This window comes from Vipera ursinii (genome assembly GCF_947247035.1).
Source record: "Vipera ursinii genome assembly, chromosome: Z".
NCBI classification, from domain to species: Eukaryota; Metazoa; Chordata; class Lepidosauria; order Squamata; family Viperidae; genus Vipera; species Vipera ursinii.
This window is the reverse complement of record NC_139517.1, coordinates 109,772,570-109,844,658: the sequence shown is the minus strand read 5'-3', so window position 1 is coordinate 109,844,658 and position 72,089 is coordinate 109,772,570. Positions and strand designations below refer to the sequence as shown.

At 38.6% G+C, this 72,089-nt stretch overlaps 1 protein-coding gene across 3 annotated transcripts; it reads right to left on the bottom strand.

Moving 5' to 3' along the window:
* Positions 1 to 12,215: 12,215 nt before the first annotated feature.
* Positions 12,216 to 66,227, bottom strand: WAC (WW domain containing adaptor with coiled-coil). 3 transcript variants are annotated; one of them, XM_083379422.1, is made up of 14 exons: positions 66,140 to 66,227; positions 65,533 to 65,569; positions 63,764 to 63,959; positions 38,828 to 38,934; positions 37,345 to 37,460; positions 37,145 to 37,257; positions 35,349 to 35,666; positions 30,668 to 30,907; positions 25,693 to 25,812; positions 19,584 to 19,732; positions 17,681 to 17,799; positions 15,633 to 15,807; positions 13,297 to 13,424; positions 12,216 to 12,897 (listed from the first exon to the last, which is right to left on the bottom strand). In XM_083379422.1, the coding sequence occupies exons 3-14, from the start codon at positions 63,900 to 63,902 to the stop codon at positions 12,828 to 12,830; spliced, it is 1,794 nt and encodes a 597-aa protein (XP_083235548.1). In that variant the 5' UTR covers positions 63,903 to 63,959; positions 65,533 to 65,569; positions 66,140 to 66,227; the 3' UTR covers positions 12,216 to 12,827. The 3 variants fall into 3 exon arrangements, with proteins under 3 accessions (XP_083235548.1, XP_083235547.1, XP_083235549.1); XM_083379421.1 differs by lacking the exon at positions 66,140 to 66,227 and adding an exon at positions 65,713 to 66,089; XM_083379423.1 differs by lacking the exon at positions 66,140 to 66,227 and adding an exon at positions 65,751 to 66,089.
* Positions 66,228 to 72,089: the final 5,862 nt, after the last annotated feature.

The window sequence follows — 72,089 nt, the reverse complement described above, 5'->3', positions numbered from 1 at the left end:
AACTGCCATAAATATATGCTAAATGCCTGAATTTTTACCCTCTGATGGTAGAGTTGCTATGATAGCCATAAGTACAAGAACTGGTCTCGTCACTTTTTTAAGTACTGTGTAATTTTAAACAATCACTAAACAGATGGTTGTAAGTTTAGGACTACCGTACAATGTTTCTCAACTTTGGCAGCTTGAAGATGTGTGGCATTCAACTCCCATTCAAATCCTAGCAGGATTTCTGGGTGTTAAAAGTTCATGCAATTTTAAGTTGTCAAGGTTGAGAAACACTGCTATCTAATAGCTTCCCTCTCTTCTCTCTCTTTTAGCAAGGAAATTATACAAAGACATAAGAATGAAAAGGGGCTGATAGATCCACGTTCAGAGCCAATAATCTTTTTAAAGACAATTGGACAAAACTTTACAAATGGACCCATTCATTTGATATAGTGTGCTTATAAATGTATGTATAGTCTCAGACAAGACAAAATCTGTAAATAATTTTCTCCATATATTCACCAAAATACATATCCATAGTTGTCTTGTTATTCCACATTGATTAAGGGAGGGGAAGAAATAACACTAACATGATCAAAGCCTACCCTTTGTGTGTGCGGGTGACAACACACAAAACAGGCAGGGCTTCAATTTGCTGCCCTCTGCCATTTTTAGAACAGAGACTCCGCCTGACAGAAGATGCACACCCAAATCCTACAGCTTCTCCCTAAAGGGCATCTCTTCATTTGTGATCGTTGTTGTTATTAGAATCTCTTATTTTACTTCTGTTCTCAAGACAATAGCTTTATCTCCTCCTAGATCTTATTTTTAACCTGCTGCTTTTTGTGCTGCAAAACACCAATGACTTGGAAAAAAATAGAATAACAAACAACTAAAAAAAAAACAAGCCACCGCACAGTTATTCTTTCTATCATAACCCAAGCCAGGTGGCATCTTAGGATACTAAACTGTAATGAACCAGGGCTGGGGGCTGGATTAGGGAGAAGAAGAAAAATGTCTTGGAAAAAACAATGGCAAACTATCTCCACTGTTGCTAAGAAAACTACAATGTACCCCCCCAAAAATACCCCACTCAATTTGAAGATTTTACTTTGGTGATGAAATATTTAATACACATCACTGACAGTTGTCACCACATTTTTCCACCTTTCAATGAAGATTATAATAGCAAGATCAACAGACAAAAAAAGGAAAAAGAGAGCCAGCTTGCTTTAGTGGTTAAGGCAACAAGCTAGAAAGAAGGAGACTGTGAGATCACGTTCTTCCTTAAGCCAGGAGTAGATCTCTCTGGACCCAACTCACCTCAAGGGCTGTTGTGGGGAGATAGGAGGAGGAAAGTGTGTTGGATATGTTTGCCGCCTTGAGTTATTTGTAAAAATAATAAAGGTGAGAAACAAATATTTAAAAATGTTCCCTTTTTTGTTAAGATCATAAGAACACCTTATGACAATTTGCTTACTAGCTACTTCTGAATGCTGCCATTCACCATGTCAGAACTGTGAACACAGATATTTCCTTGCAGTGGTGGTCAAGGATGGGGCTTACTTATTATTTAATTATTATTTATTTTGATTTAGAAATAAACTCCCTTGTTTTGTTATTCATAAATCTGTCCTCACTCTATTCCAGCACCAATCTATTAATAGGGCTACTTCTAGGGCACTTTTCAAAGGACCCTAAACTTTCAGAAGGTGCTATAGAGACCATGTCCTGACTGGCCCACAGACACAGAGCACCTCAATTCGTGAATGAATTCAGTGAGTAGAGTGGCCCAATCTAAGACACCAGTCAGACCTAAAAGAAAACCTACTTTGAAGGAACCTGGGCAAGGTTTGACTTGAGCATGTTCCAACTAACACAATCCTAGTGCAATGTTACCAAGTTACTCAATGCACCCAGAAACCCAGTATTTTATTTTTCGATAGCCTTCAATATTTCATCCCATAACTGGGGGAAAAGATTAGGACCTTTTCATTGCTCCTCCAGGCAACCTCAGGACAAAAAGAAACTTTTTTTAAGTGAGGGGGAAGGTCTTATTCAACAGGTAATCAGGTAGATAACGTATCCAATGGGAATCTGACCAAAGGACTGAATATGCATAAGTAGAATGATTAAAATATATGAATATAAGTAATGCGATTTCCCCGTGGGGGAATCTGCCTCACACAGTAAAACAGTTGCTTTGATAATGATTTATATCTTATCTGGAAGCAAGACTCTTTGTTATTTCGGAACATCTACAGAAACCCTTGTAAAGAAAGGAAGGAATAAATGTTTGTGGAGTCAACAAAGGAAGGATTGTAGTTCTTCAAGAAGAGAAATGGAAATCTCTGGTGCACTTCCGCCATCTAGTGCATTCTAGAAAAAGGTGAACTGATGGCATTGACACAGCAAACTGCTGTAAGAGCTTCTCCTAATAACATCTCTTGTTTTAAATACTAGCCCATTTTTCACACACACAGTTTTATTTCTAACATTACAGCCTTCTGCTACTGGTTAGAGCCTTCAATGTATAGAAAGAGTAAGAAAATCTCTGGGACACCACTAATCAGCACTGTCCACATTCTGTACCACTTTGCATCCCATGAAAAAGCCAAAAGTTTATAGCTATCTATAGATGAATTCATTTCTAAAAATCTTGGGTCTATCAACATAATCTGCTCTCAGCTAAGGCAATACAGATCATCCTCGACCATTCGAGGTTACAACAGAACTGAAAAAAGTGACTTATGACCATTTTCAAACTTACAACTGTTGCAGTATCCCCATGATCAGTTTATCCCCTTTTGCAACCTTCTGACATGCAAAGTCAATGGGGAAGCCGTAACCAAACAGGTTACTAATTTAACAACTGCAGTGATTCACTTAACAAATATGCTAAGAAAAGTTGTAAAATGGGGCAAAACTCCCTTAACAAATTTTTCATTTAGCAAAATAAATTGTTGTTGTTGTTGTTGTTATTTTGGAATCAGCAAAAATATCTGTACATTTTTTAAAGCAAACATGCAAAAATGGAAAACAGTCCTAGATGGTTACAAATGCCTAGGCATAGTGGAAGCTGATAACATCTTGAATGGAAAAGTCAGAGTCAATGCAAAAGGAATACATCAGGAGAGTCTGCAAAATATTAAAATCAAAGCTGAATGCTGGAAACATAATTAAAGCCATTAATACATGGGTAGTCCCAGTGATACACTTTGTTGTTGTTGTTAGTTGCGAAGTCGTGTCCGACCCATCGCGACCCTATGGACAATGTTCCTCCAGGCTTTCCTGTCCTCAGTGATACACTACCCAGCTGGAATTATCAACTGGACTTTGGCTGAACTGGAAAACCTAGACCGGAAAACGTGTAAACTTTTGAATATGCACCATGGTCTATACCCAGGAAGTGACATCGACAGGTTGTACCTGCCAAGAAAAATAGGGAGCAAAGGGCTATTGCAAATCCACCAAACTGTAGAAGAAGAAAAACGAAGTTTGAGTGACTATATGAATCAAAGTACAGAAAAATTGCTGCAGGCTGTGAAAACATAGAGCATTATAAAAATAACAGAAATAAAGACAGAATATAAGGAAAAATGGCTGGATGACAGATTAAATAGATGGAAAACCAAAGCTTTGCATGGACATCATTTGAAAAACATTGAAGGAAAATGTGATAACAACTTGATATAGGCATGGCTTAAGATGCGAACCATCCAGAAAGAAATGGAAGGCTTAATACTGGCTGCTCAAGAAAAAGCACTACAAACTAATGCCATGAAAGCAAAGATACAAAAATCCACTGACAATCCAAACTGCCAACTTTGCAATAACAAAGTTGAAACTGTTTCACATCTAATATATGAGTGCAGCAAAATCACACAAACTGATTACAAAGCTAGATATGACCAAGTTGCTAAATTAATCCACTGGGCATTGTGTAAAAAATATGACTTGCCTGTGTCCGAAAAGTCGTGGGAACATAGGGTGGGAAAAGTTATTGAGAATGAGAGGGTGAAGATCTTGTGGGACTTTCAAATACAGACAGATCGCCATTTGGAACACAACACGACAGATATCGCAGTTGTAGAGAACCGAAGCGTACAGCTGATTGATATTGCTGTATCAGATGCCAGAGTCAAAGAAAAAGAACTGGAAAAAATTACAAAATATCACTACCTGGCCATCGAAACTGTGTGATTATGGATGAAATGTGTAACAGTGCAAAACTTTGCAAAATACATCAAGAAACTGCAGCTTCCTGTAATAACTCCAGCAATGCTACAAAAAACTGCACTACTCAGAACATCTTACAATTTAAGGAGGTTGATAAGTAGGATGCTGGCAGCAAGCCATGTCAACCATCAGCACCACTCAGTTTCAATGTTCAGTTGACTGGGATTCATGTTTAATGAATAAAATAATAATAATAATAAAGTTGAAAGGGACCTTGGAGGTTATCTAGTCCAACCCCCTTCTTAGGAAGGAAACCCTATACCATTTCAAACAAATGGCTGTTCAGTCTCTTCTTTAAAAAGTTCCAGTGTTGGAGCATTCACTGCTTCTGGAGGCAGGTTGTACCACTGGTTACCGTAATTGTTCTGTCAGGAAGTTTCTCCTTAGCTCTAGGTTGCTTCTCTCCTTGATTAGTTTCTATCCATTAGTTTCCATTGCTTCTTGTCCTGCCTTCAGGCGCTTTGGTGAATAGCTTGACTCGCTCTTCTTTGTGGCAATCCCTGAGATATTGGAACACTGCTATCATGTCACCCCTCACCCTTCTCTTCATTAAACTAGACATACCCAATTCCAGCAACCGTTCCTTATATGTTTTAGCCTCCAGTCCCCTAATCATCTTTGTTGTTCTTCTCTGTACTCTTTCTAAAGAGTCTCAACATCTTTTTTACATAGTGGTGACCAAAACTGGATGCAGTATTCCAAGTGTGGCCTTACCAAGGCATTGTAAAGTGGTATTAATGCTTCACATGATCTTGATTCTATTCCTGTTAACGCAGCCTAGCACTGTGTTGGCTTTTTTGGCATCTGCAGCACACTGCTGGTTCATATTTAAGTGATTGTTCACTAGGACTCCAAGATCCCTATCACAGTTACTACTATTGAGCAAGGTACCACCTATACTATACCTGTACATTTGGTTTTTCTTGCCTATTGTAGAACCTTACTTTTTTCACCACTGAATTTCATTTTGTTAGATAGCGCCCAGTGTTTAAGTCAGTCCAGATCCTCCTGTATCTTAAGCCTATCTTGTGGAGTATTGGCTATTCCTGCCAACTTGGTGTCGTCTGCACATTTGATGAGTTCCCCATCTATCCCCTCATCCAAATTGTTGATGATGATGTTGAAGAGCACTGGGCTTAGAACAGAGTCCTGGAGTACCCCACTACACACTTCCCTCCATAGAGATGCAGTTCCATTGAGGACCACACACTGAGTATGGCCGGTCAGTCAGCTACGAATCCATCTGGTGGATTCATCTAACCCACTTTTTTCTATCTTATCAAATAGTAGGTTGTGATCTACTTTATCAAATGCCTTACTAAACCAACAGTCTCTTGCAAATATCAAATTGTTGAAATGGCTGGGCAAGAATATTTTTAAACAGAAAAATATCCAGCAGGTTTGACTTAGGACCATTGGATAGCCTTTACCAGTGCAAAATTTGAGCAGCTATTTTATGGTTAAATATGAAGTTCCCTACCTCAAGAGAATGTGTGCATGTAGAACACAGTACAGAAGATACATACCTGATTCAACTGCCAATTATGTCCCAATAAGGGCCCAATATTTATACTTTTTTATTGCAGCTGATGCTCATTGTTTTTTTCATATACAGGGAGTGCAGAATTATTAGGCAAATGAGTATTTTGACCACATCATCCTCTTTATGCATGTTGTCTTACTCCAAGCTGTATAGGCTCGAAAGCCTACTACCAATTAAGCATATTAGGTGATGTGCATCTCTGTAATGAGAAGGGGTGTGGTCTAATGACATCAACACCCTGTATCAGGTGTGCATAATTATTAGGCAACTTCCTTTCCTTTGGCAAAATGGGTCAAAAGAAGGACTTGACAGGCTCAGAAAAGTCAAAAAATAGTGAGATATCTTGCAGAGGGATGCAGCACTCTTAAAATTGCAAAGCTTCTGAAGCGTGATCATCGAACAATCAAGCGTTTCATTCAAAATAGTCAACAGGGTCGCAAGAAGCGTGTGGAGAAACCAAGGCGCAAAATAACTGCCCATGAACTGAGAAAAGTCAAGCGTGCAGCTGCCAAGATGCCACTTGCCACCAGTTTGGCCATATTTCAGAGCTGCAACATCACTGGAGTGCCCAAAAGCACAAGGTGTGCAATACTCAGAGACATGGCCAAGGTAAGAAAGGCTGAAAGACGACCACCACTGAACAAGACACACAAGCTGAAACGTCAAGACTGGGCCAAGAAATATCTCAAGACTGATTTTTCTAAGGTTTTATGGACTGATGAAATGAGAGTGAGTCTTGATGGGCCAGATGGATGGGCCCGTGGCTGGATTGGTAAAGGGCAGAGAGCTCCAGTCCGACTCAGACGCCAGCAAGGTGGAGGTGGAGTACTGGTTTGGGCTGGTATCATCAAAGATGAGCTTGTGGGGCCTTTTCGGGTTGAGGATGGAGTCAAGCTCAACTCCCAGTCCTACTGCCAGTTTCTGGAAGACACCTTCTTCAAGCAGTGGTACAGGAAGAAGTCTGCATCCTTCAAGAAAAACATGATTTTCATGCAGGACAATGCTCCATCACACGCGTCCAAGTACTCCACAGCGTGGCTGGCAAGAAAGGGTATAAAAGAAGGAAATCTAATGACATGGCCTCCTTGTTCACCTGATCTGAACCCCATTGAGAACCTGTGGTCCATCATCAAATGTGAGATTTACAAGGAGGGAAAACAGTACACCTCTCTGAACAGTGTCTGGGAGGCTGTGGTTGCTGCTGCACGCAATGTTGATGGTGAACAGATCAAAACACTGACAGAATCCATGGATGGCAGGCTTTTGAGTGTCCTTGCAAAGAAAGGTGGCTATATTGGTCACTGATTTGTTTTTGTTATGTTTTTGAATGTCAGAAATGTATATTTGTGAATGTTGAGATGTTATATTGGTTTCACTGGTAAAAATAAATAATTGAAATGGGTATATATTTGTTTTTTGTTAAGTTGCCTAATAATTATGCACAGTAATAGTCACCTGCACACACAGATATCCCCCTAAAATAGCTATAACTAAAAACAAACTAAAAACTACTTCCAAAAATATTCAGCTTTGATATTAATGAGTTTTTTGGGTTCATTGAGAACATGGTTGTTGTTCAATAATAAAATTAATCCTCAAAAATACAACTTGCCTAATAATTCTGCACTCCCTGTAGTCAACTGAATAATTAATAAAACTATATTGTATGATAGCAGTGCTTTTAACAGACTTCTAATGAATTAATGATTAGTTGTGACCATTGATAGACATAGGAATTAATTAGATATATAGCTCATTTTTCATTCAGGAATGCAAGGTGATACACATAGCTCTTCTATTTCACACACACACACACACACACACACACACACACACACACACACACACACACACACAAAAAGTCCTATACAGTACTTGCGTTATGAATGTCCATACTATTGCCTTGGAATCTCCACCTTTTGAACCACTACAGGTCCATCTCTCTGTTGTTACATGCAAAATCATGCAATCAATTATAAACCAATTGATTATTCACCTTACTCAAATTTACAGCTTTTTCATTATAAAAATATTGGAACTACATGAACAAAAGTAATCGTGTGTCCTCTTTGCTGATTATGTAAAACTGTTTAATTGCTGAAAACTTGCTTTGTAAAATAACACTGACCATGTCTTTGGTCATCCATTTAGCAACTTCAGATTTCAGTTAAAAAATGTTCAGTTTTGCATATTGGAAAACAAAACCAGAATGTAAGGATAGGTTATTTATTTATTTATTTTAATTCCATTTATATCCCGCCCTTCTCCGAAGACTCAGGGCGGCTTACAAGCTTAGCAGTAGCCTTCATTCTATGTATATGCCTGCTTATTAGGGCTTTCACACGCACCCCAAGCGGCATTATTACAGGTGGTATTGATCTAGTACAGTGTCCATGGACTGGTACTGGTCCGCGGCCCATTGGGAGCCAGGCCATGCAAGTGGTGGGCAAGCATGCGAAGCTTCATTTGCATATGCGCAGGACTACTTTGCATGCATGAAACCATCCCCCCCCCAATTGCTGCTGCTACTGCGGCTTCAGCTGCCAGTCCATGCAGCCAGAAAGGTTGGGCACCACTCACTTTAGTAGACAACCCTTCTCTTAAGAACCTGGGTGTACTCATCCCCAATCATTTATGTTCTAAAGTTCATTATAACAGCACTGCTTAAAAACCACTAACATTGTGGACTTAATTCTATGATTTTTTTTACTGGAAATATTGTATTGCTCGTTAGAGCTTATAAAACATAATTAGGCCAATCCTGGAATACTGTTCAAATGTCTGGAATCCTTACCATATATCGGACATTAATACAATCAAGCAAATTCAGAAGTACAAGAGAAGTCTTGGATTCTTCTGTCCATAATAGAATACTTTATGCTACTAGGCTTGAAGTTCTTAAGTTTGTAGAGTTTAGAATTGACACTCGCAGTCAAAACGTAGGTATTGTATAGAAAATTGTACGTAACGTTTTACCTGGAAATGACCTTTTAGTTTTAATCATAATGCAACACATGTGAACAACCACTTTAAACTTCGATTTTTGCAACAGAATTCAGTCTAGAATATCTTACCTGATTCAGTTGTATCAGCCATTATTTTAATTCTAAATTAACTTCTGTGGTCTTCACTCTATATTTAAGAGGTCCCTAAGGGAGCATGTGTAAGTGCACTGGCATGTCTATCATCGCTGTCACATTGATTTTGTTTGAATTTGTAATTTTTGCTTGACGAATAAAACAAATAGACCTGGCAATTCCTGGGATTTCCAGATAGTATCAGCCTTCCTTTTTTTTGCTAGGTTACAACTTTCCATCTAGTATAGATATGCTAGCTAGGCAGAGATTAAGTTTATGTTAGAAAGGCAGATCATGATTCCTTTGGTACTGTGTATTACTGGGCATTAATTTTAATACAATGGTATGTAAAAATGATCTAGGGAGACAGGAGGAAGCAGCTGTTAGATAAATGGGGCATGACAGAGGAACAGAGTTGGAAGGGACCTTTGAGGTCTTCTAGTACAAAACCTCCTGCTCAAGCACTCAGAGGCCCCCTCTAGTTTCCTGGGCTATAAAGGGGAACTTTCAGATTTCTGTTAATTTTACAATAAGGATAGAGCTAGTAATTTTGGGTGTGCTTCTTGTCTAGATTACCTTGATATTAAAGTAATAAAATAATAAATGAAATGAAGCACTACATAATAAAGGACAAAAGGCTGTCCCACAGAAACTGATGCAGCCGGGAAACTAATTTTAATTCACAGAGCAGTTGGACAAAAATTCAATTCTACATTTTTAAAAGCTACCTGAAACCTATCAGTTCTTTTATCTTGAGCATGCCTGTGCAGGATTCAGGAAATTGAAACAGGATCTTGCCTTAAAATCAATGCTTGACAGCTTGTGACATTTGACAGTCTGTCCCTAGTCTGCTTATTCAGGTATTCCAATGGTGCATCCATCACTACTGTAACCTTTCTTTAGATTGTCATCTTTCCTTTTACCATTCCCAGTATTACAGGCTTCCCCAGGAAGCTCTGTATTGAAAGGTAAAGGTATCCCCTGTCCAGTCATCTCCAACTCTACGGGGAAGTGCTGAAGTCAGTTTCTTAGCTGAGGGAGCCATCCTTGTCCAAAGACAATTTCCATGGTCATGTGGCCAGCATGGCTGTATGTCAAGACACATGGAACACCGCTAGGTATTTACAAAATATATAATTATAGTAAGACAGTGGAGGGGCTTCCTTTGATTGGGCAAGTGTGATATCTTAAGGACAATTGAGGGACCTGGAAATGTTGGGCCAGCTAAATAGGAATTGGTCAAATATCATTGACAATATCAAAAACTTTTCAAACTTGACAGATACATTTTCTAATCTACGATGAAATCCACAAAACCAACATTAAATAAAAAATAAATAATTGCAATCTGAGATGACAATTGCCAGGAACTTTGGTCACCACCTGAAATTATGAGATTTTGGACAGGAACACAAATTTGTGATATTAAGTGATTTTGCCTGAGATTTTGAACATTTTTAAATATTAAAAAGGTATTTGTACTACTAGATAGTGCAAGACATGCAATCTGAATCAGTTTGAGAGCTAGTTTTTGTTTGATAGTTCACTTACCAAAAATCATAATCACAATACAACAATAAAATTTAAGAAAATAAAAAGTGCTGTTTAACAGAGGAAGGAAATTCCCAATTTGTGACTCCTTAAAATATTTTAAATTAGTATTTTTTTAGAAAAATAAAGATGGAATAGAACAGTTTTTCTGAACATGTATTCCTGCCTCTTGATGGACTGCCTTTCAGAATAAAAAAATTAACATTTTTCTAGTTAATATCAATTACATGAAATTTTGATTGGCATACTTGTTCAAGAGAACAGAACAAATCAACAAAACTTTAGAATGGGAAAACTCCTCTTTGCCCTGTGAATCTACTCAAGATCCACAAAGGACAGAACAGCACAAAGAAGCTGACCCATAAACACTGTACACTTCTTTATTGAAACACCAGAATTCAGTGTATTAAACTCTATTTTAACTACATTAATATTTCCATAACTTATATAAATTATTTCTTACTAATCTGTTATACTGTTGCATTATCACCCACCTAGACACACTTTTAATTTTATAAATCAACCACTTTCAATTTTCATAAAACAAACATGATTTTATGAACAGATCAGGTTATACATAATACATTTTAAGCTCTTAAAATAAGAAAGTGATTGCAGATTAGTAAACAGTGCTAAAAATAAGTTTGTTTCTTTGTTTTACAAAAATAGCTTTTTCTTTTCTGGCTTTAAAACTTTTGGAAATATTACATCTTCTTTGAGGTCTCTATCAAGAGAAATCATTTTATAGAGTGCTTTCATTTTACAGTGTTTTATCAAGAAGACAAAAAGGTAAGACAACAGATTTACAAGCAAACGGAAGAGGCATACATAAAAAAAGCAGGATTCTGTTTTTCTGAGACAGATGCATCTGTGAATGAATTTTAAGTCAATACATCAGCAGTGGCACAGCTGGTTTGCAAGCTGGCCATTTTTCCGCATGACCTAAAGTTCTAAAGAGACAGACTTTAGGAATGTATGAAGACTTAAACAACAGTAATTATTAACTTTTTTGGAAAAAAAACCCAAATTTATTTTGTAGTAGCAATAGTTTCTTTTTTATTTTTTTAATATACTTTAGGAAACAATATACAAAGCTGAGCTTTCCCACCATTTTCAAACAGTGAGACACTCCAATTACACAAAGTCAGCGTTTTGTGATGGCTAAGAACAGCAGTCAGCACCAGACTTGAACAGTTAGCTACAACACAAACATCCTTTCAAATGAAAAGTCATAATAGCAAGACAGGTAAAAACCAGGAGTTAACATATGACAACTGTTGGGAGGTGTCACTGATCCTTGTTGAATGTCATTAAATATTTTATACACAATTACAATTTTTTTTAAACAAAACTTCCTGTGAGGACTTATTTTTAATTAAGTAAAAAAGTATTCAACAAGAACAGCTTTGATGAAGAATCTCCAAACAGTCTAAATTGTAATATGTTATCGATCAAGGAAAAGAAAACCAGTGGTTTTTTGTTTGTTTCTTTGTTTGAAAACATGTTTATTACAACAGATACAATTCACATCTGACTAGCTTTTTCCTTCTTTCCCTCCCACAACTATGTTGACATGTTCATTGGGCTATTTCCTTATAATCTGAGAAAGGGATGTACCTTCAAACACATATGCCCAGTAGTAGTATCAGTCCATTCTTTCAGGTGCAAATGGAAATACATTTCAATAATTTATACAAACAAGTGGGTTATGCTCAATCACTGCAATTTTAAGCTACTGTACACAGGAATGAAAAGATTATAGAAAAGTGCCATAGCAACAGTGCCTTATGAAAGGAAGAAATTAGAAGGTTTTTTTTAAAAAAAAAAAACTAATAAAATCAGATCTAGGAATTTAAAAGGAAAATGAACACAGAAAATTAAAAACACTGCTCTGTAAAACAGAAATGGAAAAGCACTGCTGTTGATTAGGTGCAAGTGTGGAAACAGTTGTTTCATGATATTTTGTACATTACCCTAACTGTTTCAAACTGTTGCAGCTTTGAGACATAGATCACCTGGTGCTTGCATTGTATTTCAGGAAATGCAAGATTTCTGAACGATAAATTAACTAAAAAAGAGAGCTAATTTTGCAGACAGGTTTACATGTAAAAGGCTAGGTATTTAGCCATCTCAGCATTGATTAGTTTTGGATGTCTAAGCTCTGATACACATGGCTTCCCATGGCTTCACTCTACAAAACATATTTACAACGTGAAGAATACATCTACAAGAAATCTACATTTCAAGGGTTTTACAAATCACCTTGTATTTTTCCCCCCCGAATGACTTCCTTCCTTTCCCCTTTCCCATGTTATTTTGTATTGCCCAACTCAACGGTCCAAAGTCTACTCAAATGCAGCTGAAAAAAGTTAAGACTGGGCAACTAGTTTTACAGTCTTGTACTTAAAACCCATGTGCAATTATTCAATATTTCACACCATGAAGGAATTCTGATTCTTTAGTTTTTCAAGTTCTTTAATTTGTTGTCTCAAAAAGAGTATCCTATAAAAGAAAATAATATAATTAGCATCTGAGATTCCAAATTGATTCTTCAGTAAGCAGTTATTCTGTGATAAACTTGTTTATATGGTTTTTTAACTTTTTTTAAAAAAGGATAAAATTCTTGGGCCTGGAAATGATTGACCTACCTTAATGGTACACATAATGGACTAAATTATTGTTCAAGATCCGGAGCACACAAGGGTACCTTCAGTAGTTCAATGGCTGTGGAGGGAGGTATTATGCCTGTTTCAGTCAGCATCATCCTGGTGTTAAATTTTAACAGTTCCTAGCCCTTGACTGTGCACTAGGGAATCATCCTCCTACATTTATATAAAAGTTGTACAAACAAACATAACTGAAAATTTAGCAAATCAAAAAAATGCACCCAAAATGAATTACCTTTGCTCGCGCAAAGTTGCTTGAATTTCACATACTCGAACTAAAGATCTTAAGTTTTTTAATTCAGTACAAGTTTCAGACATATGGACACTTCCTGTATTATGAGCTTCTTCACGTAATCTTGATGCCTAAAAAATTAAAAGGAACTATTCAAAAATTTATTTCATTTCTAGATAATGCTGAATGAGAACTAGAATCTAAAAATAAGAGCACACAAAGCCCTAAACTGCTGTGTTAAGGTTAATTATACTACCATATTAATTATACTACCATACTCTAATACTACTCTAACCTGCCAATTGGGGTTGACTCTGGGGCTATTAAAACATGATTAACTTATTAACATAAAGCAATCACAATAATATTCCTACCAAGCAAGATGTTCTTCAATGTTAATAAATAAATAAAATGTTGTTTTATGTGGTATTTATAGTTGGAAATCAAGGATGTATAGAATATATATTACTCAAACCTCTAGGACTAATGATAGGACAACTACATATTGAAAAGGAAGGTTTGAACCCAATAACCTACCTTGCCATTTTCCGAATGAACCACCTTCATCATTGCCAAGTGGTACTGCCAGAAAGAAAATCTCTCTTCCTACCCACCTCTGAATTTAAGCAAGCCTCTCATGACATAAAATTTTGAATTCTTTGTAAGTTTGGGATTGTCAGAGAATTTAGTTGATTCAATCCAATCCCCTGATCAGTCAATAAATCCAAATTAAAGTATTAGTGACAGATCACTGTCCATCCTCTCAGTACATTCAGGAAAGGTTCCTTACCTCTTTCCTGAGTAACTGGATATAGTGTTAAAATGCTCTTAAAGAAAACTTAGATAGGAAGTTCTTAAGAAATGAGAAACTAAACTTTGGGATAAAATCATATACGTCCTTCTTCTAGAAGATAGCAATTTGAGCCTTCCAGATATAGTCCACATATTTCCAAAAGTAAACTTTTCAGAATAGTAAGTAATTTGCTATGATCCAGGAATGTTCTGGTTCCATGGTATAACAAATTAATCTCAGAACATCCAAATCAATGTTTCCTGGAATATTCTGGGAGATGTATACACATCTAAGTAAAAAGCACAGTTGTAAACTATTCTAGTTGAGAAAAAGGAGAAAAAACAGAAAAAGAACATGGTGCTTATTGAAAAACCCAAAAGCTTACTAAACATATAAAAACAAAACAAGATAATCTTCATGCAATAAAGAAAAGAGGGTTAAACTAAGTCAGCAAGAAAGAGCAAAGGCACATGCATCTACCCAAACTAGATAACATCATCAGTTTTGTTTGTTTCTGTTTTGTGAAAGTTTAGCCAATTATTATTTAATTAATCTTATAAGTAAATTATAGCTTAGCATTACAAATAAACCCAGCAATTATATGATTCTATATCAGTGGCCCAGTATGGGTCTAAGATTAACCAGATTTTATTTTATATCTGGATTATTCCAACTGACCTACTGTGCTGACATAGGCTGCTCATTCAATTCTGCTTAGTTTCTCCTGCCAGTGAAAAAGATTCCCAAACCATACATGGACTACTTAGCATTAAGTCCATGTAAAATTACAGATTGGTTATCACGATCAATCTTCCCCTACAGCCTCACAATGTGAAGCAGAGGACCATTGACAGAAGATCTGGAAATATATTAGTGTTACCTGGATCATCTGCATCACATATAGGTTAATAAATGTCTACGTAAACAGAGTTAGAATGAAAACAACAGTTAACAACTGTAGGTTATATAGTATTTTTTTTAAAAAAAAACTACTTCTGCTGCTTTTATAGCCTGTTTCTTCCCACCCAAAGAAATTATTCTAATCTTTCTCCCTTTCTAAAATTATGGAAAATATTAATGAAAAATGCTTACTAAACATTATCAGATACAAGTAGTCCTTGAGTTACAGTTCATTTAGTGAACATTCAAAGTTATAACAGCACTGAAAAAAGTAATTTATGACCATTTTTTGTAATTTTGATCATGGTCATTGGATGAAAATTAAGATGTTTGGCAACTGACTCATATTTATGATGTTTGCAGTGCCCTGGGGTCATGTGATCACCTTTTATGACCTTCTGACAATCAAAGTCAATGGGGAAACCAGATTCAGTTAACAACCATGATAGTAACTTAACTGTGGTGATTCACTTAATAACCATGGCAAGAAAGGTCTTAAAATGGAGCAAAACTCATTTAACAATTGTTTTGCTTAGTAACAGAAATTTTGGGGTTATCTGTGGTTGTAAGTCGACTACTACTTGTACACAAAAGTTCTAATAAACTGATTTACAACACACAAGAAAACCACTGAATATATAATCACCTGTTTTTCTGCATGATCTGCAGGCCATCCTTGGACATGCTTTATAAGATTCTCATTGAAATGGCCTGCCAGTGTAGGAGTTAATGAACATGTAGGCCGTCCAGATGCATTCTGTGGTGCTGTTGCGTTTGAAGCACTTGTATTGGAGGTATGATTTGGACCAGGAGATGGACTACTATAAGAAAAAGAATGAACTGTGTCACTGTCACATTAAATTCATACAATTTTCAAATCTTCTATGTCTAATATATTTCTTTTTCCTACTACTTTGCCAGCCACTAATGGATATGCTTGTCGATCAGAAGGTCGGCAGTTTGGTGGGTCGAATCCCGAGTGCCGCGTAGCAGAGTGAGTGCCTGTTACTTGTCCCAGCTTCTGCCAACCTAGCAGTTCGAAAGCATGTAAAAATGCAAGTAGAAAAATAGGGACCACTACGGTGGGAAGGTAACAGCGTTCCGTGCGCCTTTGGCGTCTAGTCATGCCGGCCACATGACCATGGAGATGTCCTCGGATAAGCGCTGGCTCTTCAGCTTTGAAATGGAGATGAGCACCGGCCCCTAGTCGGGAACGACTAGCACGCACGTGCGGGGGAACCTTTACTTTTACTGGATATGCATTTATATTAAAATATATATAATTACCCAAATCTTTTTTTAAAATTTATGCAGGTTATACTGAATTATTTCAATAATCACTGACAAAATTTTAGTAATTGTTGATTTTAAACACTGACTATCCTTACAGAATCACCAAAGGACCAAAAGTTATTTGATTACATGTGTATTTTATACATTGCTTTCCATAAATCTTTCATTCGAATAGCTGAATAGTTTTTTATTTATACCATTTAGAGCTTTTTGAATTAGAGTGGCATAGCAATCACAATAATTCTTAGACTTATATACCGTTCCATAATGCTTTACATCCCTCTAAGTGGTTTACAAAGTCAGTATATTGCTCCCAACAATCTGGGCCCTTATTTTACCGACTCTGGAAGGATGAGTCAAACTTGAGTTGGTCAGGATCAAACTCCTGGCTGTGAGTAGAGTTAGCCTGCAATGCTGAATTCTATCCACTGAGCCACCACGACATAGAAATAGTGATAATAAAAGAAACAGAAACAGCAGCCAAAAAAAGCAGTTTTAGAAAACTATCTGGACTTACTTTTACATATAAGAAAAAAACAATATTACCACCTATCAAACTGCTGTTTCTCTGAAGGGTACATATTTACTATTGTTAACTCCAGCATCCACCTTCTTCCTCTGAGAAAGAGTTGGGAGAAGGTAAAACATGTGGCTTAGTAAGACGTGTAGTTTCTTTGAAATGTATTTAAGTCAAATTGTCTCTTAGGCTGTACAACAAAGTTTGTGTCCTGAGTTACTTTAGACCCAGTTTACTATAGAATGAAGATGATGGGAATTGTTTTCATAAAAATCAAGGGAATTTTTGGGAAAAATCTTTCTCTATAATGTTTTAAAAATCTTACATATAGCTCTCTGATATTTTCAGCTATTTAGTTGTTCAAACAAAAGTGGAATCTAAACATTTATTCTACTGCTTAGAAACAAATGAAATGGTTCTTATGAATTTGATAATTCAGTGTACTTTCCTTCTGTATTTTACAATTAGCAATATTTGGGCTCAGGAAAATGTTTTTGATTCTGATTCTGATTCAAATGTTTAATATAAGACTGCGCAAAGCACTTAGACAAATTCATTTGTTTACTGGACCCCCTTGTATTCTTCCAGCCAACTTATATCATGTAAGAAAAACATTAACAGATATTGGTGGTTAGATTGCAAATTTAGCAATATGATTATTAGTCTGCAGGAGAGATATTTCTTCTAAGAAACAGAATAATTCAATAAAATAAGAAAATATAACATCTACAATTATTATTTTTGCAATGCATAATTCAAACCTTAATTTAAAAACCCTGAGTAAGATGTGATGAGAAAGTATGCCATCGAAAGGCGTATATAATATAATCAACATTTCTAGTACAATGCACCATGAAATCAATACTTAATTAATTTAAATTTACCTTGAACGCTGAAGACTTCGAGGAGAAGCAGGTTCATGACCTTGTGGTTTATCAGCAATCACAGGTTGCTGAGACGTTGACTGTAAAACTGGTCCTTGCTTAATACCTGAAGTAGTAACCTGAAGTTCAAAACTTGATTAGATACCCACATTTGTTCAAACAGCTATAATCAACAGACTGTCCTTCATCAATATTTATGCCAGAATAAAATAAACCCTACTGTAATATAATCTTGGGACTATTGTTAAATTAATAACAAAATAAAACTTGCCCTGAGATGGTCTGGCTCCTTCTGATAAAAGCAATCCTGATAAATGAAGCTAGAGCTGAATGTTTAATACTATGATTTTTTGGTTGCTATAGTAAGGTAACTTCTATTTAGCTCTCTTTGGCGGTATACTGGGAATACAAGAGCCTTAGGAACTTGTGAACATTCAATCCCTAATTAAGATCTATTTGGTCTGAATCGTTACGTCCCATCGCTTAACATCAGGGACAAGTTACTACCCCCTGTTGATAGGGCCCGCAATCTGGGTGTCCTCCTAGACTCGCAGCTCTCCCTGGAAGATCACATAGGAGCTGTGACCAAGGGGACCTTCTCCCGGGTTCGACTAGTTCGCCAACTACGGCCTTATCTGGACCTGGATGCCTTACGTACAGTCACCCATACCCTTGTGACCTCTCGCCTAGACTACTGTAACGCTCTCTACATGGGGCTGCCCTTGAGATCCACTCGGAAGCTTCAACTGGTGCAAAGTGCAGCGGCACGGACACTCTTGGGAGCCTCCCGATACTCCCATATCACACCTCTCCTCCGTGCGCTGCACTGGCTTCCGGTTGCCTTCCGTGTGAAGTTCAAGGTGCTAACAATGACATACAAAGCCCTACATGGCATGGGTCCGGACTACCTACGGGAGCACCTTCTGCCAATGTCAGCACCCCACCATCCTGTGCGCTCCCACAGAGAGGGCCTCCTCAGGGTGCCACCGCTCAAGGAATGTCGGCTGGTGGCCCCCAGGGGGAGGGCATTCTCAGTGGGTGCGCCAGCCCTCTGGAACAGCTTGCCAACCAAAATCCGGATGGCCCCCGACCTCCGCACCTTCCGGCGCGACTTAAAAACCTTCCTGTTCCAGCAGTCCGGCCTGGCATGATAGCTTTAATTGGGGTCCCAGTTTGTTTTTTACTATTGTTTTTTATTGTTCAATCTGTATACCTTCCTTCCTCTGTACACCGCCCCGAGTCCCTCGGGAGAAGGGCGGTTTATAAAAACAAACAAACAAACAAACAAACAAACAAATAAATAAATAAATACTGATTCAATATCACCTAGAGAAGCTTCATGAGCCCAAAAAGCAGTCAGCTGGAGTCTATATTACAATCTTGCCACAGTTCACCTATTCAAATGCCAGACACATGACTGCATCTTTTGTTGCTCATGTTAAAAATCAACACATAAATAGGAATACACTAAAAATAAATAAAGTTAGTTTTTTCATCCTTCAGAGACCAATTCATACAGTTAAGATTAGCTGGGAAAATATCTTAAAATATTTCAGTCTTTTATTTTATACAAGAAATATTACAACATAGAAGGCACTAAAATATCATTGAGAATGTTTAAAATCTGCAGATGACATTATGGTAAAACTTTTAAGAAGAGAAATATTTCAAGATCTGGACACAATGGACTGAAATTAATAGGATGAAATTTAATAGAGGGAAATATAAAGTCCTGCACTGGGATAAGAAGTATTAAATGCATATGCATACAATGTGGAAGACCAACTGAGCAACTTTTTAAAAAAGGTTTTGAGTGTCCTTGTCAACTACAAATATAAACTACCACGTGATGATTTATAATTCTATGAACATACTGGAGACTAACAATAACATTAAAAGTCACCTTTGGCTGTGATGATACAGGAGGTGTACTAATCAAAGGTTTCAAAGGAACTGTGTTAGTCTGAGGCGTGCTTATTCTTGGAGATACATATGATCTTGGTGATGAAGCATCAGATGTTAAAGACATTGGGGACTGATTAGATGGCTGAGCTGTGAATTAAATCATAACAGTGATTTATTGCTTATTGACTGAGTATTTTAAAAGAAACAGCATTCGTATGACAAGTCAGGCAACCCTATAAATTTGCTGCTGTAATTAACATAAATAAGGTCAAAGCAGGCATTACTCCCTCCCATTTATTATGATCACAGACCAGCAAATTTACTGCATCAAAGAATGAAAATCTTACATTGACAAGGCACACACAACTATTCGCGCTGCAACAATAAGTAGGATTTAGGAAGAACTAGACAACTCATGCCCTGTTCAGTCATTGTTTCAGAGTTATTTTCTTAACTAAGCAAAGAAACAGAATGCTCAAGGGTGGGCAAAAAAGCAGTGGGAGAGGGAGAGATTTTCTGTCGGCTCCCCTTGTGAGGAAGCTGGCAGGGAGCATCAGAAACCTTCCTTCCTTTCCTTCCCTAATCTCTTCTCCCTTGAATTCCTGCTGGTTCTCTTTTGTTTGTGGAAAGCTTGCAGGGTGAAGGTCAGTGGGGAAGCCAGCATGAAGTTGCAAGGCTGCTGCTGGATGGGAAGAAATGAGGACTGCAAGACTGGGAAATTGTCTCAGAACATTGAAAATGAAGATCACCTGATCAGCAGCCTATAGCACTGAAGCAGCCACAACCTCCCCAAATTCCATTCCCTCAGAAGTCATGTATCCCAGATTTTATAAGTTAAGTTAGTCCATTTGGGATATCTCAGCTGAAAAATTATTATCCTGTGATGCATTGTTTCAACCAGTTTAAAAGTCATGACAACAAATGCTTTGGTAGTATATATGTAATTTGTTTTCCACAGAGTTTTTGGAAACATGAGGTACATAAATTGCAGCAAATGAATAAGCAAACAAATGCATGCACTGATCTACAGTTAGCTTTTTATGAGAGCAATCTCCATAATTTTAACCTAAAAAACTAAGAACCGCACACAATGAATAAAAATCAAATTTCTCCTTGCATACTAACCATATTTAGAAAATACAGCTACACAAAACATTCTGTGCCCAAAACACTGAGCCATAGGCAGTGTCTGTACCAAGATTGAAAATCTGGGCACAAACCTGAAATACAGGTTTATTTATGATGACAATTAAACCCAAAATTTCTACTATTAAGCAAGACAATTGTTAGGTGAGTTTTGTCCCATTTTACAACTTTTCTTGCCACAGTTGCTAAGTAAATCACTAGAGTTGTTAATAACAGTTAAGTGAATCTAATTTTTTCACTGACTTTACTTGTAAATCACAAAAAGTGATCACATGACCCAGGGACAACGCAACCATCATAAATATGAGCTGATTGCCAAGAGTCCAAATTCTGATTATGTGACCATAGAAATGTTGCAACAGTTATAAGTGTGAAAACAGTCATCAGTCACTTTTTTAAGTGCCATTGTAACTTTGAATGATCACTAGGTTGTAAATTGAGGATGGTTAAAATAAGGGCTTCTTCTGCCTCCTCTGCTTATCTTGATCTAAGACCCTTACCTGGTAAATTTGTATTTCCCTCTAGTTTTGATACAAATCAAGCATTACAACTGAATATTTGGGATAAGATAAACATGACTAGGGCTTGACTTCAGTTATTATTTGACCTACTGAAATCCTAGCAATTATTGAGATTTCTGTACTTAATGCTACAAGATATGTATGTATGTATGTATGTATGTATGTATGTATGTATGTATGTATGTAAAATAACAACCCATTTATTTATGGAAATCTTAACAATATGGGATAATCTGGTTAAACTATAGTGGATACTTTTAATGGGAAGATTAAGATGAATCTCCTATATTTTTATTGCTAAGCATCAACTCAGCCCTGTAAATATTATTTTAATACTCTTCTCAAACTGAACAACAAAACAAATCTGATATATTTCTCAAGTGCTTCTTGGAAATTTGTTGAGCTAAAGTTTAATTATTTAGTTGAGTTGGTGCAGATGTTATTATTGCCAGTTCTGTTTCACAGTAGTTTTAGTCCTGAACAAATTCTAAAATGAAATATTTTAAAGAAAATGATAAATCTGATAATAATTTTAACATTTGTAGAATAATGAACTTAAATTTTTCTGGTAAACCTGTGTAGAAATCACTTTAATAATTAATTCTATTATTTTAAAATGAGATTGATATGAAGAAAATTTCTTAACATAACATAAATTAGATACAATCTTTTATATATGCAGGTATAATTGCCTAAAAATGGACATCTACATAGAAATAGTAATTCACATGGCTGAACCAGCTACAACTGCCAACTCAGGACTGAAATAAATGGGTAGATAAGGCTTTTAATCAATTTTTCTGTGTTAAGTATAGCTATATTCCTAGTATTTGATATCTATGAAAATATGCAGAAACATGAATTTCTAGGGCATAAAGATTAATATAGTGGCCATACAAAATTGGGGGGACAAATCTACAACTGATTTACAGCAACAGATCACTTTTGTGTCCACATTTAGGTTTTGGGGCAGAATGGCGTGCATGTGCTTTTTTTGCCAAAACGGCAAGGCGAAAACTTTTCATTGATAAAATCAAAATATTTTCAAATTATTCTGTTTACAATGTGACTTTCTAGGACTCTCTATTCTTTAATATTGTGGTTACTAATCTTAAAACTATATTGTTAATACTGTTGTGTATACTTTATATATACATAGGTAGTCTTCAGTTAATAACTTCTCATTGAAAGTTGTGATTGTGCTGAATAAGTGGCATTTATTATTGGCCCTCCATGTTCTAACTGCTGCTGTGCTCCCATAGTCACTGGTCATGATCCAGGCATTTGGCAACCAGTTAATACTTACAATGGTCACAGTATTCCATGGTCATGTCATCACCATTTGTGACCTTCCCTGCCAACTTCCCACAAGCAAAGTCAATCTGGAAATTGGCAAGGAAGGTAGTAAGTTATTCCTGTTTTTTCTCCTGAGGAACCCCACTATAGAGTATGACATCCCAGAGATCTCTTTCTCCATAGCACACACTCATTCTACAGCACCCCCAGCACCTATGCAGCACAGCAGCAACCCCTCCTGAAATACACTCACTACAGCAATCCTGCACCTCACTCTGTAGTACTCACCTACCAATAAGTCTGCTTGCCAGCTCCCTAGGACTTGCAACTTCCTGTCAGCTTTTCTATTAACTTTGCTTTTGGGAAGGCAGGAGTTAGTCACAAATTAGTCCCACTTAACAACTCACAACCCTCACAACTGTTGGCAGCAGGGATGGCTGCGACTGACACTGTTAAGCATGATATAGCACTTTACAACTGTATCACTTAGAACAAAATTCCAGTCCCAATTACTTTCATTAAGCAAATGCTACCTGCATGTTGCTTTCTATTAATTAGATAAATATAATAAAAACTACCCAATCCAAGGTACTAGAAGCAACTGAAAATATAAATGCAGTGTTTTTTTTGTCATAGAACAAATGGAACGGTGTTCTGGCACTTTTTTTTTTTTTTTTTTGAAGGGAAGAACCGGCTCGTTCTAAGCCGCCAGTACGAGTAAAGCTCTGACTCAGTAAAAGGAAGCTGACCAGGGAAATCGAGGGCATCGAAGGTCAACCCGGAAACACTTCCATGACCCCGAAAGCAGACCCTCTTCTCTGCCTTGGTTCATGGGGCTCCCCCTGCCGCCACCGCCTGTCCTCACCCCTGTGTTGGGAACCAAGACTGACTCCTGGAGTGAATCTCTTTGAGGGACCAGGAGCGCTCCCAAAGCAGCAGGGCCACTGCCGCCTTGGTCACTCTGGCTCTGGAGGAAGCCTCTGTGTCATCAGAGGCGGAGGAGAACGAGGTGGCAGAAGACATCCCAGCTCCGAACAAGCGGCCTCTCAAAAGCCGCGGCAATGGCGTCCATCAGCTGACGCTGCTCAAGTGATCTGTGCCTCAGAAATTCCCTGAAGCGGTTCTTCCCCTCCCCTCCCCCTCGGTAAAAGCCTTTCAAATGGAGCCAGAGCTGTGCGTGAGTTCTGGCACCTTTTTCTTTTTAACAAAAAAAGCACTGTATAAATGCATTTTTTTACTTCAGTAACTTTACTTTAAACTGAATCACCAGGTTGCATAGACCTTTGAACAGATATATTTTTCATATGCCACCAGCCCTTTGAGGTAGTCTTAAACCTCAAGATTATGAATATTAGTGCCATTTATATTATGATGTTAGAGTAACAGAACCTTGCAAGCCTCTCTCCTTTTACATTCCAGGGAACTAGAGTGGGATAACTAGTTCTCCGTCCGCTGTCTGGGCTGAGTCCTTCCTCCTGCCTCTCAAGGTTACTCACACAGCACATTACACATGCAGAGCAAGCCTTGGTTTGAATGTTGAAGGATTTCTAATGATAACCAAGAATTCACCTATTAACACAGACCCAAGATGGGATACACATCTTCACAAGCAGGGTGTGGCTGTTGGTCACACAGAGATTACCCAACTGCTCCTTCTTAGAAATAATCTGGTACGTTTAAAACTAGAGGCAGAACTTCAGAAGTTATGAATTGAGGCTCAGAAAAGCAGATGCCAAGAAGTTCACATATATAATATTTGGGAATTTCCAAGAAGTTGGAATAGTCCAGTTATCTGAAGTGAACCTCTAGTATATTCTATTTCTGGCAGAAAAGGGTAAAGCAGGTAACTAAGAAGTTGCACGAAGGTTAATTTTGTTGTACTAAGACAAACTTTTAAGTCTAATATTCTTATTCCTATTTAAAATTAAAAGTTTTCTTATTTGTGAACGAAGTATATAGAAAATGTCTTCTCTAGAAATTATTTTGTATTTGGTAATGTTAATTTAAAATACCTAGTAGTTCTCTTTAAGGTTGCATGGTCACAAAGTATGAGGCATTTATAACCAATTAGGGCCATCTAGTGGCCTGCTCTGTTCTTTGAATTTATTTTATCCCTAATTGTTAAATCATTCAACAAGATTAATAGGGTGTTATATGTTGGTGGAGCAGTGGGCTAATGCCTCCTTAAGTAACACCAGCTGCCTGCAATTAGTGCAGGTTCGCATCCCACCAGGCTCAAGGTTGACTCAGCCTTCCATCCTTCCGAGATAGGTAAAATGAGGGACCCAGATTGTTGGGGACAATAAGCTGACTTTGTAATAATGCCGCTGGGGGGGGGGGGGGGGGCAAAAGCCCTAATAAGCAGGCATATGCATAGAATGAAGGCTATTGCTAAGCACATTGGTTTGTGCTTAAACTGTAAGCCGCCCTGAGTCTTCAGAGAAGGGCGGGATATAAATGGGATTAAAATAAAAATAAAAAATAAAAATAAACTCAAAGTACTTTAGTACAAAGCAGAAATCTAATCTTAAAAAAAAAACTTGGTGTGCCTTTGAGTCAGTCTTGATTCTTGCCAATTGCCTGCAAAAGTCCATGAAGATTTCTTGCCGATGTTTTCCAAAGTGGTTTGCCACTACTTTCTTCCTAGGCTGAGAATATTTGACTAGCTCAAAATCACCCAGCTGGCTTTGTGCATAAGGTAGAACCAGAATTCACAATCCCCTGGTTTCTAGCCTGGGCCTTTACATTAAAATGACTCTGTTCATTATTTGACAGTGTTCCCTGTCAAAATACTATATGAAACAAAAAAGGTAATAAATAATATAATCACAAATGCCAATCAAGCCAAACAATGGTAATTTAGCTATCAGTAGCAAATCAGCAGGACAATCATTAGGAAAAAAATTTACACAAAATTTTATACTGTTATCTTTTCCATTATTGAATAGGGATGCTATAATATTCCATTACTGAATATGGATGCTATAAGAGCATTGATCAACTCACACAATTTGCCTCAGATAAACATACATATATACATACAGGTTTTCTTTTCATTATTTTGGTAATTATAGTTCATTGATCAAGCTCACATGAAATACAAGACAACTTCAGAAAGACAGCAACAAGAAGTGTCCAAATTACCTTGTGTAGAAAGCTGTGTTGCTTGAGTTATCAGAGAACTTATATTAAAAGATGGTCCAGCAGTGAGAATTTTATGAAGAATGGACTGCAGAGAAGCTTGTGTCACAGCAGCTGTAAGAACTAACATACAAAGATTATCAAATTGTTGTTTCCTAAACCAAAGCAAATTAAAGTGTTTTATACATTTATGAAAAAACTTAGCAACTGAATATATAGATACAATGGTTTTCCCTCTCCTTCTGAAAGCTTTAGTATACATACCACTACATGGAAATGTCAGATTGGTTTTTCCAGTCAGTAAGAGAACTTGGTTCTCCCTCTGGTGATCTTCACATATCATCTGCCTCTTTACTCTTTGTTATTCCCCAAAATTAGAGATTCATTATTATTAAGATTCATTAATTTCCAGAAGGATGCACACATGGGTAATCTTTAATGACCGTTTGTTCAATGACTGTTCAAAGATTCCAAAGCACTGAACAAGTGGTATTTATCACCAGTTCTCAAAGTTATGGCCATCGCAGCACCCCTGCAGTTACATGATTGTGATTCAGGTATTTGGCAACTGGTGTACAATTTTGATGATTGCAGCATCCCAGTCATGTGATGTATGAATGCCTTATTGTCATGTGATTGCCAATTGTGACCTTCACTGACGGCTTCCAACAAGCAAAGTCAATGGGGAAGCTGGAAGGAAGTTACAACTTGAGACCACATGATATCATGCTTAACACTGCATGATTCACTTAACTATTGCAACTGGAACCACCATTAAGTTAGAGCAGTCATGCGATTTTTTTTTTTTGCTTTATGATCACATTACTTAGCAATACAATTCCCAGTTCAAATTATGATTGTAAACTGAGGACTATCTGTTTCTATATTTAGAAATAAGTCCTAATGAATTCAATGGTATTTATTCCCAGGTAAATAACTCCAGAGAACTACCAGAAGTGCAGGCAGGATTTCGAAGAGGCAGAGGAACTAGGGATCAAATTGCCAACATACGCTGGATCATGGAGAAAGCTAGGGAGTTCCAGAAAAACATCTACTTCTGCTTCATTGACTATGCTAAAGCCTTTGATTGTGTGGATCATAACAAACTGTGGCAAGTTCTTAAAGAGATGGGAGTACCAGACCATCTTATTTGTCTCTTGAGAAACCTATATGTGGGTCAAGAAGCAACAGTGAGAACTGGACACGGAACCACTGATTGGTTCAAAATTGGGAAAGGAGTCCGGCAAGGCTGTATACTGTCGCCTTGCCTATTTAACTTATATGCAGAGCACATCATGAGAAAGGCAGGGCTAGATGAATCAAAAGTTGGAATTAAGATTGCCGGAAGAAATATCAACAACCTAAGATACGCAGATGATACCACTCTAATGGCAGAAAGTGAAGAAGAACTAAAGAGCCTCTTGTTGCAGGTAAAGAAGGAGAGTGCAAAACTTGGGTTGAAACTTAACATTAAGAAAACCAAGATCATGGCATCTGGCCCTCTCAATTCCTGGCAAATAGATGGGGAAGAAATGGAGGTAGTGACAGATTTTATTTTCCTGGGCTCCAAGATCACTGCAGATGGGGACTGTAGCCAAGAAATTAAAAGACGCTTGCTCCTGGGGAGGAAAGCCATGGCAAATCTAGACAGCACACTAAAAAGCAGAAACATCACCCTGTCAACAAAAGTGCGTATAGTCAAGGCTATGGTCTTCCCAGTTGCAATGTATGGCAGTGAAAGTTGGACCATAAGAAAGGCTGAGCGCCAAAGAATTGAGGCCTTTGAACTGTGGTGCTGGAGAAGACTCCTGCGAGTCCCTTGGACTGCAAGGCGATCAAACCGGTCAGTCCTAGAGGAGATCAATCCTGACTGCTCGTTAGAAGGCCAGATCCTGAAGCTAAAACTCAAGTACTTTGGCCACCTAATGAGAAGGAAGGACTCCCTGGAGAAGAGCCTAATGCTGGGGAAGATCGAGGGCAATAGAAGAAGGGGACGACAGAGAATGAGGTGGCTGGATGGAGTCACTGAAGCAGTAGGCGTGAGCTTAAATGGACTCCAGAAGATGGTAGAGGACAGGAAGGCCTGGAGGAATGTTGTCCATAGGGTCACGATGGGTCGGACACGACTTCGCAGCTAACAACAACAACAAATAACTCCAATCTCTTAATTTATGAAACGAACACATTGGTATCAGATATTCCTTATCTAAAATGCTATTTCATGACCAGGTTTCTTATTAAACTGATTTCAAACAATCCACTATACAAAGAAAATGTACATAGAGCATTCTACAACTCAAAAGTTAAAAAACCTGACCTGGTTTTAGCAATGAATCAGATGCACATACAGTCATGGCCGAAATTGTTGGCACCCCAGAAATTTTTCCAGAAAATCAAGTATTTCTCACAGAAAAGTATTGCAGGAACACATGTTTTGCTATACACAGGTTTATTCCCTTTGTGTGTATTGGAACACAAAAAAGGGAGGAAAAAAAGCAAATTGGACATAATGTCAAACAAAACTCCAAAAACAGGCTGGACAAAATTATTGGCACCCTTAACTTAATATTTAGTTGCACACCCTTTGGAAAAAATAACTGAAATCAGTCACTTCCTATAACCATCAATAAGCTTCTTACACCTCTCACCCGGAATTTTGGACTACTCTTCCTTTGCAAACTGCTCCAGGTCTCTCTTATTGGAAGGGCGCCTTTTCCCAACAGCAATTTTAAGATCTCTCCACAGGTGTTCAATGGGATTCAGATCTGGACTCATTGCTGGCCACTTCAGAACTCTCCAGCACTTTCTTGCCATCCATTTCTGGGTGCTTTTTGACGTATGTTTGGGGTCATTGTCCTGCTGGAAGACCCAAGATCTCGGACGCAAACCCAGCTTTCTGACACTGGGCTCTACAGTGCGACCCAAAATCCTTTGGTAATCCTCAGATTTCATGATGCCTTGCACACATTCAAGGCACCCAGTGCCAGAGGCAGCAAAACAACCTCAAAACATAATTGAACCTCCACCATATTTCACTGTAGGTACTGTGTTCTTTTCTTTGTAGGCCTCATTTCATTTTCAGTAAACAGTAGAATGATGTGCTTTACCAAAAAGCTCTATCTTGGTCTCATCTGTCCACAAGACGTTTTCCCAGAAGGATTTTGGCTTACTCAAGTACATTTTGGCAAACTCTAATCTTCCTTTTTAATGTCTCTGTGTCAGCAGTGGGGTCCTCCTGGGTCTCCTGCCATAGCGTTTCATTTCATTTAAATGTCGACTGATAGTTTGCGCTGACACTGATGCTCCCTGAGCCTGCAGGACAGCTTGCATTCCTTTGGAACTTGTTTGGGGCTGCTTATCCACCATCCGGACTATCCTGCGTTGCAACCTTTCATCAATCTTTCTCTTCCATCCACGACCAGGGAGATTCGCTACAGTGCCATGGGTTGCAAACTTCTTGATAATGTTGCACACTGTGGACAAAGGCAAATCTAGATCTCTGGAGATGGACTTGTAACCTTGAGATTGTTGATATTTGTCCACAATTTTGGTTCTCAAAATCCTCAGTTCTCTTCTCCTCTTTCTGTTGTCCATGCTTCGTGTGGCACACACAGACACACAATGCAAAGACTAAGTGAACTTCTCTCCTTTTTATCTGCTTTCAGGTGTGATTTTTATATTGCCCACACCTTTTACTTGCCCCAAGTGAGTTTAAAGGAGCATCACATGCTTGAAACAATCTTATTTATCCACAATTTTGAAAGGGTGCCAATAATTTTGTCCAGCCCATGTTTTGGAGTTTTGTTTGACATTATGTCCAATTTGCTTTTTTTCCTCCCTTTTTTGTTGTGTTCCAATACACACAAAGGGAATAAACCTGTGTATAGCAAAACATGTGTTCCTGCAATACTTTTCTGTGAGAAATACTTGATTTTCTGGAAAAATTTCTGGGGTGCCAACAATTTTGGCCATGACTGTATAAGAAATACGAGGTTCCTACCCCAATATCAGCGAAGGAATAGGGTGTTTATAAACAGAGCAAATATATAGGTAATATTTCTACACTTCCTGATCCTCATTTGCAAATGCTGCTCTCTGCACTATTTTAAAGTCATATGCTCTCAGTCATTCTCTGAATGAAAAAATCATTTAACAAAATGATCCCAACACCTTCCCAATGATGAAAAGTGTAAGAATCTTTTTAGGAAGAATTAAGCGAATAGAATAATAACAGAATAACAAACTTGAAGGTCTTCTAGTCCAATCTTTTGCTCGAACAGGAAACTCTATACCATTTCAGACAAATGGCTGTCCAATCTCTTCTTAAAAACATCCAGTGTTGGAACACCCAGCACTTCTGTAAGCAAGTCTGTAAGCAAGTCTGACTGATCTAACTGTCAGGAAAATTTCCTTAGTTCTAGGTTGATTTCTCCTTGTTTTATTTCCATCCACTGTTTCTTGACTCCCTCTTCTTTGTGGTAGCCCCTTAATATTGGAACACTGCTATCATATTACCCCTAATCCTTCTTTTCATTAAACTAGACATAACCAATTCCTGCAACCATTCTTTGTATGTTTTTAGCCTCCAGTCCCCCAATCATCTTTGTTGCTCTTCTCTGTACTTTCTAGAGTCTCAACATCTTTTTTACATACTGGATGCAGAAAGGAACTAAGTCTTTAAGAGACAAAGAATAGGAAGATGTGTTTTCTGAAAGATAATCAAAAATAGGATTCAACTTTTAAGTTTCTGTTTCCTTTCACACAATTCCTCTGGAAATATTCGATTCAAAATCTGTTTCCAGATACTATAGACCACTATCTTAAGAAATACACAATATAATTAACCAGAAATTACCCTCTACAAATTTCTAACAATATATTAATCTTATTCCATTTTTAATACTGTATCTTCTTATAAAAGTAGAATTCCTCAATCAATACATTTGGATAATTTATAAAAATTATAAAACCAACCTACCTTCATTTATTTTGGATATATCCACGCTAGAATTATTAAGCTGCAAGGTGGCTTGAAGAGCAGGCAGTAACTGTCGAAGGAGATTTGGATCCTGAAGTAATGGAGGAATTGGCGATTGTGAGACAGGTGAAACAGGGACAGTAGAAGCAGATGAAGCTGGTGCAGAAGGTAGATTTAATCCAGAAGCAGATGATGTTGAAGGAGTTGTACAGGTATGGGATAGAGACTTGTCCAAAGATTCTGAAAATGAAAAAAGAAGTTGCTTTTCCCCAAAACACTGCTCTCACCTGCCATGTATCATTTGATGAGACATGACCAAAACTTTTAGTATACATAAAATATGAGATTTTTATTTTATTGAATATTTTGCTCTTTTGCCTTATGAAAATTGATAAATCTCTTGGTTTTACATGAGTGGCATGGTGGCCTAGTGGTAAAGACACTCGCCTCTCACTTGGAAAGTTGAGAGTTCAATCCTAGGTAGAGGCAGATGTTTCTCTCCTAGGGCAGAAAGAAACATCTTTCTTTCAAGGTCTGAGAGCCAAAACGTAACAGGAAAAATTGGAGGAACTGAAGGACAGAAAGGAAAGGGGGACATGACTGAAACCTTTAAATATATTAAGGGTGTGAGTAAGGTTCTAGAAGGCAGTATTTTCAATATTAAATAAAAATCAAGAACATGTGGTCACAACCTGAAACTAATAGGAGCTAAGGTTAGATAAGAGTGCTGAAAGATACTATTATAAATTTATGGTGTTAACACAACATACTTTACTTATGGGCATATCCAATATTTGAAGGATTTGCTGGTGTCCGATGTATTTCTGTGTTTAACCCAACTATCAAGTCACAGTTATTTAGTTTTACTGGATATATGAATCACTATATCACAATTTAGCTCTGGATTGTTGGAACAGATATGTAACTTGGAATCAAAGCACTACAAAAATATTTAAAAACCACTTAAACGCTATTTTTTTATGCAGGACTATGAACTTGCTTTAAAATAAATTCTCACCTGTAACTTTGAATAAGTAGAGGTTAGTGTCATTATAGGGCATTGACCCCCAACCTTTTGGGCACCAGGGACTAGTTCTGTGGAACACAGTTTTTCTGCAAACTGGTTGTGTGTGTGTGTGTGTCTGTGTGTGTGTGTGTGTGTGGTTTCATGTGCTGCCTTGATCCCCGCATGTGCACAGATGGGCTTTGCTTGCTCGCACAGCCCAGTTCCTAGTGGGCTGCAGACTAGCGCCAGGAGGTTGGGGACCCTTATTATAGGGCATTGACATCTTATTACAGAGGCACTTTATTTTATAAGACTATAATTGACTGTAACAAACTGTTGTATCAACCGATTTGTGCAATATTTGTACTATGGTAAGTTACAAGCACAGAATAAATAAATTACTACCACCATAGGCTGTTCACACTTCATCACATACAATTGTGTGATTTGGGTGGTATAGTAAGTGACTATGTAGAAGTATGCTCACTAACGGTTTGTCAAAATAAAAAAGATCCAGCAGGGCTTCACATACTCCATTACTGGGCCCTGTACACTTTTACATATTAGTAATGGCTAAGTCAAATATAAACACTTAACAAATATGCTGACAACATAAAATAGAGTGCAAGAGGAGGACTGAAATAACAATACAATAAAACTATAGAAACATAACTGAAAGTTGTCTCAATATGTTAGTGTAACAACAAAGGTAAAATCTAACAGAAATAAATATTATGCACTTAGAAAGCAAAAAACCAATGCACAGGTGGGGGCTCTCTAGTTTGAGAATATTACTTCTGAAAAGGTTTTAGTTGATTATTAATAATGGGGTTCCTTAAACAGGAAATGCAATTTTAATTTGCATCAGTAGAAATATAGTTCACAAATCTCAAAAGCTAATACAGGAAGTCCTTGCTTTATTACCACAATTGAGCCCAAACTTTCTATTGCTAAATGAGACATTTGTTAACTGAATTTTGCCCCATTTTGTGATGTTTCTTGCCAGTTTCTCTGAATCACTGCAGTTATTAAATTAGTATCATGGGTGTTAAGTGTATCTGACTTCCCCATTGACTTTGCTTGTTAGAAGATTGCAAAAGGTGACTCCAGGACACTGCAACCATCATGCATAAGAGTCAAGTTGCCAAGTATCCTAGTCTTGATCACATGCCCATAAGAGATGCTGCACCAGTTATAAGTGTGAAAAACTTTTTAAGTTGTAAGTCATTTTTTCCACTAATGCTATAACTTCAAATAGTCACTAACAAACTGTTTTAAGTCAATGAATTCTTGTAATTATGTGTTGTTTTGCATTGGTCTAAGTACCTTAAATACTACATCCAATTTTGGTCACATAACTGCCCAGCTAGTACTGAGCTTTAAAGAATAATAATAATCAGTAAGTAGTTGACTAGTACACATCTTTAACTATAAAACACCTAACATTATAAACCAATTACAGAAAAGTATAGACAAAAATGTGATATATGAATAAACATCTTTCTGCATTTAGCCACCTCATTTCCACTACATGGGACCCACTCATTTATCAAAGAAGGCATTAACTAATTTCCTGCTACAAAGATAAAATAAGATTAATGGCTTCTGAACAAGGCAAGATATAAAGCCAATCATTAACAATGGCTTCGTATCTTGATATATTCAAGAACTAGTAAATCTAAACTTTTTGTTCTCAGATCTTATCTACTGGAAAACAACCTGCTATATTTGTATGCTAATGTAAAAGTACTATTATTATTAGAAATGGCTGAAAATTCAACACATTTACAAATGTCCAAATTTAGCGCAACTTCCATAAACTAGAATCAACTAACACACTTAAAATAAATATATAAATAAATAAAATAAAGCAAAGATGATACATAAATTTCTAAGTTATGAACATAAAGGAGATAAACCAAAATATTTTTGGCTTTGAAGATAAGAATTCAAGTCAGACTATTAAATCTATATAACTTTGGAATAGAGAGGAAAAAAGCAGGGGAAAAACAAACTTGTTGATCTTTCTCCTTCCCCATTAAGGCCTGAAATCAAATTCTCCATTTCTGCCCTCCAATTTTGATCCGTTTTAACCACCTCATTTGCCAAATTTACTATACATCTTACCATGATGAGTGACCACCAGGTTGAAGGAAGCAAGCAAAGAAAAATTTTCTCTGATCAACCAGAGCACATTTCCTTTAAACTGCCAGCAGGAACAGAAGGTGGGTCTCAAGGACTCAACTGCTGCGGTAGGCCATTTGCTGCACGTGTTGTTCTCTAACCAGCTGAAGTTTTTTTTAAAAATTATTTTTCAGCAGAAGCTAAGTCCTTGGAAAGCGTTTTGCTGCTGACTGACTCCCTTTAGGACCCAGCTAGGACTCCTCCTATCAGACCAACAAGCAAAAAGCTTTCCAAGGACCCGGCTTCTGTTTCAGCTAGCACTTATAGTGAATGTTGTGCTCTAGCTGACCAGAGATTGCTTGCTTCCTTTTCCTCTATTCTTCAGTCTGACAATCATTCATTGAGGTAAGTAACTCACAGATTTTTGTCACCTTCTTTCCAGATTGATTAAAATCAAGATTGGAAGGTAGAAATAAAAAGTTTAGTTCAGTATCTAAGAGTGGGGGGGGGAGGGGAGAGATTTACTTTCTCTACAGATTTTTTTCTGTATTCTTTATTAAGAAATGTGGGTTTCTTGGAGAGGGAAAGGATTAAATAAGGAAAATTATTTTGGGAAGATCGTCCTGAAGCTGTCATTTCTATATGCAGGCAGCTGGCTTAGCTAGAAAGAATCAGGAGACATTTGCAGTCTCCAAACTTATGAAGGAGGTTCAGCCCAAAATCATGGCTTGCTTGGAAGGCTCTCTGACATTGAAATATTGCACTAGGCCCTAAGCTAGCTGGGTTGTTCTTCCCTGCTAAGCTGCTTTTGGCTTTGTAAAGCTTTTTGTTGCTTGTCCACCTCCTTTATGAGCCACCACCACCACCCCACCCATGAGGCAACCCATCCTCCTCTTAACAACTCACTTTTGTGTTAACAGGGGCATTTGGGAGAACAAGGGTTGGGAGTTGTTAAGTGAGGCTATCTCACTTCATTGCCATCCACACTTGTGACCATAATGGGGAGGCTCCAGAATATGCAGAGCATATTCTGTATTATTGAGCTATTGTGCTTTTTCACAAGCTTTCACAAATTTCCAGAAATGTTGAAATCAAAGAGAATGAAAAGACAACTGTAATATGACTAATGGGAAAAATAAAATTCATAATAGCACTCAAAATATTATCTAGAAACATAGATTTTTACTCATGTGGATTTTTCCTAGCCACCCTTCCATGAAACTCTGTTATACTTAAAAATGTGTCTTGAAAATGAAGATGTCATTTGAAACTTATCACATGATCTGTGTATCATATCACATTACATGCATATGAGCAGACTGAAGAAATGAGGAATGCCAAGAAGTCTTTTGCTCATACAGAATACCTCTAATACTGAAATTCCCAGAAATTATGGCATATGAGTTTTACTATGTACTAAAATGCACACACAAAAATACAGTTTGTAGTTAATGGAAAGCTTCAGGTTTCCTATTAAGACAGAGCAGATGATTGTTTTTAAAGATACATGTTTTAGTCCCCATATTCAACACAAAATAGATTAATACACACCTGATAAACTTTTTCTCTCTGTTTTTTGTGAAGGGATGGAAGAGGTGGGCGTAGGCAGTTTTGATAAAGAAGATGCCCCATTTGCATCAAATGATTTCTTTGGCTGATGATCTGACTGTAGAGAAAATGGACTAGGAGGAACAGAACTTGGTGTAGTAGAAGGGTGAACCACTGTTTTGATGGGATGTTGTACTGGGGTAGAACTACTGTGAGTTTCTGTCCTTGGCAGTCTGTAGTCTCTATCATTGTGTCTACTTGTCTGAGACAAAATATTCTGTGGAAGCATATTAGCGGCATCACTGGAATGCTTCTCTTCCACTTTATCGTTCACAAAATTGAAATGAGAAACAGAAAACACCAAGTTAGTTCTTTATTAACATATTGCATTTACTATTGTTTTTTCTATTCCAGCATCAACAGATTAGTATACAATAATTTTAAAAAATAGTACTTAAACATTGCTTAAACCAAAATGAAGTTCTGCAACATCCCCATTATCAAAAAATACTAAAGAAGTTTGAATATTTCAGCAGAAGGCTAGATATCTATGAATATTTTTAAGAACTTGAAATTCAATAGGTTGAGTTTTAAAAATCTACAGGTAGTCCTCAACTTACAACGATTGGGACTAGAATTTCTGTCACTAAGTCAGTGTGGTTGTAAAGGATATACAGCTAGTAGTTGGCTGAGTGCATCAACTGATGATTGCTGTCCTGCTTTCCCTGCTGTGTTAGTAAATGTGAAGAGAGTACCAACCCCTGGGCATCAAGCCTTCGTAAGGCAAGGAATTATCCCCAACTCCAGTTTTCAAAGACAGCACAATTTTAGCCACCTTGGAAGGGGGGGGGGAGGTTTATGGGGACAGCACAGTTTTAGCCACTTTGGAAAGCTGTGCTGTCTTCAGAAGCCTCCGTTTCAATATCCAAACTAATTAAAGCTGTGTTGTCTTTGCAGGCCTTTCCTCACCCTCCACTTACAAAGTGACTAAAGCTAGGCTATCTTTGCACATCTTTCTGAAAACAGTGCATTTGTAAGAACTGTTTTCCAGAAGCTAGGTCCAAAATGTAGACAGCAAAAGCAGAGGGGCCCAGGGTGCAAAAGGCAAAAGGTTGTTGTAGGGAACTGGGAAAGAAGGCAGTTGGGCAAACAAATGCTTGTTGGCACTTTCTGGGAGCGAAGGAATCCTTGCTGGCTTCTTTGCTGGGGTGCATCACGTGGGGCTGGGAAGAGATGGAAGCTGGGCAAATAATGCTTGCTGGTGCCTGCTGAGGCTTCCTGGGGTAGGGTAAGCAGTGCAGAGCCACGTGTTTCAGGGCTGTTTGCCTCCTTGAAATCCAGGGTCCAGGTCAACCAAAAGGGTAGAGATGGGGGAGGGAGAGAGACAAGGCAGAGCTGGAACACCCCTGTGGCCGAAAGTGCAGGAAAGTTGCTAAACACCTGCGCTTTGATTAAGTAACTGCAGGGCCGCTGCAAAGGCTGTAACCTCAGGACCCATTTTTTTCAGCACCATTGTAATTTCAAACAGTTGCTGACTGAATGGTCGTAAGTCAAGGACTACCCATATATAATTTGTATTGTCATTACTATCACAGCACAGTAATACAAACAAAAAAAATTATTTTCTTCTATTGATATACAATGTATAGTTTTCAGTAACCATATCAGATAACTAAATGTTCAGGGAGAAAGAAAGACATAAATTAAAGCATGACAAATTTATAAAATGTGGTCAACTGAAGAAAAAGAATTTCAAAAAGAGCATGCACAGGAATATTATTGCGTTAAAATAGACGTACTTCCACTAGCAAACCCACTAGCAGCAGTCGCTTGCATCACCTCTCTTCTGTAATCTCTATCTTTTGGAAAACTGTTGACAGACATTTTGCTTGTTTCTTTTTGTCTCTGCTCTCTAGTGTAAAACAGAAATTAATTAATTAAAATGAAACAATTTGGTAAGTTTACGATTCTACAATTTATGTCTATATTAATTATTTACCTTTCAAGCCATTCTTTTGGTTTTTCCCACTGTGAAACTTCTGTTCGGCAGTTATAGTAATATTTTTTGCCAGAAGAACTAATGTGCTCAGACCAGTCATCTGCAGAATCATAAGACTTTAAAAAAAAACAATGCAATCAACCTGATGGATTTCAGAAATATCAACTTCTCAGTTTTGAACATTAACACACATTTCATTGAAAATATTCCTTTCAGAAAAATATCAGTAAAGCACAAAGCAAGAGACGTGGTGGCACAGTAGTTAGAATGCAGTATTGCAGGCTAATTGTGTTGACTGCAGATTGCCAGGAGTTTGGCAACGGATTATGCTGACTCTATAAACCGCTTAAAGAGGGTTGTAAAGCACTGGGAAGTGGTATATAAGTCTAAATGCTATTGCTATTGCTATTTTATACTATAATTTCTAACAGGCCTCAGCTCAACCCAAGCAAGATGAAGTGGCTTTGGATATTTGGATTTTCTTCCATTTGTTGGCCTTGAATGAAGAGGCTTTTTGCCTTAGACAGACCTAGTGCATAATTTGGGAATTACAGATCCTGCTCAAAGAAAAAGGTAGCAGCTTTGACTAGGAGGGCTTTTGCATATTTGTTATGTGTCAGCTGAGCTTATTCCTGGACTGGGGGAGTGGGGCTTCTCACTGTCACTCATGCCCTCATTACCTCTTACTTAGATTACTGCAATGTACTCCACTGCTAAATGTCAGTGCTTCTGGGTGCAGTTCAAGGTGCTAGATGTCACCTTTAAAGCCGTTCCTGACTTCGGGCTGGTTACTTGAGAAACTCTTTCATAAATTATTTTACTGATACAATCCAATCAGGCAGGATGGGCATGCTCCAGATTCCATGGGCCAAAGAATGTCAGTTTACAGGACCTAAAAGCTTTTTCTGCCTTAGCGCCCAGCTTATGGAACATTCTATCTCTGAACATCAGGATGGCCCTAACACTGCTGGCCTTTCATAAGACCCTGAAGAGTTGGTTCTGTACTTAGGCCTGAGGTGCTGAAGATGTGCAGGGACTAGGTTCTTGGTTAGGCTAGCAATTTCGGTTGATGCTGCTTGACTGCTATGCATATTTTTGTAATGTTTATTTTTTTATTTTAATTTATTGAAATGGGCAACCATATAAAGTGGGTGGATGGGTGGATAATCAGATTTAGAAACCATAACTGGTTTAACAACATAATTCAACAGCTTTCAAATAGTAACAGAGAATTTAGTTTCCCTTAAGAGTACTAAACTAGTGCTAAATACAATGACATCAAAAATTCTATTATTAAACTTAGCATATGTTTTGAACTGAAATACTGAATTTATCTAGAACAGAAATTACTTAGAACATAGTATATGCAATTTTGTTTGCTTCTATTAATTGTAATTATCCAGAATTTCTTGAAAAGGGAAGCAAATTGTATGCAAAATATAATAAAACAACTTGATTGAGCAAATTCAATATAAGTACTTACTGCATCAGATGTTTTGCTTGGATTATTACTAGGATTAGAAGAATGTGAATTTGAGCTATGAAGAGCACTGTGGTTATGAGAGTTTTCTTGTGGAGAATAACTGGTCCCTAGAAAACAATGGTTTATGTTATTTCTCAATTATTTAATTTCAACATATTTTAATTTACCTTGGTGCAGAAAGGCACCATCATATCTCTTTCATACACACACACATATACACATATACTCTGTTCGGTATCAATTTGCCACTGAAAAATATAGCTATTAATATTTTCTAGAGTTTCTGAACTGAAATATAACATACAAAAAATAAAATTATTTTATATATGTAAAAATCAGTAATAAAACTGCCCAAGAAAAAAGTTCAATCAGAACAGAATTCGAAATTTCCATAAGAGTTAAACAAGCTTTCTAAAATATTACTTGAATAATATGCTAAAGTATAACAACCATGAAATTCACAATGAAAGTTTCTACCATCCATCCATCCATCCATCCAAACAATACCTCCAAACTCCCAGCCCTCAAGAGACAAAGAGGCAGTTCAGGAAGGTATCATGTTCAGTGGTATTGGTAATCAAAGAGTATCAATTAAGATTAGGAGACTATATTCCACCCATGCCAAGTCCCGAGGACAATAATCTACTTGAGTGACCAATGCCATTTCATCCTTTGTGATTTTAATTTAAATTGTGACTGGCAGAGTTCTCAATAATCTGTGTGCTCTGGCAGTCTCTGAAGTTGAATCACCATCCTTTTCTCAACAATACAAGTAGTCCTTAATTTACAACAACTGGTCACTTAATGAATGTTGGAGGTTACAACAGTTACCTCAAAAGGTACTTACAATGCAGCCCCAAAGTTACATCCGCTGCAGCACCCTTGCGATGGTTTGCATTTATGACAACCACAGTGATGCTGCAGTGCCTCCATGCCTATTCCTCCCCCTCCCCCAGGGTCTCCATAGGCAATGGGCCTACTTGGTCACCTCACTGGGTTCCACATACTCCTCCCCACCCTTGGTCACCGATTGCTCACTTATTTTTTGAAGATCTTCAGAGATCAGGTTGGAATAGGGAAGGAGGGCAGGCCACTCCATTACTGGGCCAGATGGCACACTCCCACAAGAGGCTGTCTTGTTCCGAGTGGAAAATAACGCTGGCCAAGATGTGTTTTCTTTTCCTCGCTAAATGGTAAGGAATCCAAGACTGTCTGGTGAGAAAGGGAAAACTGGCAGGATTTCTTCTCGCTGCTAGCACTTGTTTCAACTCCACCAGCACTAATGAAGTTCTTGGTTTTCCTTCTCCTGCCAGGAGTGACGGAGTGACCCGTCCTCCTTCCCTCCCTGAGCTCCTGAATTCTGGAGATCTTAAAATGATAAGTGTGTTATTTTGACAGGGTGGGGTGGGGTGAAGGCCCAAGGAGCTGTGGGGACTCCCAAGGGGCAGAAAGCAGGTAACTCAAGAGGGTGAGGGAGGCCTTGGGAGGCCCAGTTCAAGTAGGTTTGTGTCTGCACTGAAGTCCCAGTGCCTCCCACATCCAAGGCACCCCATGCTCCTCTTAACGTCCCACATGTTCGTTTATTGTGTTGGGGATAGCAGGGATGGAAGGATTATTAATGAGGTGGTTTACTTAATGACCCTCTCAATTTTCAACTGTAATGGACAGGGTCCATTATAGTCATAATTTGAAGACTACCTGTATTCCCGGGAGAGGATAGATTGGAGAAAGAAGTTATTAAAAATTTACGGATGTAGAGAAAATTTCTTCAAGAGGGAACACAATTATCTATTTTAAAACTATTCTATCCTTCAGAAAAGCAGTGACAGTTTTACTGATCTAAATACTCATACTCTGCCTGCCTTCTGAATGAGTCTGGAAGGATGTGGGTTCATGACAAAAGTTGTAGAGCTGATTCTACAGAGAATCCTGTCCATTTCCTTAGGCAAAATAACCTCAAAAGCCTTGCTTACTGCATTGGTTTCTATCCAGTTGGCAGTCTTTCCAGAATAAATATCAAATACTTTAGCCACCAAGACACCCATATAATTATACAATGGTCATCAGGATTTTTTTTAAAAGGAAGATTGGAGATAGGGAAATTACATACTATTCTTTTGCTCTACTGAGATTCCCAACCATTTATGATATATAGTGCTATAACTATATCCAGGTCTTAAATGAAGAAAAATCCTGAACTTTTAAGTTTAGATTTTTTTATAACAAACCAATTGACTTGAAAGTTTGGGTTTTTTTAACTTTAAGGCAGGTACTTCCCTAACCATGCTGCCACCCTCCATGTTTCAATTGCTTTCAACCTGCCTCCAATTCCTCCTTTTTCCCCCTCATCAAAGATCTTAAAATAGCAGTTGATATCAGTTCAAGCTCAATTCTAATGCAGTACCAACAGTTTTCTTTACATCTTTGCAGACATCAGTTTATCCAATTTCATAATAGAATTATAGAATTTTCTACACATATATACTGCCCCAATTTAGCTTTGTAACGTTCAATATTCAATTTATTGGGACAGAGTAGCATATTTACTGTTTTTATTTAGATATGCTATAAATATCAGTGACTCATTTTTAAAATTTCCTCAAAATACAAGCTGCTTTTGTTTCTGCAGCACAAAGCAAACATCTACATTCTTTTCCCAAGTATACTTATTTAGGTTGTTAGATGTATGGAAGTCTTGCGTATTCACAAAATGGCTAATATAGTACTGATTTAGGGGGGGAAATGGAGGATGAAGAAAAGGGGAGACAAATCAAATGGATAAAATTTAATCATTAAAAACTTGGCTAAGAACTGAATAAAAAGCAGAAGTAGGACAAACCCCAAAATGTCATGGGAAAATTTGGCAGCAACATTTGGCAGGAATGTAAAGAAGATGCCCCTACTAAATATTTCTGGTAAGTAAAGTATAGTCAGAGAAATAAATTCCATCCTATTAAGAAACAGAAATGAAGACGTATCTAAATAACTCAGTTGTGTTTGCCATTTTTGTAATGCACTGGTATCCATCATTGAATATGTCTGTAGCAAATGAAAGTTCCAAACAATACTTGAAGAAACAACTCGAATGATCTAGAACAGCAAGGAAAAACACTTCAACACTCAAAAAAGGATGAAAAAATATCCTTTTTACAAGATGAGATGATGTGTAAATATGACCAATAGATGAAAAAGCCAAAACCAAATAATATAAAAGATGATTTGGTCTGCTTGAAATCAGAATTTTTTTTAAAAAAAAATCAAATATCAAGGGCCCCACAGGAAGAAAAAAAAAGAATCTGAGAGCTCAGTATAATGTAGTATAATAACTAGCATTTCATGATAGGAAAAACTAACGAAAAAAAGATAACATCAAGATAGAAGGGAATTCCTAAAAAAAGAGAAAACAAAAGCACAATTTAGACCTGGGGTATTAAACTGGTGGCCCGCGGACTGGATACATCATGTACAGGACACGAACACCCATCTCCGCAAAGGCAAAAAAACACTGTGATAGATCACAATATGTCACATGACACAATCGAGTTTGACACCCATGATTTAGGCCATTCCAATGAAGAAAAAACAAAGAATGGCAGAATCTACCTGTGTGGTTTTACACAAAGAATCTTAAAACAAAATCACTGTCACACATAAACCACTAAGAATCACTAAATATATAAATGCATAGATGATACAGTAGTTTAATAAATAATTATTATTACCCAGCAAAGAGAAGCAAATACCTGGCCAGGAAGAAATGTTTAAACATTATATAAAGGTTTAAAATTAACCCACAGAAGGGAGCAGCTCATCCCAATATTAATCTTTTAAAGGCATGCTCAAAAATGTCTGCAACTATCTATTTGTTTTTGATAGTATCAGGATATTCCTCTTTATAAAACTAATTAAGTGTAAAGGAAAACCTCTCAGTGATATAAATGCAGAAATTATGACATGAAACTGATAAAATCATTCAGAGATTGGGCTCCTGCATTTGTGTACAAATTGCCTCCTGCACTTCAACCAATATAACCAATTTATATACAGTCAGCCTTTTGTTTCAGTTTCTTTCCTCTATCAATTATTATTTAGCTTTCATAGGAAGAAAGTGGTTCAAATGGGTTGGCTGTTTTATTAATTAAATTTTGCTGCCCATGTAATTGCAATATGGCCAGTATACCAATCCAAGTAAAGATGGATGGATGGTTGATTGGATGGATGGATGGACGGACGGATGGACAGACCAACTAACTCACACACACTCAAAGATGGGGAAGAAGGGAGCAGAATATAAGGGGGAGATGGGAGCTGCTATTAATTAATCCACCATCTCCAGTGTGGTACTTTCCCATAGGGGGCACAATGTGGAAGTACCACACTGGAGGTGGTTGATTAACCTTAAATCAATTGGCAAAGCCATGTCTTCAGACTCTTTTTTGAAAGTCAGAAGAGTGGGAGTCCTTCTCACCTCAGGGGGCCAAGTCCAGGGCCATGGCAGAGAAGGCTCTTCTCCTGAACCTCACCATCATTCCTTGACTGATGGGATATGCTGCATGCCTCCTCTGCCAGCACAGAATTTGTTTCATAGGGAAATGACCGTTTCTCAAGTAACCTAGACCTAGACCCATGCCATGCAGGGCTTTATAGGTAATAACCAAGACCCTGAATTGCACCTGAAGCAAACCAGCAGCCAGTGCAATTTACGGAAAGCAGTGAAACACAGGGCACTCAAGGGGTACCAAAGACTGCCCACATCACTGTACTCTGCACCAGTTGAAGTTTCCCAATGCTTTTCAAAGCTAGCCTCAGGTAGACCACGTTGTACTAATCCAACTGTGAGAAGACCAGGGTTTAAATAACTGAACACAGGGACTTCTGATCCAGGAAAAACCACAAGCAGCGCGTAACTCAAAATTGTGCAAGGCTCTCCTAGCCATGATTGCTACCTGCTCTTTGAGCAGAGCTAGTCCAGGAGAAGTTATAGACCGTGTCTGTTTGGGGTAATGCTACCCCACCCAGAGCTAAATATGTCAAAATCCCAGATCTTGAAGCTCCATGCACTCAAAGCCATTTGGTCTTGTCCCCTGTCCAGATCCCTATGGATTCCAGGCAACACAAGAGGGCAGTGATAGCATCACTTGGCTCACCAGGGGTTGAGCATACTGATGATACCTCATCCCATGGTGACAGATGTTCTCACCCAGCGGCTTCATATAGCAGTTAAAAAAGAGTGGAGAGAGTGCAGGTAGTCCTTGACTTACAACACTTCATCTAGTGAAGGTTCAATTAAAACAGCACTGAAAAGAGACCATTTTTCACTTACAACCATGGCAGCATACCCATGGTCACAAGATCAAAATTCAGATGCTTGGCAACTGACTCCTCTTTATGATGGTTACAGTGCCCCAAGATCATGTGATCACCTTTTGTGCCCTTCTGATAAGCAAAGTCAATTGAGAAGCCAGATTCACTTAACAACTATGTTACTAACTTAACATCTGCAGTGATTCACTTAACAACTGTGGCAAACAAGTTGTAAAATAGGCAGAACCTATTTGGGGGGGAATGGCATAGGAGAGAAGGACACCAGGGTGTGATCTGATCATGAAAGAAGGAATAATGTTAAATCCATCACCATACCATGCTGGGAAACAGCATGGCTGGTCTTGAGACAACCTTGAGCAGCTCAGGCAGGAAGACTGCTACAGTGTTTTCCTGAAAGTAAGATTTACCCTGAAAGTAAGCCCTACGTGACCCAGCACAGCCCCTGCCAATTCCATCTGGTACTACCATAGACATGAGGTGTGGGGGGGAAGATGCCAGTACCACTGCAACAAAGTGAAGCCGGTTGGGGGAATCTGACCCACACGCTCCGCTTACCAGCACCCTGCCGCAGCCTCTCACACCACCCCATTGGTTCTGTGGACAGTTTTGGCCGCTCACAGTATGACGCACCTACCAATTCTGCTGCCATGAGGCTTGGCAGATGCCCCACCCCTCTGACTAACATGGCACCTGCTTTCCAGCTCCGGCACATTTCTCTATGGTCGCAGAGCTGGATAGCTTGCCCCATGACCGCCCAGATGTCCTCATTTTCTTTCCTTATCTGATTTCCATCTTCATCGCATTCCTCCGTTGAGTTCCTCCACCACAGTCAAGAAACAAAAGAAGTTTGTGGGACCAAAAAAAGTCAATCAATTCCAACTTCTTGGGGGAAAAAAATCTTGCCAAGTTGGAAATGATTGAACTTTTTTTTTTAGTCTTACAAACTTCTTTAGTTTGTGGGACTGCACATAGCGATGGAGAAATGCAACAGAGGAATGCAACAGAGCTGGAAATCAGGTAAGCAAAGAAATGCTTGGGGGGGGGCGGAGCCAGCTGTCAGTGCAGGCGGCTGTGTGAATGGGCTTCTCTGTATCACAAAACCTCTCACCCAGTGTCTGTGGGGGCTCCTCGGAGCCATTGGAGGTCCTGGAGGGACAGCCGAAGTTGCAGGCGTCCCGGAGAACCTACATGAGCGGCGGCCCGTGTTGGAGATCCGGAGAAAAACCCGATGCAAGCAGACCGGGGAGAAGGAGGCCAGTAATGGCTGACATGAGGATCTGACAGAGGGACAGAACTAGCATCGACTTAGTGGAACAACAGTGGAACGGAGCTGACGAAAAGTAATTCCAAGATTTTTACATTTAAAAAGTGAAAGGGTTAGGGATGTCTTCAAGCCCTTCTAGTCAGAAGTCCATTGATGACATGCTACAAAGGGAAAGGTCAAATTCCTTTAAAGATTTACAAGCACTTCTGCAAAATATGCAAGAAGCAATGACTAAGAACCATGAAGAGATGAAGAAAGAGATAGGTCAAGTGAAAAATGATACTGGTGAGCTCAAGGAAAAAATACAAGTGATTGATGGTAAATTTGAGGGGATTCAACAACAATTAATAAAAAATGAGCAAAGATTACAGGAAATGGAAATAAGAATGGAGAAGGAGGAGAAGAAAGTAGAGGACTTAAGTGAAACACTAATCCGGGCGAACAGAGAGCTCGAAACAACAGTGATCTTCCTGGAAGCAGAGAAAGCCGCCCACTATCTGCGCTTTCAAAATGTTAAGGGAGAAAAAGGTGAAGACTTGAGGAACATGATGGTGGACTTACTGGCGAAGGCATTAGGCATAGGAAAAGATGAAATGTTGGCGGAAATTGATGAGACGTATAGGGTCCAAACTAATTATGTGAGGAAACATAATCTTCCAAAAGTACATGTGAGATTGGTTAAAAAATCGACCCGGGATGAACCACTAAATAGACCAAGAGAGGAACCACTAGAATATGGAGGACAACAAATAACAATTCTCAAACAAATACCTAAAAGAATGAGGGATTTGAGACGAGGCTACCAATTTTTGACATCGAAACTGATTAGATATAATGTGAACTTTAGATGGCTAACTCCAGAAGCATTCTAGTTACGTGGCAAGATAGAAGGTATAGATTAGACTTGATAGACAAGGCATAAGACTTTTATAAGCTCCACTTTAACAATGAAGATGAAGTAGAAGACCAAGATGGAGGGGACATAAGAGAAAGGGATGCAAGACAGATAGATGGCTATAGTAGGGAAGATACTAGGAACAGAGGATAGAGGAAATAAATCTGGAGAGACTACAGAGAAATATGAAGGCAGAGACAAAGAAACAAGAGAGATCCGCACAACAAGAATCACAAGACCCAGATATAAGTAAAATAAAGGGAGAAGAATGCAGGACTTTGTCACTGAATATTAATGGTTTAAACTCGCCAATGAAAAGACAAAAAATCTTTAATAAACTTATTTGTCAAAAATTAGATATAATTGCAATTTAGGAAGTTCACATAAAAGAACAACAAAAATACCTGTTAGATCAGCCAAAATTAAGAAATATATTTGTATCATTAGATCAACAAAAAGAGGGGGTTGGTATTATATGTGAATGAGAAACTGGTAGCTAAACAAATTTATAGATAGAGAAGGTAGAATATTGATAGTTGAGGTAGAAATAAACCATAAGAAAGTAGTGATAGTAGAAATATATGCCCTGAATGGAAACCAAGAACAGTTTTTTAAAATGTTACATAGTAAGATAAGTGATATAGATTACGATGAGATCTGTGTGCTAAGAGGCTTTAATGTTATTATTGATAATAACTTGGACTACAAGGGTAACAAGACCAAGAAAAGGAAAAGAAGAACACTACCAAGATCCTTTTTTTAAATTGGCCAAAGATCTAAAACATTCAGGACATATGGAGAGAAAGGAATCGTGAGGCTAGACAGTATACATGCTACTCTAATCGACATAGCTCATGGTCTAGGATTGACATGGTGTGGACGTCAAGGAAAATTAACTCTGAAGTTGAAGATGTGTGTATAGAGACAAGCACCTGGGCAGACCACAATCCTGTGAAATTTAGCTGGAAAGGGTACAAAAAAACATCTAGATGGACTATACAAAGATCAATATTAAAAGAAGATGACTTCAGATTAAAGATGGAGAGAGAATTGGACTTCTTTTTTAAAGAAAATAAAGCCGAAGACACCTCTGTCCAAAATCATTGGGACACAGCTAAGGCAATTATGAGAGGAGTAGCTATAGCATATATGGCGAAAAAGAATAAGGAGAAGAAACAACAACAGAAAATGTTAGAAGGGGAATACAAAAGATTAGAAACAATACTCCAACAAGAACCACAAAAAAAGAATGTAAAACAACAAATGGACTTAATTAAACGTAAACTTAACGTCTTAGAAAAAGAAAAATTAGCACAAAAGAAAAGACGTATAAAACAGAACTTCTTCGAAAATGCAAACAAACCTGGTCAATGGCTTGCACACAAATTGAAAAACAAAAGGAGAAAAATTGGATTAGTAAATTACGAGATGACAAAGGGAGAATACACGATCAAGAAGAGGAGAAAAAAATTATAGCCCAGGAATTTTATGAGAAATTATATAAGGAAGATAGCCAGGAAAATGAGGAGAAAGCAGAGGAATGTTTCAAAAAAAGCAACACTACCAAAAGTTACGGAGGAAATTAAAAATATGTTTAATGAAGAAATTAGGATGTCAGAGGTGATTACGGCCATTAATAAACAAAAAAATAATAAAGCATCGGGTCCTGACGGCCTCCCGATAGAAATCTATAAGGAACAACAAAACATTTTAGGACAACCTTTACTGGATGTGTTTAACGCGGTCCTGGATGAAGCAAAAACCCCAGTCATGGTCAGAGGCGAATATTGTCCTGATCCCAAAAGATAACACACACCATACATCAATTCAAAACTACAGACCAATATCTTTACTTAATTCTGACTATAAGATATTTACAATTATAGCTGAGCGATTAAAAAGGTTTTTAAATGATTTTATACATGTGGATCAGAACGGATTTCTAGCCAAAAGACAAACTAAGCACAACATTAGGATAATATTGGACACGCTAGAATATTATGAAATACATAGTGGACAAAAAATGGCATTATTATTCCTAGATGCCCAGAAGGCCTTTGATAACATTAAGTGGCCATGAAGCTAAAATAATAATAAATGGGGAAGCAACCAGGAAATTTCAAATACAAAAAGGAACACGACAAGGATGCCCTTTATCCCCATTACTATTTATACTGATGCTAAAGGTCCTAACGAGGATAATTAGAAATGAACCACATATAAAGGATTAGAAATTAAAAGAGAAATTTTTAAACTTGAAGTATTTGCGGACCATTTGGTCTTTATCATGGAGGATCTACAACAATTGGTACCAAAATTGTTGGAAGAACTAGATAAATATGGAGAAGCCACTGGGCTGAAAATAAATAAGGGTAAAACTAAAATGATTGTTAAAAATATGATGAATAAACAGAAAGAAAACTTGGCTAGGATTATGGATATACAAATAGTTAAAAAGATAAAATATCTAGGAATTACTATTACGGCCAGATGCACTTCAATCAAAGAAAACAATTATGACAAAAGAGTGAAACAAATAAAAGAAGACCTAGAAAGATGGGGAAATTTGAGCCTTTCATTGTTAGGGAGAATTGCTGTCGTAAAAATGAATGTACTACCTAAAATAATAATAATAATAATAATTTTATTTGTATAATCCTATTCCTGTTCCAAAATATTCCTATACAACTTGATCAAAAAAAATTTGGGAATCTGAACAAATTGACATTAAATTTTATATGGCAAGGGAAAAAATCAAGGATTAAAATGAAACATCTGCAGGATGTTAAAGAAAATGGGGGTTTTGGAGTACCAGACTGGGAAACATATTATCACGCAGCGGCATTAACCTGGATTAGAGAATGGACAATTTTAAAGAATAAGATTAACTTTAGAAGGCCATGATCTGCATTTAGGCTGGCACGCATTCCTATGGAATGAGAAACAAGGGCTATATCAACATTTTCAAAACCATCGGATTAGACAGGCGCAACTTAAAATTTGGAATAAAATTAGAAAACAAAATTACATTAAAGTACCAGTCTGGTTGTCCACCCTTGAAGCAATAGTTTACCCAAATTTGTTTAATTTGGAAAATAGCATTACATACAAAGATATTACGAATGAAGTGGGAGAATTGAAATCTAGACAGGAACTAGAATTGGAATAGTGGGCTTAACTACAAATACAAACAAGATATGGGAAAGAGAAAGAGTGGGGGATAAATATTCAAGAAACTGCATTGGATAAAATTTTATTGGGGCCAGATGAGAAACAAATAACGAAATTGTGTAATTTGCTATTGGGGTACAAAGTGTTTGAGGAACAAGTTAAAGAACCAATGCTGATATGGGCTAAAAATTTGGGACATGGCATAGATTTTGACATTTGGCAAACTCTCTGGGATAAAAATAAAAAGATAATGCTGTCCTCAGCTTATAAAGAAAATTTATATAAAATGATTTACCGGTGGCATCTCCCCCCAGCACGATTAGCCAAAATGTACAAGACAATATCCCCTAGCTGTTGGAAGTGTTCCAAAGAATTAGGTACTTATTTTCATGTTTGGTGGTCCTGTAATAAGACGCAAAAGTATTGGCAAAGGATTCGGATATGGTTAGAAGAAATATCAGGACGGAGTGTAGATTATAGACCAGAATTTTTCCTACTAGGCATAACAAAAGAGAAATATACCAAAGAAGAGTTATATATAATGATACACATCATCACAGCAACGAGAATGATATTCACCCAGAAATGGAAAAACAGTGAAATACCAGACAAGAGTGAAGTGATAAATAAAATTTGGGCGTGGGCAGAAATGGACAAGTTAACTTTGGAAATTAAAAATAAAGATCAGTCAGATTACTACAAAATTTGGAATAGGTTTTACCTATGGTGGGAACAGAAAGGAAGGTCTCAACAGAAATATACAGGATGCTGATTTCACATATTACTAGAATAGGGTGGTTGATAAGATTTAATATTGTATAATTGTATATAAATGATATGTACATAAAGTGTATAAGGTAAAGGTTCCCCCGCACATGCGTGCTAGTCGTTTCCAACTCTAGGGGCTGGTGCTCATCTCCATTTCAAAGCCGAAAAGCCAGCGTTTGTCCGAGGACGTCTCCGTGGTCATGTGGCCGGCATGACTAGACACCAAAGACGCATGGAATGCTGTTACCTTCCCACCGTAGTGGTCCCTATTTTTCTACTTGCATTTTTACGTGCTTTCCAACTGCTAGGTTGGCAGAAGCTGGGACGAGTAACAGGCACTCACTCTGTTACGCAGCACTCGGGATTCGACCCGCCAAACTGCCGACCTTCTGATCGACAAGCTCAGTGTCCTAACCCACTGAGCCACCGCATCCCTATAAAGTGTATATATGTATATAAAACACAAAAATGATGTAAGACAAGAAGGAATGTCAGACTGTTAACACCTTGTCCAAAGTTTTAAATAATAAAATTTGCAATAGTTTTTTTTTAAAGAAATGCTTGGGGGAAGTGAGGGCATTTGGGTGGTGGTTCTGCGGTTCTGTGGCCACAGAGAAATGCAACAGAGATGGAAAGCAGGTGCCAAGATAAAGCCCCTAAAGGCACCAGGCACTGAAATGGGTATGTCACTTTACAGCAGCTGCCAGGCCCGCCGGAGGAAAGGCTGGCATCTACCGACACAGCAAACATGGCTGCATTCTGGCTGGCAGGGAAGGGACAGCCAATATGGGCATTGAAAGCAGGACAGCCACTCCATCCCCAACCCTCAGGTGCTCTATCTGCTATTTTGGCCCAGGGCTGCCGCCTCCCTGCTCACCTCTCGGACAGGCCAAGCAAGGCCAGGCCAATAAGGCAGCGCCCCAGAAACCCAGAGGCAAAGGACCCCCACTCCACCCAGAGGAGCATCGGTCTGGCTGCCCCTGGCTCGGTGCCCTTCCTGCCACCACCAGCACAGCTGCCCACAACTGCAGGAGCTGGCCTGGCATGCAAGGGGATGTGCACCCCCACCCACCCCAAACTCTGTCATACAGTACCTTTACCATACTGTATTTGGTCTGCCACCACACTGACATTGCCCAATCATCGCCGCGCTGCATCTCCACCCCATGCACAGGCCCTGCCCCCGCATGCTCGCCAGGGGTAAGACCTACCCCAAAAATAAACCCTAGTGCAGGGGTAGGCAACCTCGGCTCTTTTATGACTCATGGACTTCAACTCCCAGAATGCTGACTCAGGAATTCTGGGAGTTGAAGTCCATGAGTCATAAAAGAGCCGAGGTTGCCTACCCCTGCCCTAGTGCTTATTTCAGAGCCCAAAAGAAAATAAGACCGAGTCTTATTTTCAGGGAAACACGGTAAGCAGCAGGGAGGGTGGCATACTAGCAATAATCCTAACTGATCCCATGAGTCTAGCTTCAGAAACAGGGTCTCACAATTAGAGGCTTGGGGAACAAGACCCCTGAAGGCCAAACAAGAGTTTCTGATGACCACTAGAACCCTGCCTGAGGTCTCAGCTCGAGCCAATCCTAAACTCGGCTGGAAAAATCTTCAGAGAAGAACTGTCTCCTTGGGTGTCAGCAAGGTCTCAGTGATGCAAGCCAGGTTGGCTCATTCCTCCTCAATTAGATCTTGAATAAAGGGAGTCTTGCTGTTAACTAACCTTGTAAGCCGCCCTGAGTCTTCGGAGAAGGGCGGGATATAAATGGAATTAAAATAAAAAAAAATAAAAATAAATAACCTGGCACTCATCAGCAGCAGAAGCTCTAGGCCATCATGGGTATGCTGTGTAGGGACTAGGAATGAGCTCAGAGGGCCAGAACCTACCACTAATATTACACATGTAATAAAAGTAGCAAACAACAATACAACAATACTGCCTCTTGGCACAGGAATGGACACAAGTGCTACATAAGACAAATCTATGCAAAAGAGCCACGGCCTCTACTTGCTCTTTCAGCAGGAGTTGAGAATCCAGAGAACCCCCAAGTGTGCACTGACTCTGTCTGGGAAAGTATAATCTCATGCTGAGTAAAGGAGAATCTTCAGGTCTTTTATATTTTAATGGGGGGGGGTTTAAATGTTTGAAAAACCACAGCCACTTAATTTTGCAGGGTTGAGCTGAAGAAGCCTGTTATCTCCCATCCAAACATCACAGCTTCAAGGCATAAAATTTTTTGTCATTTGTATTCATTTAAATATTCAAAAACCACTACTACAGAACACTGCTTCATCTGTATTAAATTTGCTTTTTAAAATTTCATCAGTTATCAAAATTTTCCATTTAACCTCTTCTTTGGAGCATAAAATCCAAAAACGTGAACAAGAAAGCAGTTACCACACTTTTACCTGAAAAGTATACATGTAGTGCTTGACTTATGACCACAATTGAACTCCAAATTTATGCTGCCAAGTGACAGTTAAGTGAGTTTTGCCCCATTTTACAACCTTTTTGCCACATTTGTTAAGTGAATCACTGCAGTAAATCTGACTTTGCTTGTCAGGTTGCAAAAAGTGATCACATGACCTCCAGAGGGACCTCCAGGGGGGTCATGCAACCATCATAGATATGAGCCAGTTGCCAATTGTCTGAATTTTAATCATCTGGCTGTGGGGAAGCTGTCATAAATGTGAAAAATTGTAATAAGTCACTTTTGTGCCCTTGTAGCTTTGAATGGTCATTAAACAAATGGTTGTAAGTCGAGGACTGTACGCTCAAAATGGCAGTATTCAGGAAAAAGCAATATAACCCCAAATGTGATGTCTATAAATGCTCATTCAAACAACATACTTCAGAATCATTTTATGGAGGCATAAAAGTTCGATTACAGGCAGACTTCATCTCAAGCAACTTCTCTATTAATATAACTTGCTTTAAAACTGCCAAGTATGGATATGAATGTTCTATCAACTTGGGTTTTTGTTTTGGTTTTTTTGGAAATAAAGATTTGCATTATTTTATTCACAAGGCTGTTTGCATCAACTTTGAAATGTAAACAAAATCTTGTATTAATCACTAACAGTTTTTAACTTAAAAAATCAACTATATCATAAACACTAGAATTATTATTAACACTGAAAAACACTACCCACTGGATGAACTGGATATTTTTGATTGTTTTATCTGCTTGCTGGTGCAATCCAACAGAACAACATATAATGCCACATCTGCCACATACCTACAAGGCAGGCCAGATAAATACCATAGTTAATGTTTTCAAAAGCAGTCAAGTAATCCAAACAACTAAAATATCATCATCCAATTTTTAATGATGATTAGCTAATACAATTCGGGCTCATATTCCAATTATGGCTATTTATATTTAAAGGCATATAGTATATTTTGTGCTTCTTTTAACAAAAAAGGTAGGAAAGGTGAAGAAAAGATGACCAGCAAGCAAGTGGATGGATTCAGTTATAGTGTTAATAACTGCACCCTTCAAAGATCTGAAGGATGTTAGGGATAAATCATAATGGATAAAATCTATGTTTGTCAAGAGCCAACAATTACTTGTTGGCATGTAATCAATCAAATTGCACTTTTAATACTTATGCAGCAATAGCAGTACCATCTTCTCTTGTAGGACTATTAATACTTCAATGTTTAGGTTTTTCAATCACACACCCCCCCTTAATCATGTGTCTCAAAGAGCTGATACCAGAGTGAATGAATGTGGGAGGAGCTATACTATGCTGTAATAATACAACCTGGTACCATCCAGATGCATACACCACATGAAACTCAAAACACTATAGCTCAGTGTTATTTGCAATCAGGACAGCAATGATTAGTATGGATTTTTTCTCTCTTTTTTCACTGTTACTGTCGTAAACATATCAACAAATCATGGCTGTGAGAGAATCTAGCCTAAATTCTCTGTCATTTGCATTTTAGCTACCAGCGTACTCATTCCATCACTTTCAAAGCCCAAGAATTTGAAGAGGTTCTATCATAAAAGAGTGCCCAAGAACCCTCATATGGATAGCCAGTCATTTCCTTATCTCCTATAGATCCGATTTCCAATAGATATGTACTTAAATCTTCACAGAATTGAACCTGAACAAATGTTTTTCCATTCTGTCTGAATTTTAATTAGCGCGTAATGACATGCAAATGAAATGCATTTATTAAGAGAAGCCAAGGAGAATGATTTCTAAGTATTCATATAGTTTTATGCTCCTTGTATTCCATGTGATACACTGGAATTAGAAGCCGCACATATATGCTGCATTACAGTTGTTTTTATATATTCCAGATTAACCACTTCTGCAATTAAATGTATCAAGATTCAATTTCCTGAAATTTTATTTTAGCTCAATCTTTATCTCTATTTGTTAAATTTATTTGCTCCTATCTCACAATAAGGCTACTCCGTGTGACTTACAATAAAAATGGAGAAATGAAAAGAAGTATAAACATAACAGTGAATAAGAATAAACAATGAAACAATAAACAATAGAATAAACCATGAAAAAGAAAACAATGAGAAAACAGTAATATTAGAATAAAAGATGGGCAGGTGAGGGAGCAGGGAAGCAAGGGAGGGTGCTATCAATCTAGTAGCCACCTTCAGTGTGATACTCTCCTATTGGGTCCCCGGGCCAACTGGCAAAACTAGGCATTCAGGCTTTTATCGAAGGAGATGAGGATGAAAGCTGATCTCACATTGGAGGGTAGGATGTTCCAAAGGACAAATGCTATAGCAGAAAAGACTCTTCTGAATCCCAGGAGTTGGAATTCTTTGACCAACAGGATCCACAGTAGTTCCTCTCTGCCGACCCTTTATATACAGGGGTGTCAAACTCAATTTCATTGAGGGCCGCATCAGCATTACAGTTGCCCTCAAGGGGCCAGGTGGGTATGGCCAGGGTGGGCGTGGCCTACTGGGAGGACGTGGCTAGAGTGCGTATGGCCTACTGGGAGGGCATGGCCAGCTCTACATCATTCGCATCAAGGGGGCCTGGGCAGGAGTGGGACAGATCTGGGGGTCTCTGGCAGAAGGAGGGTCTCTGGGCCAGGGCCAAGGCAGTGGGGGCCGTTCCCTCACTGTTTCCAGGATGGCTACGTGGGCCACATGAAACCACTTCGCGGGCCGGATCCGGCCCCCAGGCCTTGTGTTTGACATGTCTGATATAGGCCATTTATCTTTCACACTGTCCTAAAGGGTCTTTTTACTGCCAATCAGAACTGATCAGCCCACTTACTCTTCTTAATTATTAAACTACAAAAGACATGAATAGGAGATCTCCCAATCTAGTGGTCACTATAAATTCTGGCTAGGTTAAATCAGTGTTACAGACATGCAAAAGAAATCCATAAGTCTGAGAGGTATTTTCTCTTTATGTAATTTTTTTATCTGTACCTGTCATGAACCAAAATTAATGTCAGAGATCAAAGATGACACATTTACAGTTCAAAACTAGTGGGGAATACTTAATGCCACATTTAAAACAAGTTCTGCTACCTATATAACGGTCGCATTCCCCTGTCCCAGCACTAAAATCTAATACAATGGGAGTAGGACTAGAAGATCTTCAAGGTCCCTTCCAGAATACTGTATGATTTAATCAATTCCAAAAAAATCCAAGATAAAAAAGATTCTTAAGCACTAAAACAGGTAATGATCATTTTAGAGAAACTCTTCAAACCGCAAATCTGGTCTTTCAAGGGGAATGTAATTTCACTGAGAACCAAAAGACTCATCTTGATCAGCTAGTTTTACAGTCCAAAGCATTGTTGCATGATCTTAATTTTTATTCATCTCCAAATCACCTCTGGACAACTATTTAAAAATTCAGTATACTTAAAATTGTTTCTATGTGGAAAACAAAGAAATGGCCTGCGGCACAGTTCCCCAACCCCCAGGCTGTGGCCTACTACCAGCCTGCAGCCTGTTCGAAACTGGGCTGCGTGAGCGATGGGTAAGCATGCACGCGTAAAGCTCCACTCACATGACTGTGGGCCCTTGCACTCATGCACAAAGCTCCACTTGCACAAGAAGAGGGCACCTGAGTGGAGGGCACCTGTGCTCATGTGTGAAGTTACCCTCACGTGAGGCGAGGGCACTTACATACAAACCTCCATTTGCGCGAATGGAGCTTTGTGCAGAAGCACAAACACCCTTCGCTGAATTGCCCTCGGCTTACACAAGTGGAGTTTCATGCATGAGTGCAAGGGTTTACCACTCACGCATGTAGCTCCATTTGCACAAGCAGAGGGTGCACATGTGCACCGCTCACACCAATGGACCTGTGTACACTCATGCACCTGCCAGTCACACCCCAGACCACCAAGGTGAAAATGTTGGGGACCGCTGGTCTGGGGCACTCACTGGTAAAACTGTGATATAAATCTCCACATAACTTCCCCCAGTGTTCAGTAATTGCTCAACAATATTGGAGAAAAACTGATATCTGAAAGCATCTTTCAAACACCAAAATGCGAAATGAAAAGTGATCAACACTTGTGAACCAATCCTGCCAGGCCTGCAACAGGCTTTTAAGCCATACCTGATTAAGAGATCCAGAATTACACCATTTGAACGAGTACAAAAGTTGGCTTGAAACTTTAAAAGTTAGCTAAAAAAACTAAGATCATGGTATCATCACTTTCTGACAAATAGAAGGGAAAGAAATGGAAGAAGTTAACTATTTTATTTTCTTGGGCACCAAGATCACACAGTGACTACAGTGATGAAATTAAGACACTTGCTCCTCAGTAGGAAAGATACTGCAAAAACAGCCACTTGTCTGAAATGGTATAGGGTTTCCTGCCTGAGCAGGGGGTTGGACTAGATGACCTCCAAGGTCCCTTCCAACTACTTCTTCTTCTTCTTCTTCTTCTTATTATTATTATTATTATTATTATTATTATTATTATTATTATTATTATATTAAAAAGCAGAGATATCACGTTGCCAACAAAGGTCTTCATAGTCAAAGCTATGGTTTTCCCAGTAGTAATGTATGGCTATGAGAGCTGGACCATAAGAAAGGCTGAACTTTGAAGAACTGATGCAAATTGTGGTGCTGGTGTAGACTCATAGGGTCTTTGAGCTGCAAGATCAAATCGGTCAATCCTAAAGGAAATCAATCTGTTTCTTGAAAGGACAACTTCTGAAGCTAAACTCAAAAATGCTTTGGCCACCTAATAAGAAGAGAGAGGACTCATTGGAAAAGACTTTAAAGTTAGGAAAGATTGAGGGCAAAAGGAGAAGGGGACAGCAGAGAATGAGATGGTTAGTCTCATTGATACAATGAACATGAGACAATGGAGGACAGGGGAGCCTGGCATGCTATGGTCTACGGGAATCAGACACGACTTAGCAATTGAATAAAATTATTTCAATGAAATCTAGAAGAGTTCAACTCAAGGACAAATGCTTGCCAGTCCAATCTTCCTCCAGTAACATTACATAACTTTTCCAAGAACAGTTAACTATGTGAGTTTCCGCTTGCTGAACATTAACCTCAAGAGAGTCATTTTATTTTATTTTTACTTTTCTCAATATCCAAGTTTCACAACTGTATATTACTACTGGGAAAACTATTTTGATTTTTTTTCTTGCAATTGAATGCCATATTATTTTTTATTTTGTGTTTGAATTTGGCATTGCCTTCCTCTATTTTATTAACTTTATTTTTGTAGCCCATTGTCCACCTCTATTCATGAAGCCCTGAAAGCATAGCATATCCATTAGGACTATATTCCCACAATCACCTCTCTAATTTCAGTCATCTACTACAATATTCCAAAGCACTTATTTCCTTAAGTCAGATCAAAATGTGAATTGTAATGTATCAAAATAACAAATTCTAAAGCTACTGTCTAGAATTAGAATACTTTGTTTAGAATGTTTCTCCAAATCAAATTATACTAAATTGATTGACATTTTAAGTAATTTCTAAGCACATTTATAGGATTGTAGTATTGACCTTTAAAATCCTCAATGACTTCATCAAGCAAACTTAATAACTGTTTTTTCCCCAATATAATATCTTTTATGTGAAAACTTCATACAATCCACCTTTATCAAGTCAGCCCTGAATTACTAAAATAGCCTTGCCAAAGTTAGTACTGGGAAAATATGAATTAGAACTTATCCCAGCAATTAAGAGCATATTAATATAGTATTGAATTCTAGCATATTTATTTATTTATTATTTATTTATTTATTTAAATTTTTATACCGCCCTTCTCCCGAAGGACTCAGGACAATGAACAGGGCATATAAATAGAAATACAAAAGTTAAAAGAAGGATTAAATAATTGCCCAATTAAAACAATCAGAATATAAAACCTATTAAAACCCTCACGTTCCCCCATCAGGCCAGGCCAGCTTGTTCGAATAAATGGGTCTTTAACCCGCGCCGGAAGGAGCGAAGATCCGGTGCCATCCGGAGCTCAACCGGCAGTTGGTTCCATAGAGCCGGGGCGCCCACAGAGAAGGCCCTCCCCCTGGGGGCCACCAGCCGGCATTCTCTGACCGGAGGCACCCTGAGGAGGCCCTCTCTGTGGGAACGCACAGGGCGGAGGGGAGTCGACGCCGGCAGCAGGTGGTCCCCAAGGTATTCCGGACCCATGCCATGTAAGGACTTAAAAACCATCACCAAGACCTTGAACCTCACCCGGAAGACAACTGGTAACCAATGCAGCTCGCGGAGCAAAGGTGTAACATGGGAGTACCGGGAAACTCCCAAGACAACTCTCGCGGCCGCATTCTGTACCAGTTGGAGCCTCCGAGTGGTCTTCAAGGGAAGCCCCATGTAAAGAGCATTGCAGTAGTCCAGACGAGAGGTCACGAGCGCATGAGTGACCGTACACAGGGCATCCCGGTCCAGATAGGGCCGCAACTGACGCACCAGGCGAACCTAAGCGAAAGCCCCCCTAGTCACGGCCACTATGTGATCTTCCAGAGTAAGCCGTGAATCTAGGAGGACTCCCAAGTTGCGAGCCCTATCCACCGGGGGTAAAAACTCACCCCCCATAGAAAGAGATGGAACATTTTGAATGTCCCGGGATGCCGGAATGTACAGCCACTCGGTCTTGTCAGCATTTAGAGGATACCAGTTTTTAGATGTTATTCTAGAGAATATAATTTATTTTTGAAAATTATTAAGCATTCACTACTATTTTAAATGAATATATATACTATATTAATGACTACAGGAAATGTTATAATAGTGAATATATTCAGTTCTGTAAATGAAATTGTTTAATTTCAAAGCAGAGTAGAAACTTCTTACTATAGAAGGTTATAAAAGGGTTGAGGTATAAACAAATTTATTAAATTTCCATGCTGCCCACCTCCCCTACAAGATGACTCTAGGTGACTTAAAATTATAGAAACAAACAAAAATAGTTAAAATACTAAAATGAACGAATATTAAAATATTAAAAACTGTGCTAAAACCATGCCCACAAGAGCCAAGAAACAGATGGGACTGGGATGGCATCTTCTTACCCCGTCAGCAACCTCCAGTGTTTTGAAACCATTTCAGAAAGCCAAAAGAGAGGGGGCAGTTCTCACCTTCAGTGGAAGAATGCTCCACAATATCAGATAACATTCGAACTAAATTAATCTGTCAAATAAAAAGATTTCTACATGTATCTGTCCCTATCCTGTACAGTAATGACTGGGAAAGACTGAAGAGAGAGGAAAAAAAGAGCATTCCCCATCCCTGGTATTTGGTATCTCTGGTTCAATCCAATGAATCAGCCATGCCCATTATGTAACCCCCAAAAGGTTATCTGGGAGAATGCAATTTTAACAGCTAAAACTTTGAAGAAAAACTCAAATATGCTCCTTCCCTTTAAAGTAAATGGTAATGGAAAACAGAAATATTTTTACGGTTAGATGAACTGACATGTTAGTCATTTTATTTTTTTAAAGTCTCACTGTGAATGTTAATAAACGTTTGGACTTATTGGTAAATAAATTGTATGGTTTTCTTCTGAAATAAAAACTCTTATTGATTCAAAAACTAGAAGCAAAGTATAAGACAATATGCCCACATTACTTAAAGAAAATATTAACAGCATTAACTTTGATAATGTATAATATATATGTTGTATGATATATAATATATGATATATGATAATATATGATATGATATATGATAATATATGATATGATATATGATATGATATGATATGATACTATCTGCAATCTAGATGCTAGATTTATTTTTACCAATCTTATCTTTTTATCCTGGCTCTGATGAGCAAATGAAAAGACCCTAACAATGAAATTAAGCTACACTTGTATCTGAGCAAGTACATTGGCTTACACATGATATTTACAGAGAATCAGTAAAAATAAAAGAAATTGAAGTACTGCTCAGAGGGAGATAATATTTTAGTCTCCACAAGATTTTGGGTAGTTTTAAAATTATTCTTTAAATTGAGCTGCATTATAGATATACAAAATATAGTATTAGTTTAGAAATTGAATTTCAAGTATGAAAAGCTAATTAAAAAACTCAGTCCTAAATAAAGTTCCTTTACTATTCAATTATACATTAAATTCTACTGTTGCTTGGAATTATTATAAAGTTTCTGCTACCCAGCTAAAGAACATGTCAATTAAAAATATTCTGATTTCTTATTTAACCAATTACATTTAATATAATATTTAGAACTTAGAACACTGGAAGGAATGCTTTTATTAAAATAATTAAGTTATGAAAAGTTACACAAAAATCCTTTTTTCCACTTGTAGCATTTTACCATATATTTGATGATACCATGCCCATGGTCTAAAGGCAATACCGACATTTTTTTTCTTTATAGACGAACCATTTTCAGAGTCTTCAGAAAAAAATGGACAGAATTACTTGCCAGATTGCTTTTACCCAATTCATGTAACAACGAATTATTGATGTATTCAAACACTAGGGAGTATGCTCAAAATATATTTTTTAGGATGGAAAAAGTAATCAGGTTGGATAGCAAAACTGCTGTAATTAAAGAAAAGAAGGAATCCAGATTTGTTTCCACTTGGAAACCGCCTATGGACTTTATGCTTAAAAGAAAAAAAGAAACTATGATTTTAGATTTTGACAATTAAATTTGATTTTATCAAATTTGATCATTACATACTGTACCTAAAGCAAAAAGTTGAAGATGTAACTGTATTCTGTAGTCTACTGCACCAAAAAAGTTGGAAGTTGCTGTTTTTTCTCTTTTGCTTTGCACCCTTCCCTTCTTTCTTTCCCTATTCTCTTATCATCTACCCTCTTGTATCTCTTTAATCAAAATGTATTTTTTAATCACAATTACAATCTTTGCAAATTATTTCCACTACAAATGAAATATCCCTTACCTGAATATATGTAGAATATATCTATCAAACCCAGATGTAAAAGAACTACTATTAAATTATATCGAAAACTTTATGTACATAAACAAAGTGTTCCTGGAAATATTTCTGAATTTGTAAAGCGCAACGCCAACAAGCCAATGTGTAAGATTGTTTTAATGTATAACACTAACAAATCTGGTTTAATTTATCCAATTCATAAAAACCCACTATACAGTATCTGACAATATAACCCTACTCTTGAATTTTTCTATAACCCTGAATATTTGAATATAGATAAGAAAAAAATCCTTCAGAGTTGAATGGAGGTTCTATGTTAAGACTTACAAGTTACAATATTCACATTACTGAATGTCCAGGTCCATATGAAGACATAGTTTCCTGGAAGCTATGAAATACCATATTAATATTTACCTGTTTTTAATATTTGTAAGCTGCTCAGAGTTGTATCTATACAAGATGGGCAGCACACAATTCAAATAAATAAATAAATAAATAAATAAATAAATAAATAAATAAATAAATAAATCAATCTATCATCTATCTATCTATCTATCTATCTATCTATCTATCTATCTATCATCTTCGGGTAGGAATCTTTCACAAGTATGATTTTATTTATAGTTCTAAGGTAAAGAGAAATAAAGCTTATTATTTCCAAGGAAGATTGCCACAGAATATCTAGTGTTATGCCACTGAAAGTATATTCAAGTTTCTAAATTCTAAAATCTTTTAAAATTCTTACCTATAAGACTCATTTAAAAACCATTATGCTCATTTCCTTTTTATTTTTTTCACTCTTTTGTTTTCCTGCTTTCCATACCCTAAGAAGTATGTATAAATCTCTATTCTGGGAGGGGGAAAAACCCAGTAGTTTATACAAACAAGAAAAATTGTGTAAATTACTTGAGCAGATTCACCTTAGCTTAAGTAGTCCACTAGTGGAAAGCCACTAATTTACAGAATCCCAAGCTAAGCCTACCCTCTTATTTAACTAGCTTTACATATTTTTACAATAATCTTAAATAGGAACTGAGACATATTTGAAAATATTTCAGATATAACCATTTCTAAGAATAAATTAGCAAAAGCTTATATTTCCAATAAGAATTATATTATAAAATGAAGTATATGTACAATGTTTCTAATTTTCGGATTAATAGTAATGAGCTGCCTTTTTTGACATACATATAAACAACTTGAATTAAATTTTGCTTAAGCATAAAATACCATAATGCTTTAATGAAGCAATAAGGTTTAAAAATAGCAATTAATAGTTCGATCGAAGAATTCAGAAAACCTAGTAAGAACAAAAACCCCTATCTAGATCACTGCATACAGTACAGAACGCTGCCAAGTATCTACACACAAAACCAAGCCTAATGATTAAAAGGGCTCTGTAAAGTTTTACTTCCGAATTGTTAAAGCAGCAGGCTGAACCAGCCCATGTAATGAACTTACCATATTTCTCTCAGGTAAGACACCTTCATATACCAAGCTATCAGCAACTCTGTAGCCTGCTTTCGCATTAAAAAAATTTGGGGTCCTTTGTGCTCTCTGAGCTTGGTTGTTTTCCTGCAGACATTTGCTAGTACTAGTTTGGTAATGGAACATCTGCAAGAGAACAGCCAAGCTCAGAGACTTCTACCCTGAGCTACAAATATTCTCTTCTATTGATGGCAAAAAATATCCGAAGCTTTCCCAAATAATAGTTAGCATGCTTTTTAAACTACCATTTGTAAAAAAGCTTTTCAGATAGCCAGTGCTATTTTTATATGTTGGCTAGTATTAGCTGTAATGTGCTAATCTTATCTTGCTACTGGATTTAGCTAATTTTCAAAGGAATTCTATAAAAGTGGTAATTTAAGAATACTAAACATATATGCACAAAAATAAGATGATTTCAAAGAAAACACTTCAACTTGCCAGGCCATATGTTTCTTATATATAAAAAGCCAATAATCTTGCTATGATAAAGGTAAAGAAAATACTATGAAAAGAACTATTAAAAATCTATTTCATTGTTATGCAGTACATATGTATTTTATGTAGTATTGTGCCAAGCTGAAATAATGGTGAGGCAAAATTATTTAAATATTAAAATCATAGTTGAATCAAAGGTTAAAGGAAACTCACCACCATCCCTCTCTCTAACTCTATGAGTATGAATGGTTTTAGCTTTATTGTGTCCACTATTGTCACTGTATTTGTTTTCAGGACTATCGGATCGCCGCAACATTTTATTTGGCGGTGAAGGGTCTGTGGCGTCTCGCATCTTGTCATGCCGGTGATCACCACCACTGGGGTGACTCTTTGACGTGTACTTAAGAGCCTGTAAGAAATTTAAACAAAATTAAGTTGTGGCATTATACCTAGAATTTACAAGTAACATTTTTATTATCTAGATTTTTTATATACTATCTGACATTTAAAGTATATACGTAAGCATATTCTAAATTAATATTGTTCTTGGACACAATCTCTATGTTATATCACCAAGTTTTTCAAACAACTCAATTCAAAACAATTCAAAAATAGTTTGCATTGCAGCTGTCCAAAGCAATCTGCAGATCTACTTAACAAGTTATCCAGAAAATGACCCAATACAAATTCTGGAGGTTTGATTTTTATTTTTTGTTAATGACCTCTAACACTGATCAGTGGAATCTATTCAAAATAATGCATTTAAAATCCTGATTCTTAATCAAGAGACAGTGATCTGTACATTATCTTTAACACACTGTAACATATTGGAGAATATGTTCACACATCTAGCTATTTAAGACAGCAAACTTTTCAAACATGGATGATCTTCTCTTTAAAACACAAACTACAGATTAATAAATAAGTGTTCATTTTTTAATTCCTAGATGATACTGCACTGGAGGCATTTCCTGATACCTTGTCTCTATCAAAAGCTTATTTTAGTTTATCCAAGTATTTAAGTATTTCTGCTTAATTTTAATCAATAAGATCTCATTTGTGAAGACAGCAATTATGTATTTCCAGAAATGTAATTTCTTCAGACTACAGATTCAATAAATTCTCAAAGACTACCTGTAGGTACATAGCAACTGCTGCACCTGTACTTTCCTAGCAAAACCACTTTATGTTGTATTGAGTGCAACCTAGAAAGCAGCTTTAGTTAGCAGCTCTTCATCTCAATAGTTTTGGAGTACAGGTCTTTTGCCTAGTGGATGTTTACAGAGGTGAGGTTGTTTTCTAGTACAGCCTCCAAATATTAAGCTCTGCTTGATACCTGACAGTACTTTAAGAGTCAAGTAATTATTTTCATTCCATTCTTCGCTAGTGGTGGAGCAAAAGGGAAGGGAGAAAAGCAAAGTACAAGCCAAAGTTGTGGCACACTCTCCCAGGAGTCTCCAACATCTGCCCGAATACCTCCACCACCCCAAATTTACAAGGTCTTTATGAATAGGAGGATTGAAGAACTAGAATTCCCTACGGCCTTTTTTCGCTATGGGTCAGGGGCCCAGGGTCCATTATTGTTTTAAGAGAGAGTTCCTATAAGCAGCTGCCCTTGTTAGACTCCAGCGGAGCTGCCTTAGCGCCATCCCACCGGTTTCCTTAGGAGAAAAAAACAATGCCGTCTTCCCGCCCCACACTGGGCCTAGCGCTTCGTTTCCCGGCCCCGCCAGGCCCCTACCGCTGCCTCCCTCAGGCGCACCGCGCTTGGCGAAGGAAACCAGCCGCAGCCGCCCCCTCCTCCCCCGGCCGGCCAGCCGGCCGCGCGCGGAGCGAAGCTAAGGGAAGGGGCGGCTCGTGTGCGGCCTGCAGCGGCGGCCGAGGCCTGCGCTCGAGTAGTTTAGCTCGCCCTCCCACACTTTAGTTGTTGCCGCCGCAGGGCCTCTCAATGTGGGGACTGCGGCGGGCGAAGAAATCGGTACCTGGTAGGGCTGCGAGTCCCCCTTGCGGTCGTGACAGCTGGAAGAGAAAAAGAGAGAGACGGACAGAAACGTAACGTTAGCGAGCGACCGTTACTGGCGGTTGGCATCGAGGAGCGGGGGGGGGGGAGAAGAGCGACATAGGCGCAGTCGGGGAGGGCGGGACGGGAAAGGGGTATTTACCCATCATTGAGTCTTTGCTGTTTCCTCGCATACATTACCATCAATGCCCGGCCTGTGAGAGAGAGACTGAGGGGATCAGGAGGGCGCGGCCGGGCCACGGGCGCCGCCGAGGGGGGAAGGGGAAGCAGCACTCCGACCGGGGACGGGGAAGAGGAGGGGAAGGGAGGGAGGAGGGGCGGCTCAGGCAGCTCGGCTGTGGGAGGAAGCGGCGCTCACGGGCCCATCTCCTCTCCACACCCGCGAGGAGAGGCAGCGCCGCCGATCACGCACACAGAGGAGCGCGGAAGACGACGACGTCCCCGCCGCCCCCGCGGTCCGCCTTCGCTCGCCCGCCGCTGCCGCCTCCCCCCCTCCCTCAGCCACTGCTCCCAACACTACCGCCGTCCGATTACATCCGGGAAACTGGGACGCCACCGCCTTCGCTTACCGTCGGCTGTGGTCGGCTCTTTCCGACCAAACTCCTCCCCTATGATTTTTTTTTTTAATAACAACCTTCCTCTTTCTTAGGCCTAAGCCCCGCCTACCTCCCCTCTCAGATTCTGAGAGCCTCTCTTCCGAGAGGCATCGGCCGTTTCCGTTCAATGCCGGAAATCCCTTGCTGTGAAAGATAAAGCCTGCGCGCTCGCTCTCTGGGCTCCCGATACAGAGTCGGAAAATATCGTACATTTCCGTCAAGCCGACAGCCCTCGCTTTGATGATCCTCGGGTTTTCCCGATGCTAGGCGTTTCCGACTTGGTCCCCATATCTGATGTTACTTCGGTCATTTCCGTAAATAAAACGAGGAATGTGTCCGATTGGCACTTTTCGTGACTTCTAAAAGCAACTCCCGATAACGTTCCAAGTGCCGCGAGCAATCCCTGGCCACCGATTGGCTGAGGCCTTTTCTCTCTCATCCGCTCCCTAACTTTAAACGCGTTACCTGCGGGAAAAGACGCAGAGCTTTTACTTCGCGTGCAAGGCGGAACTTAACGAGGTCGGAGATAGTTGCAGCTTGGCTGAGGCTGGTCTTTACCAGTAACCACTTTGGTAGGAATTTGGCTTTATTTTCTCATTCTAACCTAGGACCTTTCTCTGCGGTCTGTTCTCTCTAAGCCTTTTGTAGCCTCTGGGAAAACCGCCTGGAACGAGATTGAAAAGGAGTCTGGAACGCAGTCGTGTTGAAAAGTAGGTGCTGTGGATTGCAGTAATATTTGTGGGAGAACAGGCATAACTTTGCGTTGGACTGCAATTCACATCATCCTGAGCCACCTTGATGCCTCTGTAAGGCGGGAGTTGTAATACAAGAAGTTTTTGACGCACGAATATTTCAAGTACCGGGGCTCCTGAATGTTGGCGAGGTTTCTGGCGAAACGCCCCTAAAGAGGCGCTGAACGCCGGCCGCCCCGCGCATAAGCGCGGGGAGGATGAACCGTGCACCTGGCTGGGTCCCAGATGGAAGTTTGCTTTGGGAAAGGGCGCGCAAGCAGAAGCTCGCGGCGTCGCTAGTTTCAGCAGTGCGCAGGCGCGGAAATGAAGTTTCTCAGCTGCGCCTGGCGCCGGAGCTCGTGCGAGGTTTCTCCCGGCTCCTCCGAGATGCACGGTGGCCATTTCGCGAAACGCTTCCGAAGAGTCGGTCCACTGCAGCGGCCGAGGGTGGCAATCAAGCTATTCTGGAAGGCCGGCGGGGTGTTCTGTGTCCCAGAGGCTAAGAGGGAGGCTGGCTTGTCGGTGTTTGCAGCTGATGGCAAGCAAAGACCCTTGTCTTTTGCTCTCTTGACAGAGGAAAATTGGAGGCTAGAGGGAAAAGGGCAGTTGTGGACCCATCCTTACTTATGTCAGTGGCCAGAAAAGGAGGGACGCTACATTTCTGGATCCTGAACTTGCCAAAATGATTACACCTTCCAAACTAAATCATTTTTCCCCTGTTTGCTTCACCTTGCTCAAAAGTAGTCAGAAAAATAGGCAAAATTAAAAGTAGCTCCTGTGGATGGAAAATTCAGTAACGCCATGGCAAAAACAGAGTTAGTCATCCACTTAACAGTTCATCTAGTGTCAGTTTAAAGTTACAACAGCACTGAAAAAGGTGACTTTATTGTGCAGCAGCACAAAAATACTTAGGGGCCCCTAGAATAGTTCATGTTTCACTACTGTTGTGCAAATTGTATTGTTACTAGTTTGTCTCAGATCCAATTTTAGGTATTTAATTATCACCTTTAAAGCCCTGTGTGGCATGTGTCCAGGTTACCTGAAAAATTGTCTCACCCCATTTGGGTACCAAAGAATTGCAGTTGGCAGGGTCCAGGAAAAGACCTTTTCTGCTGTGGCTCCTTTCCTTCCCCCACCCCAACTTTGGAATATCATGCCCCACGAGGTAAGATCAACTCCCATCCTCTTGGCCTTCCAAAAAAGCCTGAAAACCTGGCTTTGTCAACTGGGTTGAGGCCCTGATGGAGGTGACCCGCTTTGGAAGTGGATAGTACACTAGTATAAGATCTCACCTTCACCCCATCTACACATTGGTTTTTATTCTGTTTACAAATTGTTAAAAACATTTTTAAAAAGTTACACAAAAAAATAAAAACAAAGAAACAAAGAGGGCAGAGAAATCAACTTAGACGTTTAATTCACTCACACCAAAGGCCTATGAAACACCAGTGGGCCATTTGACTTTCAGGAAGGAGGTTATTGGTCAGCCTTATCAATCATCTCTAGAGAATGCTTGATAGGAAAGGATGACTTTGAAGGATTCCTCAGACACATAGGTGTGCACAAATCAAGGGAAATTGTCTAATTCCAGAATAAATCACTTTCTTTGGGACATTCTGCCATAATGTTTCAGAATGAATCTTGAGACTGCTTTGGAGTTTGGGTAAAATAAAAGCCAGTCTCAAGTAGGATGAGATAGTATGCATCTCTCACCTCTTCCTCTTAACATCTACCAGCATGTAATATCATCTTTCTTTCTTTCTTTCTTTATTTGTTTGTTTGTTTGTTTGTTTGTTTTTATATACCGCCCTTCTCCCGAGGGACTCGGGGCGGTGTACAGAGCAAGGTAGGTATACAATTAAGCAATAGTAAAAACAAATGAAACCCCAAGAGCTATTAGGCCAGTAAGTTTTTAAGTCGCGCCGGAAGGTGCGAAGGTAGGGGGCCATCCGGATTTCGGTAGGCAAGCAGTTCCAGAGGGTTGGCGCACCCACTGAGAATGCCCTCCCCCTGGGGGCCACCAGCCGGCATTCTTTGACCGGTGGCACCCTGAGGAGGCTCTCTCTGTGGGAGCGCACAGGACGGAGGGGTGTTGACGTTGGCAGAAGGTGCTCCCGCAGGTAATCCGGACCCATGCCATGTAGGGCTTTGTATGTCATCATTAGCACCTTGAATTTCACTCGGAAGGCAACCGGAAGCCAGTGCAGCTCACGGAGGAGAGGTGTGATATGGGAGTATCGGGAGGCCGCCAAAAGTGTTCGTGCAGCTGCACTCTGCACCAGTTGAAGCTTCCGAGTGGCTCTCAAGGGCAGCCCCATGTAGAGAGCGTTACAGTAGTCAAGGCGAGAGGTCACAAGTGCATGGGTGACTGTACGTAAGGCATCCAGGCATTATTCCCCCCCCAAGGGCTACCTATGGTCCACAGTCTCAGAGAGGGACATCTGTTTTCCAGAGATTTGAGGGTATAGTTGTATTTAATAGCCAGCATAAAGCTACAGAAAATTACCATTTTCTTGAGCATAGGTTCTCCTCAGGGCTGCGTCCTAAGTCCGCTGCTGTTCACCCTCTTGACCCATGGTACTGTTGTGCTAAGTTTGCCACCAACCATATTGTGAAGTTTGCAGATGATACAACAGTAGTGGGCCTTATTCATGATGACAATGTGGATGCTTACCGCAAGGAGGTTGAGGTTTTGGTGAACTGGTGTAAGGAAAACAGTCTAGTTTTAAATACTGGAAAAACCAAAGAGATCATTGTCGATTTCAGAAAAGGCAGGCACAGCCACACTTCTCTGTGCATTAATGATTCAGCTTTGGAGATGGTTACCAGCATCAAATTCCTGGGTGTGCAGCTAACGAGTAGGCTGGCTTGGTCGCCCAACAGCAAGACACTGGTGAAGCGGGCACAGCAGGCCCTGTATTTTCTGCATCGCATGAGAAAAGCACATCTTCCTTCCCCTGTCCTTACCACTCTCTACAGAGGAATGATTGAGAGCATCCTGTCATACAGCATCATAGTCTGGTTTGGAAGCATCACTGCTTCAGACAGGAAGGCGGTGCAGAGAGTGGTGAGGATGGCCGAAAAGATCATTGGCAGTTCCCTCCCTCCCATCCAGGACATAGCACAGAAGTGTTGCTTGAGCAGGGTTCATAAGATTATCTGGGACACTACACATCCTCTTCACAACCTGTTTTCCTTGTTACCTTCTGGGAGGAGGATTCATGATATCCATAGCAGAATCCATCCAGATTCAGCCATAGTTTCATTCCATACAGCATTAACCTTGTGAACTCTCAAGCTTCCTCCTTCTGTTATATATTCAAGATGGATAGTATTTAATATTTATTTGTTATGTATACGTAAATTTCATTTTTGATGTGTGCTGTTGTGCCCACAGTAAGAAAATGACAATAAAGGTTATCTTAGAACAGTTCAGTGACTATTAATATGCAAAGATGATTCCATAAAAACACATAAAGGCTTTATTGGGCAAGAGGACAAGTAATGGAGAAAATGTTTCTTTTCATTGCTTTGCTTGTTTACATTATTTTCTGCTTATTATATGTCAAGAAGCACTTAATTGCATTCTTATACTCATGCAGAATTGGTTACATTGGTAACAGTTCAGATTGCAGACTTAAATATGAATTGCTAAATTAATGCGGAAACACCTTGGACATCAGATTTAAAGCAGAAATGGGATTCCTGGAAATTTCTAAAACTGGTTTCATCCATCAGCTTTTAATTCAGTTTGTCTTCACATTAAACTATATGTGTACAATGTAGAATTGCTAAGATAACAGCTATTCTTTCTTTTCTTCCTCAAATGAATTTAGGAAATTGGTGGGGATATAGCCACCAGTAGAAGAAAGGACACTTGTCTCCCAACTAGGATAAAGTTAGCAGGATGACAAAGCAGGGAGCTGTTCTCCAGGGCTGCAATAATGAACTTGTGAAGTATATGGAAGACTTATGCATTCAGAAAAAAGAAGTAGACCAGCAAATTGGAAAACTGGTAGAAGACAAGACTAAGATTCAGTATGAAATTGAAGTGTTAACCAAACAACTGGAAAATGTATGTGAAAGTTTAATTTGGAAAAATACCATACAAAAGAAGCTTGATAACATTCTTTCTGAAGCAGTATTCACATATGACAAGATTTTGGACAGTTCTAAAATTTTGCTAAATGTTTTGAAAAAAGAAATAGAGAATTTAGACAAAAATGATAGCATTGAAAAAGCAATTCAGTGACTCACCATGACATATTTGGACTCTAACCAAACCAATGTTAATACTGGCAAACAAATTATTTAAGAAATGCCATTTTCTGTTTTTCTATTATTTGCTTTACTAAGTGATCTATTAATGGGTATGGAAAGTAGTTCTCAAATAATACGTAGAAATAAAGCATCTGAAAATTCTCTCAAGTTACTGAAAATGAAAGGCTACTCAAGTCCCAATTTCCAGAATTTATTATTTGTCAGATAAAAAGAGGGAAATCAAATGTTTTTATTTAGTTAAAATAAGATGTAATTCAGATGCTGATACTATGGATTAGTGCATTAAAGAAAAGTAGTTTGGGGGGAACATATTACCAGCTATGATCAGAGCAATGTCCAACCCAAGTTTTGGAAGTGAAAGCAACATGTAGTATATAAATGCTTGTAGTTCTCATAGAATTGGTTTTGCGGGGATGACATACATCATTGCTAGAAGTCTTCCTCTATTATTCCTCTAGAAGTGGCAAGGCATTTAACTGTACCCTTTAATAATTATCCTATAAGTCAAACATCTCAAACTCACGACATCACGAGACATATCGGGACTGTTTTGCCATTGCCAGCAATAGGGTGGGTGCGGCTTCCAAATGACGCATCCGGCCCATGGGCTGGCAGTTTGACACCCCTGCTATAAGTCTTATACCCAGTATATACTTATAAGTTTTGTTCCCAATAAATATGCAGAGGTGTAAATTGAGAATGTAAAGTGGAAGAGCAGTCCATTTTTCTCTTTCCACATTTGATTTATCTTATCCTGGTGGATCACTGTTCACTTTTTGTTCTGTGAAGAAGGATATGCCCAAATATTGGCTAGGTCGCTAGAGAAGGCTTTGCAAAGTAGAAGGAATGCAAAATAACTTTCTTAGTTTGATTAATGCTGGGCCATGTTTAGTGTGTGATCTAAATTGGAC

What these genes read in the sequence shown, in the direction of transcription:
- WAC (XM_083379421.1), bottom strand. Translation starts at nt 65,753, where the DNA reads ATGGTAATGTATGCGAGGAAACAGCAAAGACTCAATGATGG. An exon ending in CAAGCAAAACATCTGATGCA is followed by an intron (nt 37,461 to 38,827) that starts GTAAGTACTTAT and finishes TTTTTTTTAAAG; the next exon opens with TCTTATGATTCTGCAGATGA. An exon ending in AACACAGCTTTCTACACAAG is followed by an intron (nt 19,733 to 25,692) that starts GTAATTTGGACA and finishes TTTAATTCACAG; the next exon opens with CTCAGCCATCTAATCAGTCC.